The following is a 72,089-nucleotide window of genomic DNA, read 5'->3' on the forward strand; positions in this document are numbered from 1 at the left end:
ATTTAGGGCATGGATGGCATTGGATTGAGTTAGGAATTGTGTTTTTTGTGGGTGGGCTTTCTGTTGTTGGGCCTGGCCATGTGGCTGGTGGCCATTTTGAAGCATAGGCCTGCAAGCTTGTCTGGCCTTGCCTGCGAACAGGCCTGCTTTCATTCAGTAGGCTCAGAGCAGGTAGCCACAGCTTTATTAATCAAGTGTTTCTATGTGGTCTGTTGAATTTAGAGATCATTTAGGGCATGGATGGCATTGGATTGAGTTGGAAAATGTGTTTTTATGGGGTTGGGCTTTCTATTGTTGGGCCTGGCCAAGTGGCTGGTGGGAAACATTAGTGTCCTGCTTTTGCCAAATAAGCCTGCATCATCTTCTTCTTCAAGCCCCGCGTCTGATGATCGTGATGCCACTTGGCAGCCACCAGCTCAGTCTGATAGTGATGCACGCCACAAGACAATGCTTCTGAAAAGGAAGGTTCCAGAAAAACTTAGGGGCATATTATCAAGGGGGTTTATCTCCGCTTTTTTGGCTTTAAAAGCCAAGAAAGCGGAGATAAAATGATCTCCCTATTACCTAGCTGTCGCTAACTCCAGTTAGCGACAGCTAGTAGGAGATAGCGACCATCTTGGACCCCACTTTGCATGTCAGTGATATTTATCACTAATGACATGCAAAGTGGGCGTGCCAAGATGTTAGCGACTGGAAACAGTCGCTAACATCGCTATCCCCTATTTCCAACTTTTGGAGATATTCGTGCTAAGCGCGAATATCTCCAAAAGCTAACACCTGCCATGAGCAGTTCTTAGCCATGTTATCCAATATGAGGTGGATAACATGGCTAAGAGCATTAGCTCGCTAATGCATGAATATCGCTGACTTTTCAGCGATATTCATGCATTGCGGACGATTTTTATCGCATTTGCGATAAACCTTGGTAATACCAAGGTTTATCTGCAATAAAAATCGCCGCAGCTCAGCGATAATATTTTCACGCTAACCAAGCAATAGCGATAATTATCGCTATTGCTTGGTAATATGTCCCTTATAGTTATGGCGGTAGATGTAGAAGAGGGGGATGATGTTGATGAAGACGAGCCTGTCATCACGCACATCACTCCCACCCCAAAGCAGAAGGAGACTGACATTCTGACCCTATCCAGAAAGTCTGCAACTGAGCAGGATGTAGCACGGATACCACCAACACAGGTTACACCACCACGACCTCCAGCTGCCACATTTTCAAAGGCCTGGAAGGGACCTACTACATCCAGCTCAACCATCTCAGTAGGAAGTGGTAGTAAATTTACCTGCCTCCGAACCTGCACCGCACCGCCAAGCCAAGTGCCAGCAACGATCACCTCAAGTGCATCCTGATCAACACCCGCTCCATCCACTGGCATGCCGTCAAACTCTGGAACCTCCTCGACACAACATCACCAGACGTCGTCTTCCTCACAGAAACCTGGATGAACGCCTCCTCAGCCCCTGACATCGCCATGGCCATCCCGGATGGCTACAATATCACCCGGAGGGACCGCGCCAACCAAAACGGAGGAGGCATCACCATCATCCACAGAAACACCATCTGCATCACGACCAACTCCGAGGACACCCTCACAGCCGCCGAGCACCTCCACTTCCAGATACACACCGACCCCAAGACCACCCTCAGAGGCACTCTCATCTACAGACCCCCGGGACCACGCACACAATTCAGCGAAGCCATCGCAGACTTAGCAGACACCGCCAACCCGCAACAGGTTCCCCGCAGAAGCTGAAGCAAGATCACCGCCGACCAGCTCACCACCTCCCTCGGCCAGAAGCCTCCCACCAACACAAAGGACCCCAACGAAGCAGCCAGCAACCTCACACAGTGGCTCACCAACTGCGCCAATGACCTTGTACCACTGAAGAACTCTACCAGCCAACCCAGCAGCAAGAAAATCTCATGGTTCACCAACGACCTCAAAAACTCCAAGGAAACCTGCCATACCCTCGAGAAAGCCTGGCGCAGCGACTAGACAGCAGAACACATGAATGCCCTCAAGTACGCCACCCGCCAACACCACCAGCTGATCCGCACAACCTAAAGGAGAACATTAAAAGAACGACTGGACAACAACACCCACAACAGCAAGGAACTCTTCAGCATCGTTAAGAGCTCTCCAACCCCAGCGCCTGCAACAACGACATCACACCTTCACAAGACCTCTGCGACTCACTCACCTCGTTCTTTCACCGCAAGATTGCCGACATTCACAACAGCTTCGGTGAACAGACCACGCACCCCACCACCGAACCAGCACCCCCCACCACCACCCTCTGCACCTGGACCCCGGTCAGCACCGAAGACACCACCCGCATGATGAACACCATTCACTCCGGCTCCCCAACCGACCCCTGTCCACACCACATCTTCAACAAAGCCGACTCCATCATTGCACCCCAACTCCGGGACATCATCAACAGCTCCTTCGCATCCGCCACCTTCCCCGGGAGCTGGAAACATGCCGAGTTCAGCGCCCTCCTGAAGAAACCCACCTCGGACTCCACGGACCTCAAGAACTTCCGCCCCATCTCGCTCCTCTCTTTCCCTGTCAAAGTCTTTGAGACGACCATCAACAAACAACTCTCCGCCTTCCTCGAGACTAACGGATCCCTCGACCCCTCGGAGTCCGGCTTCCGAGCAAACCACGAAACCTCGAAACCGGTCCGGTCCTCAGATGCTTGATTCCGTTCTGGGAAGGACATGGCTTTTGTAGTTCGGACTGGACTGTTCCCATGGGGCACAGGGTCAGAGCTGATTTGCATATCGCCATTGTCTAACCCAGGGTGGTGTGGAGTGCAAAAAAACGATGGATTTGGGCCCAGATCTTTGGACTCGGGTGAGTGTGTGACATTGATCCACATTCGGTCCATCACCTGTTGTGTTTGCATATTCCGCCCTAAGTGCGCTGGGGATGCCCAGACGTGGGTCCCAGGCACTCCACACCACTGGAGTCAAGCTAGCCGGGCTGATGAGAGGTGTTACCTCGAAACCGGTCCGGTCCTCGGATGCTTGATTCCGTTCTGGGAAGGACATGGCTTTTGTAGTTCGGACTGGACTGTTCCCATGGGGCACAGGGTCAGAGCTGATTTGCATATCGCCATTGTCTAACCCAGGGTGGTGTGGAGTGCAAAAAAACGATGGATTTGGGCCCAGATCTTTGGACTGGGGTGAGTGTGTGACATTGATCCACATTCGGTCCATCACCTGTTGTGTTTGCATATTCCGCCCTAAGTGCGCTGGGGATGCCCAGACGTGGGTCCCAGGCACTCCACACCACTGGAGTCAAGCTAGCCGGGCTGATGAGAGGTGTTACCTCGAAACCGGTCCGGTCCTCGGATGCTTGATTCCGTTCTGGAAAGGACATGGCTTTTGTAGTTCGGACTGGACTGTTCCCATGGGGCACAGGGTCAGAGCTGATTTGCATATCGCCATTGTCTAACCCAGGGTGGTGTGGAGTGCAAAAAAACGATGGATTTGGGCCCAGATCTTTGGACTGGGGTGAGTGTGTGACATTGATCCACATTCGGTCCATCACCTGTTGTGTTTGCATATTCCGCCCTAAGTGCGCTGGGGATGCCCAGACGTGGGTCCCAGGCACTCCACACCACTGGAGTCAAGCTAGCCGGGCTGATGAGAGGTGTTACCTCGAAACCGGTCCGGTCCTCGGATGCTTGATTCCGTTCTGGGAAGGACATGGCTTTTGTAGTTCGGACTGGACTGTTCCCATGGGGCACAGGGTCAGAGCTGATTTGCATATCGCCATTGTCTAACCCAGGGTGGTGTGGAGTGCAAAAAAACGATGGATTTGGGCCTAGATCTTTAGACTGGGGTGAGTGTGTGACATTGATCCACATTCGGTCCATCACCTGTTGTGTTTGCATATTCCGCCCTAAGTGCGCTGGGGATGCCCAGACGTGGGTCCCAGGCACTCCACACCACTGGAGTCAAGCTAGCCGGGCTGATGAGAGGTGTTACCTCGAAACCGGTCCGGTCCTCGGATGCTTGATTCCGTTCTGGGAAGGACATGGCTTTTGTAGTTCGGACTGGACTGTTCCCATGGGGCACAGGGTCAGAGCTGATTTGCATATCGCCATTGTCTAACCCAGGGTGGTGTGGAGTGCAAAAAAACGATGGATTTGGGCCCAGATCTTTGGACTGGGGTGAGTGTGTGACATTGATCCACATTCGGTCCATCACCTGTTGTGTTTGCATATTCCGCCCTAAGTGCGCTGGGGATGCCCAGACGTGGGTCCCAGGCACTCCACACCACTGGAGTCAAGCTAGCCGGGCTGATGAGAGGTGTTACCTCGAAACCGGTCCGGTCCTCGGATGCTTGATTCCGTTCTGGGAAGGACATGGCTTTTGTAGTTCGGACTGGACTGTTCCCATGGGGCACAGGGTCAGAGCTGATTTGCATATCGCCATTGTCTAACCCAGGGTGGTGTGGAGTGCAAAAAAACGATGGATTTGGGCCCAGATCTTTGGACTGGGGTGAGTGTGTGACATTGATCCACATTCGGTCCATCACCTGTTGTGTTTGCATATTCCGCCCTAAGTGCGCTGGGGATGCCCAGACGTGGGTCCCAGGCACTCCACACCACTGGAGTCAAGCTAGCCGGGCTGATGAGAGGTGTTACCTCGAAACCGGTCCGGTCCTCGGATGCTTGATTCCGTTCTGGGAAGGACATGGCTTTTGTAGTTTGGACTGGACTGTTCCCATGGGGCACAGGGTCAGAGCTGATTTGCATATCGCCATTGTCTAACTCAGGGTGGTGTGGAGTGCAAAAAAACGATGGATTTGGGCCCAGATCTTTGGACTGGGGTGAGTGTGTGACATTGATCCACATTCGGTCCATCACCTGTTGTGTTTGCATATTCCGCCCTAAGTGCGCTGGGGATGCCCAGACGTGGGTCCCAGGCACTCCACACCACTGGAGTCAAGCTAGCCGGGCTGATGAGAGGTGTTACCTCGAAACCGATCCGGTCCTCGGATGCTTGATTCCGTTCTGGGAAGGACATGGCTTTTGTAGTTCGGACTGGACTGTTCCCATGGGGCACAGGGTCAGAGCTGATTTGCATATCGCCATTGTCTAACCCAGGGTGGTGTGGAGTGCAAAAAAACGATGGATTTGGGCCCAGATCTTTGGACTGGGGTGAGTGTGTGACATTGATCCACATTCGGTCCATCACTTGTTGTGTTTGCATATTCCGCCCTAAGTGCGCTGGGGATGCCCAGACGTGGGTCCCAGGCACTCCACACCACTGGAGTCAAGCTAGCCGGGCTGATGAGAGGTGTTACCTCGAAACCGGTCCGGTCCTCGGATGCTTGATTCCGTTCTGGGAAGGACATGGCTTTTGTAGTTCGGACTGGACTGTTCCCATGGGGCACAGGGTCAGAGCTGATTTGCATATCGCCATTGTCTAACCCAGGGTGGTGTGGAGTGCAAAAAAACGATGGATTTGGGCCCAGATCTTTGGACTGGGGTGAGTGTGTGACATTGATCCACATTCGGTCCATCACCTGTTGTGTTTGCATATTCCACCCTAAGTGCGCTGGGGATGCCCAGACGTGGGTCCCAGGCACTCCACACCACTGGAGTCAAGCTAGCCGGGCTGATGAGAGGTGTTACCTCGAAACCGGTCCGGTCCTCGGATGCTTGATTCCGTTCTGGAAAGGACATGGCTTTTGTAGTTCGGACTGGACTGTTCCCATGGGGCACAGGGTCAGAGCTGATTTGCATATCGCCATTGTCTAACCGAGGGTGGTGTGGAGTGCAAAAAAACGATGGATTTGGGCCCAGATCTTTGGACTGGGGTGAGTGTGTGACATTGATCCACATTCGGTCCATCACCTGTTGTGTTTGCATATTCCGCCCTAAGTGCGCTGGGGATGCCCAGACGTGGGTCCCAGGCACTCCACACCACTGGAGTCAAGCTAGCCGGGCTGATGAGAGGTGTTACCTCGAAACCGGTCCGGTCCTCGGATGCTTGATTCCGTTCTGGGAAGGACATGGCTTTTGTAGTTCGGACTGGACTGTTCCCACGGGGCACAGGGTCAGAGCTGATTTGCATATCGCCATTGTCTAACCCAGGGTGGTGTGGAGTGCAAAAAAACGATGGATTTGGGCCTAGATCTTTGGACTGGGGTGAGTGTGTGACATTGATCCACATTCGGTCCATCACCTGTTGTGTTTGCATATTCCGCCCTAAGTGCGCTGGGGATGCCCAGACGTGGGTCCCAGGCACTCCACACCACTGGAGTCAAGCTAGCCGGGCTGATGAGAGGTGTTACCTCGAAACCGGTCCGGTCCTCGGATGCTTGATTCCGTTCTGGGAAGGACATGGCTTTTGTAGTTCGGACTGGACTGTTCCCATGGGGCACAGGGTCAGAGCTGATTTGCATATCGCCATTGTCTAACCCAGGGTGGTGTGGAGTGCAAAAAAACGATGGATTTGGGCCCAGATCTTTGGACTGGGGTGAGTGTGTGACATTGATCCACATTCGGTCCATCACCTGTTGTGTTTGCATATTCCGCCCTAAGTGCGCTGGGGATGCCCAGACGTGGGTCCCAGGCACTCCACACCACTGGAGTCAAGCTAGCCGGGCTGATGAGAGGTGTTACCTCGAAACCGGTCCGGTCCTCGGATGCTTGATTCCGTTCTGGGAAGGACATGGCTTTTGTAGTTCGGACTGGACTGTTCCCATGGGGCACAGGGTCAGAGCTGATTTGCATATCGCCATTGTCTAACCCAGGGTGGTGTGGAGTGCAAAAAAACGATGGATTTGGGCCCAGATCTTTGGACTGGGGTGAGTGTGTGACATTGATCCACATTCGGTCCATCACCTGTTGTGTTTGCATATTCCGCCCTAAGTGCGCTGGGGATGCCCAGACGTGGGTCCCAGGCACTCCACACCACTGGAGTCAAGCTAGCCGGGCTGATGAGAGGTGTTACCTCGAAACCGGTCCGGTCCTCGGATGCTTGATTCCGTTCTGGGAAGGACATGGCTTTTGTAGTTTGGACTGGAATGTTCCCATGGGGCACAGGGTCAGAGCTGATTTGCATATCGCCATTGTCTAACCCAGGGTGGTGTGGAGTGCAAAAAAACGATGGATTTGGGCCCAGATCTTTGGACTGGGGTGAGTGTGTGACATTGATCCACATTCGGTCCATCACCTGTTGTGTTTGCATATTCCGCCCTAAGTGCGCTGGGGATGCCCAGACGTGGGTCCCAGGCACTCCACACCACTGGAGTCAAGCTAGCCGGGCTGATGAGAGGTGTTACCTCGAAACCGGTCCGGTCCTCGGATGCTTGATTCCGTTCTGGGAAGGACATGGCTTTTGTAGTTCGGACTGGACTGTTCCCATGGGGCACAGGGTCAGAGCTGATTTGCATATCGCCATTGTCTAACCCAGGGTGGTGTGGAGTGCAAAAAAACGATGGATTTGGGCCCAGATCTTTGGACTGGGGTGAGTGTGTGACATTGATCCACATTCGGTCCATCACTTGTTGTGTTTGCATATTCCGCCCTAAGTGCGCTGGGGATGCCCAGACGTGGGTCCCAGGCACTCCACACCACTGGAGTCAAGCTAGCCGGGCTGATGAGAGGTGTTACCTCGAAACCGGTCCGGTCCTCGGATGCTTGATTCCGTTCTGGGAAGGACATGGCTTTTGTAGTTCGGACTGGACTGTTCCCATGGGGCACAGGGTCAGAGCTGATTTGCATATCGCCATTGTCTAACCCAGGGTGGTGTGGAGTGCAAAAAAACGATGGATTTGGGCCCAGATCTTTGGACTGGGGTGAGTGTGTGACATTGATCCACATTCGGTCCATCACCTGTTGTGTTTGCATATTCCGCCCTAAGTGCGCTGGGGATGCCCAGACGTGGGTCCCAGGCACTCCACACCACTGGAGTCAAGCTAGCTGGGCTGATGAGAGGTGTTACCTCGAAACCGGTCCGGTCCTCGGATGCTTGATTCCGTTCTGGGAAGGACATGGCTTTTGTAGTTCGGACTGGACTGTTCCCATGGGGCACAGGGTCAGAGCTGATTTGCATATCGCCATTGTCTAACCCAGGGTGGTGTGGAGTGCAAAAAAACGATGGATTTGGGCCCAGATCTTTGGACTGGGGGTGTGACATTGATCCACATTCGGTCCATCACCTGTTGTGTTTGCATATTCCGCCCTAAGTGCGCTGGGGATGCCCAGACGTGGGTCCCAGGCACTCCACACCACTGGAGTCAAGCTAGCCGGGCTGATGAGAGGTGTTACCTCGAAACCGGTCCGGTCCTCGGATGCTTGATTCCGTTCTGGGAAGGACATGGCTTTTGTAGTTCGGACTGGACTGTTCCCATGGGGCACAGGGTCAGAGCTGATTTGCATATCGCCATTGTCTAACCCAGGGTGGTGTGGAGTGCAAAAAAACGATGGATTTGGGCCCAGATCTTTGGACTGGGGTGAGTGTGTGACATTGATCCACATTCGGTCCATCACCTGTTGTGTTTGCATATTCCGCCCTAAGTGCGCTGGGGATGCCCAGACGTGGGTCCTAGGCCCTCCACACCACTGGAGTCAAGCTAGCCGGGCTGATGAGAGGTGTTACCTCGAAACCGGTCCGGTCCTCGGATGCTTGATTCCGTTCTGGGAAGGACATGGCTTTTGTAGTTCGGACTGGACTGTTCCCATGGGGCACAGGGTCAGAGCTGATTTGCATATCGCCATTGTCTAACCCAGGGTGGTGTGGAGTGCAAAAAAACGATGGATTTGGGCCCAGATCTTTGGACTGGGGTGAGTGTGTGACATTGATCCACATTCGGTCCATCACCTGTTGTGTTTGCATATTCCGCCCTAAGTGCGCTGGGGATGCCCAGACGTGGGTCCCAGGCACTCCACACCACTGGAGTCAAGCTAGCCGGGCTGATGAGAGGTGTTACCTCGAAACCGGTCCGGTCCTCGGATGCTTGATTCCGTTCTGGGAAGGACATGGCTTTTGTAGTTCGGACTGGACTGTTCCCATGGGGCACAGGGTCAGAGCTGATTTGCATATCGCCATTGTCTAACCCAGGGTGGTGTGGAGTGCAAAAAAACGATGGATTTGGGCCCAGATCTTTGGACTGGGGTGAGTGTGTGACATTGATCCACATTCGGTCCATCACCTGTTGTGTTTGCATATTCCGCCCTAAGTGCGCTGGGGATGCCCAGACGTGGGTCCCAGGCACTCCACACCACTGGAGTCAAGCTAGCCGGGCTGATGAGAGGTGTTACCTCGAAACCGGTCCGGTCCTCGGATGCTTGATTCCGTTCTGGGAAGGACATGGCTTTTGTAGTTCGGACTGGACTGTTCCCATGGGGCACAGGGTCAGAGCTGATTTGTATATCGCCATTGTCTAACCCAGGGTGGTGTGGAGTGCAAAAAAAAATGGATTTGGGCCCGGATCTTTGGACTGGGGTGAGTGTGTGACATTGATCCACATTCGGTCCATCACCTGTTGTGTTTGCATATTCCGCCCTAAGTGCGCTGGGGATGCCCAGACGTGGGTCCCAGGCACCTCACGCCACTGGAGTCAAGCTAGCCGGGCTGATGAGAGGTGTTACCTCGAAACCGGTCCGGTCCTCGGATGCTTGATTCCGTTCTGGGAAGGACATGGCTTTTGTAGTTCGGGCTGGACTGTTCCCATGGGGCACAGGGTCAGAGCTGATTTGCATATCGCCATTGTCTAACCCAGGGTGGTGTGGAGTGCAAAAAAACGATGGATTTGGGCCCAGATCTTTGGACTGGGGTGAGTGTGTGACATTGATCCACATTCGGTCCATCACCTGTTGTGTTTGCATATTCCGAGCAAACCACAGCACCAAAACCACCCTCATCGCAGCTACCGACGACATCAGGTCCCTGCTCGACAATGGGGATACAGCTGCCCTTATCCTCCTGGACCTCTCAGCAGCCTTCGACACTGTGTGCCACTGCACCCTGATACGGCACCTCAGCAACACCGGAATCCAAGGAGCGGCCTTGGAATGGATCATCTTGTTCCTCGCCGGAAGAACCCAGAGAGTCCACCTCCCCCCCTTCCGATCCACGGCCACCGAAGTCATCTGCGGTGTCCCTCAAGGATCCTCGCTCAGCCCCACCCTCTTCAATGTCTAAATGAGCCCTCTTGCAGCCATCTCACGCCAACACAACCTTAACATCATCTCCTATGCTGATGACACCCAGCTGATCCTCTCCCTCACCAACGACCCCACCCCCGCCAGAGCCAGCCTCTAGGAAGAAATGGAAGACGTCACGGAATGGATGAAGCTCAGCTGTCTGAAACTGAACTTAGACAAGACGTAAGTCCTCATCCTGGGACCATCCCCCTCTGCCTGGGACGACTCCTGGTGGCCCTCTGCGCTGGGCACTGTCCCCAAGTCCACGGACCATAAACGCAACCTGGGCTTCATCTTGGACTCATCCCTCACGATGACCAAGCAAGTCAACGCCGTCTCGTCATCCTGTTTCAACACCCTGCGCATGCTACGAAAGATCTTCCGGTGGATCCCCACCGACACCAGGAAGACAGTCACCCAGGCCCTCGTCACCAGCCGACTGGACTACGGAAACACCCTCTACGCTGGAACCACAGCCAAACTCCAGAAAAACTCCAGTGCATACATAACGCCTCTGCACGACTCATCCTGGACATCCCCATTCACAGCCACATCTCTGCCCATCTGAAAGACCTGCACTGGCTCCCCGTCAGCAAGAGGATCACGTTCAGACTCCTCACCCATGCACACAAGGCTCTCCATGACATGGGCCCCAAATACCTCAACAGCCGCCTCGCATTCTACACACTCACCCGCCAGCTTCGATCCGCTAGCCTCGCTCTAGCCGCCGTACAACGAATTTGCAAAGCCACCGCCGGAGGAAGATCTTTCTCCTACCTGGCGGCCAAGACATTGGAACTCCCTCCCAACCACCCTACGGCTGACCCATGACCATCTCTCCGTCAGGAAACAACTCAAGACATGGCTGTTCGAGCAGTAGCGGCTCCCCTCCCTCCCAGTGACTTGAGACCCTAACGGGTGAGTAGCGCGCTCTACACATTTTTTTAATGATTGATTGATTGAAAGCAACAGCACTTCAATTTCAAGCAGAGCGATGATCTTCTTCTGTTTGCCGATCCATGAGCAGTATATTTTAGAGGTGATTTTTATTTAACAAAGGAACATATGCCTCTGCATTAATTGCCAACATTGATTGGATTTGTTGTCATCCTCATAAACAGCACTAACTGTTACGCTGTAAGCCTAGTCAAGTGACTCAACACAACTATAGTTTGTAACTCTGTCTAGTAGGCTATCCCCGCCATCATAATGGTTTGTTGTAAAATATTTTTGCATATTATTGTTGCTCAGTAAGTTCTGTACTGTACTTCATTCTACTACTCCACGAACAGTCTCTGAAAGGCGACTCACTGTCTCATTTTCTTTTTTTGCAAATGTTGCTGCCCTGCCAATGTCTACTACTACTACCACCACCACCCCAATCATGGCATGTTAGAAAAATGAAACCATCATCACCATGCAGCCATCGCTGTGGCTACGTTAAACATCAAGCAAAGGTAAGAGAAGTTTGGGGCAGGCATAATTAATAATAATAATGGACATGTTTTCAATAATTCACACACCCCTTTGAGTCCCGATAAAGAATGCATAGACTAGAAGAGAGAGACTGAAAGTACTAGTAGGACAACTCAATCAGTGAGGGGTGTCGCATCTATCTGTTTGTGTCTTACACAGTCAGCCAATTACTTAAATCAAACACTGGCTATGGGCGGACCTGCACCAGCAAGGAAACAGTGTGATGTAAAACAGTAACCCCACCTACAAAACATTAACAAAATTGCATGTAAAGTAGAAATATAGATTTAATATAAACCTAACAAAAATAAACTATGTAAAAAAACCACAAAAACTGACCCACCCCCCTCCCTAACCCCAACCAATGTCCGTAATGAGAAAGTCCAAATGTCCAAAACCCCAACGCCCGATTCCCACACACCAAAGAAAGAATTAGAAAAGGGGGAATAGTCAGGGACTCAAGTCTATGTGTGGCAGGATTGGAGGACGACATACATTTGCTCCTCTAGTCGGGCGACGCGGTGCTTTAGAGCGTGGCAGTTGCAACTACAGTAGGGGGGCACCAGAGATGGAAATGTGGTGGTGGGCAGCCACCAGACAGTGGCGCCGTACCGCTGGAGGGCGGTGGCTTGGGCCCAGGGCACTGGAGGAGGCTTCAAGTGCTGCAGCCTCCTCCTCCTCCTCTTCCAAGACCACCAGCCGCCGATATTCTCGCTGGATTTCCTCCAGCTTGTGGCACCGTGCCTTGGCGGCCAACTCCTTCCGATCAGGTTTGGAAGGAGTAGCTGTATATCAAAAAGAAAAAACAAGACAATTGTAAAATATACTCTTAGAAAAACAGTACGACAAGTTAATTATACACATAGTGTTATGGTAGCACTATAAAGCATAGTACGTAACATTTGTGGTATGTATCTATTCTCCCACTTGCTTGGGCTTTAACATTTGCAGGATTTTTTCCAGGCATTCAACCAACCATGTATCAGATTCTTTACTATCAGCCACCTTTGTAATTTGCATGCTTGCATCACACGTATCCTTCTCTCTGTCAGTCATAAATATTAAGTCTCACCCGTCCTTCTTCCTTCCACCCGTCTTTCACTTTTTAGTTCAACACCAGGTGATCTGATCTGACTTTTAGTCTTCTCCATAAAACGTTTACTGTTGAAATCACAGATAGATGAGGCCATTGGTTACTGAATACTCCCGACCCTAATGCCTTTACTAATGCCAATTAAAGGGTGTCTTCACTCTTCAAACGTTCACAACTCTTACTTACTAAGGGCATCATTAGGATCCTCACGCTAAAAGGGACCAACCGCCATAAGGGCGGGGGTCCTGTGGGTGCAATTAGGATTCGCCCGCCACAGTGGTGGGCGCATCCCGTAATTTTAGCATTGTGGCGGGCGGTGCTAAAAGCACCGCCCGCTGCAATGCTAAAAATACATGATGTGCTTTTACAAGCACAATGTGACAGGCCCCGTGCGGTGCCTGCCACGTTTTGCTTTGAAAGGCAGGGGGGTACCATAGGTACCCTCTATGGGGGCCCGCAATGAGCCCCCCAGGCATACTCTGCATGCCTTTCCGCAGCAGCAAAAGGGATTCCAAAATGCACATTATATGGCTGGCGGTGTGTTTCAGACACTGCCACCAGATTGAACCCTTTTCCGCCTGGTCGACATGTCGACTGTGCGGAAAATCGGCAGATGGTTTCTATCCGCCGCGGACCACCCAGCCATTGTAATATGGCGGGGGTCTTTTCTACAGGGATGGCGGGAGGTTAGGTTTGCCCCTGCTGGTCCGGCGGTGACTACCGCCGGCCCAGCGGGGGCAATCCGCCCACCATCCTAATGGGGCCATATATCTCAACAGTACAGTGAGTGTACATGCAGTACACCCTTGTAGTGAGTGTAATGTCAATAATTAAGGATTATGAATCTAACTTACCACCGCCCGCCACTTCTGCTGGCACTCCCCCTCCTCTCCATCCGCGTTGCCTTCACCGATGGCCCCAGCAATGGTGGTTGGTAGTGCGCCTAGAAAACACATTTTTTAGGCGTTATATACACCTCCCCCTATTGTTCAGTAGCAAAATTGAAAAATGAGTTAATAGTATACAACATACATCACTAGTACAAATCAGGGAGTAGTAGAGTAGGCACTAGTAGTTAATTATATATGGTCCCTAGGGTCATTCTAGCCTTTGCTTAGTTAGCCCGAGCCATGCAACTATTTTACCTTTGTGTCTTTTATTTTTGCACATGTGACGTTACCTTGCAGCTTGTTGTATAAGACACCTTTGAGCCCACATGACCTCATACTGCTACTGTCTAAGCGCTGTGTACAAGGTCAACTAAAACATTAACAAGCCACTTTTTTATGAAGTTCTGGTGTACTGTCCATATTGCTTATCCATAAATGCTACACTTTTTGGCACGGCTGAGAAATGCTTGCAATATACTAACGCGCACAGTTTCATTTTTCGCATTACAGCTAAGCATGGGCGAATTTTTCAAATCTGGCGTTCGCAAATTTGCGTATTTGCGAACTCGCAATCCGCAAAATCCGCGAATTCTCGCAAATTTGCGGATTTTTTTTGTGTGTTCGCAAGGGTTTCTGCCAGTTCGCGAGGGTTTTGTACCAGTTCGCAATTGTGAACTTACTTGTCGGCTCGCAATGGTCGCGACTATGTTGTTTTTACGTCTGGTTCATCATCACAGGTTCCCAGCACCCTCTGTTTCACCACTGCCACCCTCTGTTTCACCCATGCCACCCTCTGGTACATCAATGCCACCCTCTGGTTCATCATCACTGTAGATTATGGGGGGAAAGCAAGCACACCTGCTCTGCTTCAACTGACATGAATTAATTTGGGGTTGATTTATTAATGTGCCACTGTTTTAAAATTCCAGTCTGGCACCTGCTTCCTTATCTGTAATTTGCTTTCTGTTGCAGTGCAATTCTTTTTTCCAGGACCTTTGTGGCCTACTTGTAGCTATTCTATGAGCCTGCTGTGAGGGTCAGAGCAGGGTCATAGAATTGTTACAACTAGCAACTGAACTCTGGAGGGGCCCCAGTCAGGAAGCACTACAGGGAATGGTTACTATTACTAATGATGAGTTTGAACTTTTGCACCTGCTGAGTGCTTTCAGTTTTGCAAAACTCGTTTTTCTGCAGAACAGCAACTGTAATGCCCCAAACAAACATAGGCAACTGTACTCTGGAGGGGCCCCTCAGGAAGTACTACAGGGAATGGTTACTAATGATGAGTTAACTTTTGCACCTGCTGAGTACTTCAGTTTTGCAAAACTCGTTTTTCTGCAGAACAGCAACTGTAATGCCCCAAACAAACTTACTTGTGAAAGTTGATTTCTAATCCAAAAGTGATCCAAAGAAAGTCAAAAGGCCTCAAATCCTAAAAAGTCCAGGCAAATGTCAACCTGAAGAGTTATTCTGATAAAAATCATCATTTTCAGAAGGTCTATGCTGCTTGCTAGTGGATTTCTTGTGCAGAATTGCAAAGTTTGTAATTTCGCGAGTGCGAGATTGTTGCTGCCCGCCGCACCTACATGTTTGCAATTGCGAACTCTCGCGATGCGTCGCCAAACTCCCGTGGGATCCCTCAGCAAGATCCAAAATGGAGCAGCACTCGCAAAATATCGAGAAAAACAACTCGGCAAACGCTGAATGACGGTAAGTGAACGCCGCACGCCGCAATATTGTATCACCAAGAAAAAAAATCCGCTGCGTGTGAATTTGCGGATTTTTGGTAAATTCGCGATAGTTCGCGGATTGCGAATTTACTGAAATTCCGCAAAATCCGCGAGCGGAACGGATTTTCTGCCCATGCCTAATTACAGCCAGAAGACTCCCTTCTATGAACCAGAGCTTTGCAGAGCTTATGATGCAACAACTACCAGTACTAGGTTCTTCTAAGGAGAGGTGTCCCCAGAATTCACTCAGAGATATTCATTTATATATTGATATAAACTATATTCCTACCCAGGGGATCGTGGTGTTTCCACCACTGTTCAGTTATTATGATTTATTTCCCAACTGTAAGTAAGTGTAACAATGTTTATTGTTTTAATGTTATTGATTTTCCTGTAGGTGTTGCATTATAGAACAATGTACAGAGCTTGTCAATTCAAAATAAAAATTTTGAACTTACATCTACTTGGTGGTATGTGGTGAGGACTTACACGAGTGAGCGAGCGAAAGGAAGGGTGTGCATGTGCATTGCTTTAACGACTGAGAGGTTGGGTGTGTTATGTTCTCGGTTGTCTACTTGTTGGGTATCTTGGGGGAGGGTTCGTAGAGCAAATAGTGACAAGACACTACTATAACTAGTCGGGCAGGGGATTGTGGTGGGTTCTGAACTTCTAATTGAGGTGTGTGAGGAGGGTCCAGCCTCCCATCACCAACATTCTATTTTCTTGTGTAAAGTTCTGTATGTGCAAAATCCCTACAACAGTAGTAATATGTCCTATCATATCAAAATAGTAAGAAATCTGGTTGGGCATTTGTTGGTGTGAATTGTCAAAGCCTCAAGATTAACAAAGACTCAAGATCAATAAGACTAGAAGTAGTACAAGAGGACGACCCAAAGGACTGGACTCAATGGCTAGAGCTACTGGTGAATCTGAGTTTTATTTAAAACCTTTTAAATAAAGAGTGGGCAACTATAGCATCGACAGACTAATAGTAGTAGTAGTAGAGAGAGTCATCATAGCAGAGACAGGGATAACAAGATTTTTGAAACAGTACAGATCGAAGGATAATTGTTGATAAAAAATAGCATTAGTAAACAGAAACAATAGTTATGGAATAAGAATTATTATTAAAAACAAGAAGACTTACTATTGCCAGCAGAAGAGCCCACGTTGGTGTCCTCCTCTTGATGTTGGTATCCCGCCGACTGCGCCCCTGTCTGCCTGCCCCTGGGTGCTGAACAGGAAAGATATAAGAAAGAGACAAACATTGATGGATGGTGTCAAACAAATAAAATATTTTTAAAGAACGGTCAAAAAACACTTATGTAAACAACAATTGCAATAACTAAATTGACCGATCTCATCTGGTCAACAAGTAGTATCGCTAAACGAGCGCAATCGCAAAGTTGCATACAAGTAAGATTAGTAGTAGCGCAGAAGAGCACCTGTGTCATAACAATCACAGAAGACTTTTAAACGTAATAATTAACCTGTAATGTAAGCAGCAGCATTCTAGCTGGTTGGAAAAAAAAAGATATTCGCAATATAATTATATAACACAGAGCAGAAGAACAGACACAAAGTAGTAATAATTAAATAGTTACTCACCAAGACCCTGGACCTCCACTCCTAGCAGGTCCATCTCCCAGTTCAGGATGTCGGACCACCGGGGAGTCAGCTGGGCCTGGGCCCGCCAATTCCCAGAGCAGAGGAACACTGCCCAGCGCACCTTCCCCACCGCTGCCGACGCTCCCGGAGCCCGTACCCAGACCCAGGCCTGCCACCTGCTGCATGGGTTAAGGGGAGGTGGCACTGCACAAAGAAAATGAGTGCAGCCAGCTCCACCTCCCCAAATAAGGCCCGTGCCTGCACCCCTTGTGGGCGCAGCCTTCCGCAAGGAAGGCGGTCGCGGCTCTGGCTCCTGTGGCGAGCCCTACCTTTGGACATGATTCTGGGGTAGAGAGAGAGTAAGACGGGTGGGAAAGAAAAGGTAATAAAATTAAAAAGAAATAAAAATAGCAGGCAATGGAAAAAGAGTAAAAAAGTAGCTAAATAACACACAAAAAGTAGACAAAAACCAAAAATATAGAAGCAGAAAACTAGTCAGAGAGATAATAAATAAAAAAGATTTTAAAAAAGTGTCTTGAAACAAAGGATTGGAAAGATAGAGGAAGGATTGAAAATCAGGCCCCAGAGCCATATCAATACAGTGAAAAACAAGATGGCCGCACCCATTGCGACCACGTGTGCAAGTTTGCATGATATTTTGTCCCCGAGCACGCAAAAAGCGCTGCGAACACATAAAAGTGTTCCCGAACAGGAAATACGTACCGCGAACGGGCGCGAGCATGCATTGCGTGACCCGGAATAGGAATTAAGCATCGCAAGCTGGTGGGACAAGTGAAAACAAGATGGCTGTGCCCATGAGTAACCACATGGGTAAGTTGGCGAGACGCGATCATGCAGAAAATAGCACGAACGGGCAGGAAAAAAACTTCTGCGTCTTCGCGATATTTCCGCGTGTTCGCAGAGATTTTTAACATATTCGCAATAGTTTGTGAAAGTGAATTTGGAAAATTCCGCCCACCCCTAAATAATACCCGGCGGACAGGTGACGAGGGCATGTGAAGGCTCACGGAAAGCACGTGTGGGAGCCCACGATGGAGATGGGGGGATTTTAATGATAAAATAAAAAGTCACTTACCTGGTGCTGCCAGCCTCCTTGTGCTGCTCTGCTGCAGTTCCTGGTCAGCATCACGACTCCCATCCAATCCCCATGCTTCTCTCAAGCATGAGAGGCAAAACACACAAGATGATGGACGGAATGTTGCAAAATGGTAAAACATTCACCCCAGTCACAGATCTGGGTTTACTCTATCGTTATTTTGCTCACCAAGCCACCCCAGTTCAGACATGGCCATATGCAAATCTCTCTTGACCATGTGCTTCATGGGAACAGTCCAGCCCGAACTGCCAAGCCATGTCTTCCCTGGACCGGAATCAAGCATCCTAGGACCGGTTTCTGGCTATAAGCCGTCTTCAGGCAGGATAGCTTGACTCCATTGGCTTAGTGAGCAAGGGACCCACATCTGGGCATACCCTTTCCACATAGGGTGAACAGCAAAACACACAAGATGATGGACGGAATGTTGTACAATGGCAAAACATTCACCCCCAGTCACCCCCAGGCACAGATCTTGGTTTAATCCATCGTTCTTTTGCTCACCAAGACACCCCAGTTCAGACATGGCCATATGCAAATTAGTCTTTACTCTGTGCCTCATGGGAACTGTCTAGCCCGAACTGCAAAGCCATGTCTTCCCTGGACCGGAATCAAGCATCCTAGGACCAGTTTCTGGCTATCAGATGTCTTCAGCCAGGATAGTTTGACTCCAGTGGCTTAGTGTGCACGGGACCCACGTTTGGGCATACCCTTCCCACATAGGGTGAACAGCAAAAACACACAAGATAAGGGACGGAATGTTGCACAATGGCAAACATTCACCCCGAGTCACAAATCTGGGTTTATTCCATTGTTACTTTGCTCATAAAGCCACCCCACTTCCAAGACATGGCCATTTGCAAATCAGTCTGACCCTGTGTCTCATGGGAACAGTCCAGTCCGAACTGCTAAGCCATGTCTTCCCTGGACCCGAAACAAGCATCTTGGGACCGCTACCTGGCAAATCAGCCATCATCAGCCAGGCTAGCTTACATCCAGTGGCAAAGTGATTGGTACTGATGGGGTCTGACTCTGATTGACCCATAGCTCTGCCTAATCAGGCCCAGGGCCAGTGCTATACTGAAATATACATTTAGAAGACAGTGAAAACATCTACATACACTAGGGTATACTATGGGTTAGGGTACCTCTGTGATTAGCATGACCTCCCTCATAAGGCCCTGGTACATATTAGGGCAGGGTGATAGAAACTAACTTTTAAGTCCCTAGTATTTAATAGAGCATGGCTGTTTAGAGGACAGCAGCCCGTTTTTGCACTTGCATGTGTGCCCTGCTGAATCCTGAGGTCAGTTTGGGTTGCAGGACTGCATTTAAAATGTAAATTGTGTCCAAACTCGGCTCTGATGTTTGGGGCACTTACAAAATTGATAAACTACAATGTTTGGGCACAATAGGTATCCCCAGGGTCTCCCCTAGGTGTCCCAGGGTTGGGAGGTCAGGTATTTATTAGGAGGACTGATAAATTAAAATGAGTTTTAGAAGTCCTGGGTTAAGTTACATTGCACATTTCACTTCCTACATTGTGATGAAGTGCTTCACAAAATTGACATTTGTGGAAGGAGCATTGTGGAGTTAGAATCTGCAACATTTTTACAGATTCAGAATCCCTAATGTCTCCTCTAGTTGTTCCTAGTGTGGTGGCCTGTAGATAGAGGCAGGGTCCTTATAAAATATGTTTTTATAAGTCCTGGTGTTGGAAAAATTACACAAGTATTTTTTCCCCTTGCAAATCCCCTGTCACGTAGGTTAGAATGGCAAGAAGTTATTAACTCATAATTCCTGCTAGGAGAATCATAAAAATGCCATTCAAAGACTTCCTAGAATGGTATTGATAAATCCAACAATATGGTATTGTTGAATTTCTCCTAAAGTGTAAAGACGAGAAATTATAAGTCTTTCTTGTCTGGAAGCCAAAATTCAGCCTTCCATGGTCTGTCCTGATTGATCAGAATGTAAGTGGATTAGCCAGGTTCCTTTGATGAGGCGATACATTGCCCTTGGGGTTAGCCAGCTCTTCTGTTAGGGCAGGGCTCTGCTACATAGGAATGCCAGAGCAGGTGGAAGAGTCGTAAACAATATTCTTCAATGGAAGGAGAAGACATGAAGAAGCAACCAGTTTCAATTACACCTCTCCCCTTTTAACCCAGCCAGATGGTAGGATTAAGGAAGGAATTAGCAGATGCAAGGGGGAGAGACTATGGAGATTAGCCATCCAGGAGGTGTGTTTAGCCAGCTCTTCTCTCCCTGCTGGAAAATAAGCCTTGATGAATTTTGGAGAAATGGTGCTCTCTAGGTGGAAATAGTGTCACACTTTGGAGGATGTGGTCATACCATGGGGTTTTGCCCTGCACCTCATTGGACAGTCATGCCCTCCCGCTTAACCCAGAGATCTTGGAATAGGTATCTGAGGGCGTCAGAGCCTCTCAGATCTGCTGCTTGAAACTCAAGAAAGAGAAAGGTCCACATTGAGAAGTTTGATTTACACCAACCAAGCCCTGCACTGAAGACTGCACCTGCTACACACTTTAGAACTACAGCCCTGTGGACTACCTTGCTCCAAAAGGACTAAGATAGCGGACTCCCTGCAAGCTACAGGCTAATAGAGGTCACCTGGAACATCACCACCAAATATCCTCAGCTTTTAGTACTACCAGTGGATTTGTGAGCGTTTTGTCCTAGTGGATTGGGGGGGAACTGAAGTCTGAAACATTAAAGGACCGTCTTGGAGCTTCCAGACCCTTGGAGTAATTTTTGGACACTTTGGGACCCCTTGGGGAACTTCAGGAAGAAGTTTTGAGCAACTTTGGAAAAAAGCTCTGTAAGTGGACTGACTCGACCTGGCCACCAAGTCGGCAACCCTCAAGTGCGAGCCGGACTGCTGTCCAGGTTCGTCCCACTGAAATGCTCTGGAGGTCCAACTTTCAGACTTTGACTTGAAGTAGGCTGAAATCCAAAGTCGGTAAACCCTCACGGAATCCAGCCTGGTGATGAGCATCGAGAGACCCCACAAGAAAAAGCCCCATAGGCCCGTCTATGTCCGAACGTAAAGAAGGTGACCAGGACCAACCGCGAGAACCAAGCCACCCACCTTGAACTGCGAACAGGCCTGGTTCCCTGGTTTGTCCTGCTGGAAAGCTCAGGAGGTCAGACATACACAAGCTTGACCAGGAGCTCATTGAAAGGCAAGCCGACGAACCCTCACTGAAACCTGTATGGTTGTGAGCTTCTAGGGACCTTTTGGAAAAAAGCTTCAGAAAAGTGTCTAAATCAGAAAGGGTAGCCACACAGGGCTCTATCACGGTTGGCCTGAAACCTTGTCTTTGACCCAGAATATCACGACCAGATTGTAGTGTAGTTCCTATATTCCCAATAGGCTCTGAGCATTGGAATAACATAAACAATAGTTTAGACGTAGGACTTAGGTGGACTAGGTCTCTATTGAATATTCTCGAATACACAAGAAGGGATTAGTTTCTGACAACCATATAACACGACAACTTTGTTCCCCAAGAATAAGGAATATATCTCCAGAGTCGTGGAAACAATAGATGGCTATTTCACTCAGTCAATCGTGCATGCTTAGTTTCACCAGAAGTGCAGAGAAATAGAGAGAAGGGCGTTTTCAATAAAAAGGTTATTTATTGACAGTCTTCTTTCTCATGCAAGAGAACTGAATTGCTACAATCGCAATACTTGTCATGAAGTAAAGTGCGTACAGTAAAAAGAGTATTATAAAATAATACTGTGAAAGCATTTATATGGTTTCTAAGCCATAAGATACTTAAAATGGATAAAATACATATAATAATAAAAGATGACTAAACGTACTCAACTGGTGGTTCTAAGATACACCTACCCCGATGTACCGAACCTAAGCCTAGAACATGGGACAGAGTAAGTGAGATGTAGCTTGAGTTAAAATAGTTTCTGTAAAGAATCTATCCAAGAATTCTCTAAGGGTCTAATCAGCTCGGTACCTTGTTTATAGAATGTAGGAAGTCTTGTATCTCTCTCTCGGGACTCGATTTTCCAGTAGCCAGCAAGGGCAGCCGGGAAACACCGGAGCTGGATTTCTCGGCAAGAGAAAAGACAGCGTCTCTTTCCGTGCGTCAGGTGGAGGGTCGGCTTCCATTGGCACTCGCTTCAGCAGGGCGTCGGGCAAGTAGTTAGTCGATCTGCTCCAAACCATTGTGTGTTTTGCTAGGGCAGATGCTGGTATATTTATACCTGGAAGTTGCTGAGTTTGATGTAAGGTTGGACATAATACGTCACTTAGAACTCGCAGTTCTTTTAGGACTCCAGGAGTCCTAGGACAAATCAATACAGAAGCAGGGGAAAGTCCCGGACTGGAGGTTTGGTCTCTCCAAGAACTCGTTGTGATTTCTAGGAATCTGTGGAAGTAGCCATGCCATATTTGGACTACATTGGCTGTGTCTAAATATGGTTATGATTCTGATGCCTATATAAGGATATGATGAGTTATACCTATATAAGGGCATGAATCGGGAAAATTACACTAGAGCCCTAGATTCGTCTACAACACCCACTCCACATAGAATTTCCATCTTTACTAAGTACTAAAGCAAGTATAACATATCTAAGCATGTGTTTACAATCCCACCCAAAAATACATAAGATGCATTTGAAATGGTTTGTACGCGTAAAATGAGTATTGTACTGTACCTTTTCTAAGCGGTGATATCATTCAAACAATGCATAAAGGTTACATTTGAAATGCTGACTGAATGAATCACAAAAAGTTTACATTCATGAAATGGCTCTTAATACAGAGGAGAAGGTCAAGACCATTTCATCACATATTTATACAAGACTGCACATGTGCTAGAGGCTGAGTTTAAATATTGTCTCTAGTTTTTTCCTTAAAAATAGAAATCTTGTTCTCTAAGAATAGTTCTACTTTAAGCAGATTACTCTGTGCCAAAAAAAGTTAATATTTTGGTAATGAGAGAAAAATAATTTTGTTTCAGGAAAAAATAGTTCCAAAGTTTGATCAAAACTGAAGGCCAAATTCAAAGTTCAGGGAACACTGTGTGCTCGTGTTTTAAAAAGTTATTCTCGTTGTTAGGAGAGAACATTAACTCAGATAGGCTGGCAAAGAATTTGTCTACAACAGTAGGTGAAAGTTGGACCATGTTTGAAAAAGTAGAAATAGTGCATAAGTGAGATGCATTGCCGTCATTGTTGTCTAGATCAGCAATGATTCAGAAAAGGGGGTGGTGATGAACAGAGTGTCTGAATTAAGCAGACCACTCTTACCCAGTCCAAAGATCAGGGCTTGATCCATCACCGTTATTTATCTCACTGCCCCATCCCAGCTCAGAACCTGGCTATATGCAAATCAGTCTGTCCCTGGCCCAGTGCATCATGGGAACAGGGCAGACTAAACTACCAAGCCAATTCTTCACCAGAAAGGAGACAAGCTACCGGGGACCGGTTTCTGGCATTTCAGCCGTCTTCGGCACGGCTTGCTTGAATCCTGATGGAGCAGTGAGAAAGGGACTCATGTCTGAGTATACCCTGCCACACCTATAGTGGCCAAAAACGATTCAGAAAAGGGGGTGGTGATGAACAGAGTGTCTGAATTAAGAGACCACTCTTACCCAGTCCAAAGATCAGGGCTTGATCCATCACCGTTATTTATCTCACTGCCCCATCCCAGCTCAGAACCTGGCTATATGCAAATCAGTCTGTCCCTGGCCCTTTGTTGTAAATAGATCAGCAATGGTCACAGAATGTTGTACCAGTGTGCCGCTTTCATCTCTTACCTCACTGCCAGCATGTTGCTGTGAGGTCTCAACGAATGCCGTCATCAGAATTGGTAGCCGCTGGGGACAACATGTTGCATGAGCCATTACCGAAGCAAGCAAAGTATTGACATCCATAGGTACTGCTGATGGGAGTGTGAGACAGACGTCTAACACGCATTCTTCTCCACAGAGCAGGCATCGTAGAACAGGTAGGATGCAATCTTGCCAGATTGGTCTGAATGAAAGAAACCATGTGGTATTCAGATCTCTTAGCCGAGCCAAGCCGAGGACTTTGGTAATCCTATCTCTGGACCGCATTGCAGGATCGTTTGTTCCATCGTAGCCTGAGTATTGCTTGTGACTGGACTTGTCCTATCGGGCAGAAGGAACAAAGATAAAATTCCTGCTATGAGTCCCAATATGAGAGGCAGGCCGCCAAACACAGAGTGCACAAAATTCGGGAAGATGCTCAGGACTGCTTCAAAGGGTGATAATAGTCCCGAAAAAAATTGTCTTAAATACATGTGCGATGCCACTGGTATCAGACATGTTTAAGATTTGACTTAACATTTCTACGAAATGCACAGGGCAATTTCGTTGATAATAATGCATGTATCTCTGCTGACGTCCTTGCGACTTGCAGATCATACTTCTCTCTGGACGAGTTCAAAGGTACGTTTTTTTTAAAAGAATGGCTTTCATTCTGCTTAAAGTATTAATTCGAATAGAAGAGATATTCAATGAAGGCCATATCGTTGCCTCCTTGTCTGGTTTGCTGTTTGGATACAATACTTGCATACAGCAAGTGACCCTGGATGTAACACTAACGAGATAGGCCGTTCCTGGCAACATGCCACAACAGCTGTGGTCACTTAACATAACGTAACTGCCGTTGGAAAGTTGTCTTAAAAAAAGCTCTATTTGTGTGCCTGGGGTGCCGTGCAGGTGGCATGAAAGGTCATTTGATGAACCCTCACAGGCTCCATACAAGTTAATTCCTTGACACAGAAGTGTACCACTTAGTGAGTTTTTACAATTGTTACCACTAAGAAAAACCTATTTTCCTCCCCACTCCAACATCTATGTGTGTAAGGGAAATTCCAGGTTGACTTGATGTACCCATTACCCAACTTTTCATACAGGCCTGCTGGTATGTGCTTTAGGCAATATTGAAACTGAAATATCATTATTGGTATTGTAATAGTGCTATCTATTATCCATTCTATGACAGGCTTTTCGGAAACTGTCAATGGTAATCTTTCTAGTTTTTCAATGCTCAGCACCGTATAGTCAGCTCCTCTTTGTGCCATAGAGATTTGTTTATCTGTAAGGTTAAAGATAGAAAATAATGACGTGTTGATTAGACGCCATGGCACGTAGCCTGAACGGAGATTTTGTAACGTCCAGCCTAACTGTACAATAGAACGTACTTGGAACTGGCCATGTTGTAACAATAGCATATCCTGTTCTATTATATCAATAGCAGATGATACAATGCTGTCCAAAGAATAAATTCTGGAGGACAGAGTCGTTAACCCATTGTCCACTACAGACAGTGTTTTTTCCAAATTAATACGATCAATTTCTCGTATTTTTTCAGCAGTTTCAATTTGTGTTACTTTCCAAGCTTCGTTGTAAGCAGCATATATACCGGCGTATATGAAACGTTTTTGACGCTGTTTGTGAGGTCCCAATCAGATATCTCGCAAGTCAACGCCTTCTTTAAGTAAGGTCAAGTGTTGCTTAATTTCAGGTAGTGTGGATTTCTGTAGCCTTTCGAGGCATAGTTTCCCTACACTGCATACAGTTGTTATTATCCCTGGATGTTGTCTCTGGGAACATCTTGGGTCTGGCATGTTCTGTGTTTTGTTCAGAAATCTATCTTGACAGTTATTAGTGTCTGTGGGCCAGATCAACCATTTTCTCCATTCAGGATTAGTTCTGTTATGGTGTAAAATATGGAATACGTCTATCTCCACATCTGTAGTGCTATTACTATCTGGTATGGGGTTTGGTATAGACAGCTTGTTTAAATCCTTTATCTTGGCTAGGCCAAGACAGATTGTTTGTTGAATGGTGTCATTCAGGAACATTATTTGTTCTGGGATCATGCAGGCTCTGAATAAAGATTCTAAACCTTGTACCTGCCAGTCTTTTGTACCCCAGACCGTTTTTGTCTCAATGTTGTCTTTCCAAAATTCCAAACCAAATGTAGACAATTGTGCATAAAATTTTGCAGAATAAATTAGTTTAGTATTTGTCAACATGTTTTTCATTCCTGTCTAATTCATAATTTTGAAATAAAATGTTTCTGGATCTGTGTTATTAAACCCTGAGAAATATGTGAATTTCTCATAAAATGTTTTCGAGCTGCCTTTTGGCGGTGTCAAACAATGTTCCCATTGATTATAAGTAAAATCATTCCTAGGATTCGCAGATTTATGCAAATAGTGATGCCCATAATGATTAAAGCAATACATTTCTTCATAATCTGATGAACCTTCTAAATATTCATCTTCTGTAAATTTTGCTGACATTTCTAAATCTGACATCATGTTATTAATAGTTTCAAAGTCCCAATCATCAGAGAAAGTGCTCGGTGAGACAAAGTCATTTAAAAAAACCTTGAACTGGTGTGGATACTTCAAGAGTTCAACCGGGCCATAGATGTCGTAATCAGTAGCGTCCCATGCTACACCACCAGGTATAGGAATGGCTGTGATGTTTACTGATGACAGTTCTCTTATTTCAATGTGAGAAGATTTGTGAGGCTTTAGAACCAAGTTGAGTTTCTGACTTGCTGTGTCCATTGTACTGTATTTTCCATCAATCATTCTTCCCAAGCTTAAAACTAAAATGAGCCAGAGCAGGAGGAAAAGTACACGTAACACAATCCACAATTCAATCCATGGTGAAATCAGATATGTTTCTCCAAGTTGATGAAAGAGTTCTGTTATTTTTTCTTTGAAGGTTTTGTTTGCTTGCTTTTCTTCGTGTTCACTAGGATCTTCAGAAAAGTCATCAAAATGGATAAAATAGCCAGAGGAAGTTCTGTCAATTTTTAGATTGCATCATGATTGTTATTAATCTTTGTAGTTGCTTCTTCCGTGGTCATATTAGTATAGTCAGAGGTTACATCATTGTAGACAGGTGTTTCTTGACGAACTGTTGCAATTTGGGTTTCAAGAGGCACTGGTTCCATGGCTTTGTTGCATAGTCCTTCTTTATTCACTGCAGGTTTATCAAATGTGATTATCCTCTCAGTTTGAACCTCTTGAATTGTAGCAATGTTTGGTCTTCTGCTACATCTTGGGAGTCCACTCGGTCTACTACTTATTATTGGCCACATGGTTGTGGTTTTACCAGGTCAATTGATACAAATCTGTTCTCCTTTTTACCAGCAAGGGGCGGTAGTACTACTGATCTTGTTTCGTGGATTGCTAAGACAGGTACTGTTTTTCTGTAAGAAGGCCCAAATTCCTTCTTCACCGTGATCTTTTCTCTGACCAGATCCCCAATCTTTGGAATCCAGATAGGTCCTGCTGGAACAGGTGATTTTTCTTCAGTGGCCATTGGATTTTGCTTTGTGTTACTTAGACTTCTTCTTGTTTTTTCTTTTAAGTCCTGTAAAACAACCAAACGATCTTTGATATCAAAGGTTTTTTGTTCCACCACTGAAGTCTGATGATCGAAGTCTTCGATCAACATTCTAGTACCAAACAAAAGTTCATACGGAGTGATTCCACCTAGAGAATGTCTTGGCAGATTATTAAGACTATGTTGGACACTTATTAGATGTTTGACCCACCCATCACCCATCACCCGAACCTAATACCCTCGATGTTATAGATTGCTTTATGTCACAGTTTTTTCTCTCCACTACCACATTAACCTCAGGATGGAAGGGACTAGAGTACCGCAATGCAACGCTGAAGCTGGCCATGGCCTCCTTGTAAGCTAGTCAGAATGTAGCGTGCCAATTGCGTATGTGCCGATAAAGACTCGCAAATCTTTTATAACAGTTCTGGCGTTAGCCGAGCGCTGGGGCCACATTCAAATGCATCTCGTCCTAGTAGTTGTGGGACCGCATTTGTCTGTAGGGACTGCGGGTAGTTAGCCTAATGCTGTCTATCAGAGGTGTCTGTATTTGGCTGGCTGCTCTGTAGTCAGGTGTCTGGGGCGATTCATTACTGCGATCTCTGTTGCAGTCTGGGAAGTTACTTGCAAATTCATAGCTGTCCAAGCTCATTCCTGGTCACCAGTACACTTTGTCTAATTCCCGTATGGAATCTATGATCTTTTGATGTCTTAGACCCTCTCCCATGTGTGCTTCTTGAATCAAGAAAACTCTCCACTTCCTGTTTGGAATTACTCTTCCCCCCACTCCAGGGATTCGAGCAAAAGGAACAGAGTTTGCATCAATTATGTATTTATTCGTAAGTGGATAGTGTAAAGGTAACGCTGCAGAGTTTGTAGTACTTGATGACTTATACTAATTGTAGTACTGTTGTCTTGATTTTCTGTCTACGTTTTGTCTGTGTCCTGATGGCTTCTACATCTGGATTTCACTATCTACACAGGAAGACTGCCAGGAGTGAGCAGGTGATATTTGTATCATTTTCTGTGTTCACTATATTTAGTTTAAAGCAGTAGCAAATAATTAGTAGGTCCTGATAAAGCGGTAGATACCTGTATGGATCTGTAATACCCGCAGAAACATGTCTACCATAACACCTAGTCAGTAGCTATCTGTTTAACCTACTGACCATTTGAACTCATAATGTATTTATCCCTTTGGAAGTGGACGGCTCCAGAATAAAGTGTTATTTGCGTTCACTCTCCAATTTTAAAGAGCACTTTTCTTTTTCATTCACTATTTTTTCATGCACTGCTTACAGTTACCAACACATACCAGCCACTAACTCCCTGAGTCCTAATATCAATAGGGTTAGCCATCTCATTTTTATATCTATTAAGGTGGCCAGAACATGGACTCCCCCACTCTGTGAAGTGGTCCACATGATGTAAGGGCGGTATAGGACGAGTAACTGATGGATATTCTTTCACACCATGCAATATCCTGTTGTGTGCCTTGGTAACATATTTTGGGGGCACATAGAACCATCTAGACACTCATAGATTTTTGTAGACCCACAGTTATTATTTTCATGGTTTTCAACGCTGCATAGTTGCCATCCATTGAGGCTTTTACTGCTAGTAGCGTTTCACCATCTATTTTTTTTTAGAACGCTTGATTGTAGCTACGGAAGCCGTTTGCACAGCTGCCTTCGTGGCTTCATCAGCAATTGAATTCCCTGCAACGTGAACGCCATTACATTGATGACTTAGTATATGGATCACGTGAGACTTTTGTAGTTCTTTCTGCAAAAGAACTACTTGTTCCCATAGCATTTTATGCTTTATTGTGCCACCTTTAGCGTCTTTGAATCTGTTTTGAACCCAGTTCTGCAAGTATTCATTGTAAGACTGGACGCAGTAATACGAATTGCACACTATGAGTGTGGGGAATTCGCAATCGGTATTCTCAAGCGCCATCTTGAAAGCCTGTAGTTCCTCTCGCTGAGCTGTACAGTCTCCGAGTGATTGCATTTTAGTAACCATTGGTCTAAATTTGCCTTTGCGCCAGCGACCTTTAACAATCGCGCACGTAGCACTATAAGCTTGTTGACCCCCAACTGCGGGCTGTGCTGATCCGTCTGTGTATATTATACAGCCGTAATGTTCGAGAGGCAGAATTTCGGTCGGCAGAGGACATTCATACTCGTATTGGAGAAATTCTTGTGTTTTCAAGTTAGGATCAAATTCGTAAATTATGTTTGATGCAGCAAGAGAATTAACCCATTATATCCATCTCTGATGTAAAGCTTTAGCATTTGGAATGCTTGCTCTTGTCACCGCTTCTGGGGCAGGTACAGGTTTAACGATTATTATACGTTTACCTTGTGCGTGGGCTCTTTCTTTTGCTACAGCAGTTTGAACCGCTGTCAGAATTTTCTCAGTAGAAGTGAATTTTGTTTCAGCTTGTATGGACAAGTGTGATTTGTAAGCTATTGGTACAGCTTCCCTTTCATTATAGGTCAGGTACGTGAATCTGCATCTTCCTGGGATGACTCGGATTACAAGGTTGCGTATGTTTACGCGTGTTTGCACCTTTGTTTTAGCTAACATGTCTGTTTGTATTGAACGTAAAATTTTGGTGGGTTTCTGTGTCCAATTAGTTGGTTTGAAATCAGGTTTAATTAATTCGTAGAGAGGTTTAACCCTCTCTGCGTAATTCAGAACGTAAGTTCTTCCAAAATTTAAGAAACCTAGAATTGATTGTAAGTTTTTAGGCATTTTTGGAGCTTGGAGCAGCGCACATTTCTCTAAGAAATTGGCTGCCAGGCTTTTGCCTTCACTTGATAACTCATATCCTAGAAATAGGACAGGGAGGTGGGCAATTCGCGATTTTTTAAAGTTGAATTTGTACCCTTCTGATGCGAACCCAAGTACAATGGTGTTCACTCTTTCCAAGTGCCTGTCCCAATCATCGTCTGTTAGATAGATGTCATTAACATACGATAATGCCTCATCATCATATATTTATAGTAACTTGGTTACTCTCACTGAAAATAACCCTGGGCTATTCTTGAATCCCTGGGGAAGACAACAAAATTGCCTGTGGGCCCCCATACTGCAGAAAGCGGTCAAATACCTGCTTCCTGGTGCAATGTTTTGACAGAAGAAACCATTTGAAATATCTAATGTCGTTTTATATTTTTTGCGCATGATGGTATTCATTAGTGCTGCACTGTGTGAATTTTGTACAGCAAATGTTTTGCAACAGATGTTTAAGTGTCTGTAGTACAATACTAGACGATATGAATTGTCTGGTTTGGAGACAGGAAACAAAGGATTGTTCATTTGTGAGGTGCATGTTTTAATCACCCCCTGGTATTCAAGTTGATCTAAGATCTCCCTGACTTGTTTTTTAGCTTCTTGCTTAACAGGATACTGCCTTTGTGCAGTAGGTTGATTTATTAACTGGATTTTATGGTGAGGGGATTCCTCATCCCATCCTACATGATTTTTATATAATGCAGGGGGTTGGGCCACTGTCCATTTTCTAGCATATGTGTATTTTATATGAATTGGAATGTGATTTGAGAAGGCAGGCATAATCATTTCTTCGCCATGTGGGCACTCCGTAACAAATTCTGGTGGCCAGTGTTTCTCAGCTAGAAGGATATCATAGCCTTTAGATAGCTTTTCCCAAAAGAAACCTCTTATTTTCCTAATTTTGTCCCCTTCTATACGTAATGTTATTTCATATAATTTATGGGGTACACTAACTCTGGCGTTTCCACCTGAATGTACTCATTGGTGTCCACTGTCTCCAGAAGAATCATCAGGATCTTGCGAGCTATGGTCACTTCTGCTGCACTGTCTAGCATTGTCTGGGCCCATTCTCTGTTCTTGAGTTGTGTCCTCAGGATCCTCGGCATGTTTTATCTTTATGCTTGCTACCTTCTTTTTAGAAAATTGTGATTCTTTACTTTGATGAGCAGGTTCCTTGTCTTTCGACTTGATGCGCTCTTCTTTATGTTCTGACCGTCCTCTTTTTTCTGATTTCTGTGAGGAAGTCTGAAAAAATCGAGAGGGACGTGTATCATTATCCTGATATCTGTCAGGTTTTCTCAAATTATCCCTATTTCTGAGGTTATATCTCTTTTAAGAGGGCTCCCTTCGGGGAGACTTGTCTCTCTTTTGAGGAGATCTTCCAATGGGTTGAGAATAAATTTCTCTAGGAAGAGTTTGTTCATTACTCTCCCACTTCTTTTTTGGAGTAGTGAGATTATTCTTAATAAAAGTTTTTTCAGGATTTTCTGTTAGTTGCAGTTTTAGTGGTTTCCCACCCAAACTATCTCTACCTAATTCTTCATATCACTTTTCGATTATTCTGGCAAGTTCAAAAGGCTGGTCTGTTATTTCTGTTTCTTTTCATTGTTAGCGGATCACCACAGATGCTGCCTCTCCTTTTATGTTGGCTATTAATATAGCCGAGACTTGCATAAAGTCTTTCAGTAATTTCATACCTAGATTTAAATCAGGCTCTGGACGGTATTCATTTTTAATTTGTCTTAGTACGTCTGGTATAACCGCCATAGACGAAACACCATGTGTTTTAATGTAGATTGAAGCAAAGACTGTTCCCCAGGTGTCACAGTCTTCCACATGTGGTGCGATCCCCATTGGTAAACAGATTGTCAGAATTCTGTGTTTTTCATGAGGTGTACTATCAGGGAATACTGCCTCCATGTGAGTAATTTTTTGAGCCAACCACAACGGAATTTGTTCCCGTTTTGTGGGTAATTTACCAATGACTGATTGCATAGTCTGTGGTGTAATTTTGTTTGTATTCCCCTGGTGAGGGGTGTGCTGTGGAATTTTTATAGTAGGTTGGACTGTTAAAGTCCGCATGACATATTGGACAAATTGTCTATGTTTTTTAAATAATTGTTTTAGCTGAACTAACAGTTCTCTGTCTGACATTTCTTCAATGTCCGGATGTGGTGTATAGCTGGCTGGAACCGGCTCCCGGTCTACCTAGTGGACCGAGCCTGGTAATGTGATTTTGATGTTTTAGGGCGCCATTAAACCAGAGCTGATGCTCCTGGTACGTTAGTGGAATTTCAACATCCTGGAAAGGAACGTATTCCGTCGGAGGTTCCTCTGTTTTGCAGTAGTGGAACTCGTGTGTCACAGAATTTGCTGCTGGAAAAGATATCCATGAATAGAATACCTCTATCTGCCGATATTCATGTGCCTCTATTACAAATATAACTTTACCACCTCTCGATGATACCCAATTTTCTATAAGTTTTATAGTTATGGTTTTCCTTTTATTTACCGGGATGAATATAGCATCCGGGTCATTTTGTTGGAGAGCTGTGTCATTTAAGACTGCTTGAGCTGCTATTCTAGCTCTATCCCTTTCGTCGTCACTCTCCGGCATTTTATTGGCTGAAAGTTTGCAGAGCAAGTTTCAAGGATACAAAGATTAGGTACACAATATTTTGGAACACTGTATCCTTCAACATTAAGCAAACCAAAAAACTAATACATAGGATTCTCCTCCTACTACGTTTTGGCAGATATTAACCTTTCACCCACTCCAGATGTCTATTAGAGTTTTTACGGGAAAGGGGCCTGTGTGAAAAGCACGACTGAGTTACTCTAGTATCTAGCGTTAAACGATCGCCTTACCAAACGTTGGGCGCCATGTAGTGTAGTTCCTATGTTCCCAACAGGCTCTGCGCATTGGAATAACATAAACCATAGTTTAGACGTAGGACTGAAGTCGACTAGGTCTCTATTGAATATGTTAGACTTAATTTGTGAATGCCAGCTAGCTCAGAGGTCACTAGAAACTTTCTCGAATACACAAGAAGGAATTAGTTTCTGACAACCATATAACATGACAACTTTGTTCCCCAAGAATAAGGAATATATCTCAAGAGTCGTGGAAACAATAGATTGCTATTTCACTCAGTCAATCGTGCATGCTTAGTTTCACCAGAAGTGCAGAGAAAAAGAGAGACAGGCGTTTTCAATAAAAAGGTTATTTATTGAGCAATCTTCTTTCTTATGCAAGAGAAGTGAATTGCTACAATCACAATACTTGTCATAAAGTAAAGTGCGTACAGTAAAAAAAGTATTATGAAATAATACTGTAAAAGCATTTACATGGTTTCTAAGTCATAAGATACTTAAAATGGATAAAATACATATAATGATAAAAGATGACTAAACGTACTCAACTGGTGCTTCTAAGATACGTCTACCCCGGTGCACCTAACCTACGCCTAGTACATGGGAAGGAGTAAGTGAGATGTAGCTTGAGTTAAAATAGTTTCTGCCAAGAATCTATCCAAGAATTCTCTACAGGTCTAATCAGCTCCGTACCTTGTTTATAGAATGTAGGAGGTCTTGTATCTCTCTCTCAGGACTCGATATCCCAATAACCTGCAAGGGTAGCCGGGAAACACCGGAGCTGGAATTCTCGGCAAGAGAAAAGACAGAGTCTCTCTTAGTGCGTCAGCTGGAGGGTCGACTTCCTTCGGCACTCGCTACAGCAGGGCGTCGGGTAAGTAGTCAGTCGATCTGCTCCAAACCACTGTGGGCCTCATTTATGAAAGGCTTGCGCCACCGGTGCGTCGCTTTTTCCCATGTTAAAAGTGACGCACCGGCGGTGCAAGTCCTTCATAAATAAGGCCCTGTGTGTTTTGCTAGGGCAGATGCTGAGATATTTATGCCTGGAAGGTGCTGAGTTTGACATAATACGTCACTAAGAACTCGCAGTTCTTTTAGGATTCCAGGAGTTCTAGGACAAATCAATACAAGTCAAGTCAAGTCAAGTCAAAGAATTTATATAGCGCACTACATACCCAGAGGATCTCAAGGCGCTTAGGAAGGGGAGGGGGATTATTTGTCAAATATCCACGTTTTAAGTTGCTTTCTGAAAGCTAGGTGGTTCTGGGTAAGGCGAAGGTAGGTAGGGAGTGAGTTCCATGTTTTAGCAGCCAGGTATGAGAAGGATCTGCCTCCCATGGTGGTCTTGTTGATGCGAGGTACGGTGGCGAGGGCTTGGCTGGAAGAACGTAGTTGGCGGGAGGGGGTGTAGAAGGACAGTCGTGAGTTGAGGCATTCTGGTCCGATGTCGTAGAGTGATTTGTGTGCGTGGGTTAGCATTCGGAAAGTGATTCTCTTATTGACGGCTAGCCAGTGGAGGTCTTTCAGGTGACCAGAGATGTGTTCGTTGCGCGGGATGTCTAATATGATTCTGGCTGAGGCGTTTTGGATTCGTTGGAGTTTCTTCTGGAGTTTGGCGGTAGTACCTGCGTAGAGGGTGTTTCCGTAGTCCAGTCGGCTTGTTACCAGAGCATGGGTGACTGTTTTCCTGGTTTCGGTGGGGATCCAACGAAATGTTTTTTAGAGCATGCAAAGAATGTTGAAGCAGGATGAGGATACAGCGCTGACTTGTCTGTTCATTGAGAGTGAAGAATCCAGGATGACGCCTAGGTTCCGTGCGTGGTCTGTCGGGATGGGTGCTTTCCCAAGGGCTTCCGGCCACCAAGAGTCGTCCCATGCAGAGGGGGATGTACCTAGTATGAGGACTTCTGTTTTGTCTGAGTTCAGTTTCAGACGGCTGTGTTTCATCCATTCGGCAACTTCTTTCATTCCTTCGTGTAGGTTAGTTTTGGCGGTGCTGGGGTCATTGGTGAGAGAAAGGATTAGTTGAGTGTCATCCGCGTAAGAGATGATGTTGAGGTTGTGTTGGCGGGCGATAGTCGCGAGGGGGCTCATGTATACGTTGAAGAGGGTGGGGCTGAGTGAGGATCCTTGTGGTACGCCACAGATGACTTCAGTGGCCTCGGACTTGAATGGTGGAAGGCGGACTCTCTGGGTTCTTCCGGAGAGGAACGAGGTGATCCATTCAAGTGCTTTTCCTTGTATTCCGATGTTACTGAGGCGTTGTAGAAGGGTGCTGTGGCAGACTGTGTCGAAGGCTGCAGAGAGGTCGAGGAGGATGAGGGCGACTGTGTCTCCATTGTCCAGTAGAGTTCGAATGTCGTCTGTTGCTGCGATGAGGGCGGTCTCAGTGCTGTGTTTAGCTCGGAAGCCAGATTGTGAGGAGTCGAGGGATTTGTTGGCTTCGAGGAAGGCGGCGAGCTGGTTGTTGACAGCTTTCTTGATTACTTTTGCCGGGAATGGAAGGAGCGAGATGGGGCGGTAGTTTTTGAGTTCGGTGGGGTCCGCTGTGGGTTTTTTCAGAAGGGCGGTGAGTTCAGCGTGTTTCCAGCTCTCAGGGAAGGTTGCGGAGTTGAAGGAGCAGTTGATGACGTCTCGGAGGTGCGGTGCTATGACGGAGTCTGCTTTGTTGTAGATGTGGTGAGGACATGGGTCTGTGGGGGATCCTGAGTGGATGGAGTTCATCAGGCGGATGGTGTCCTCAGTGGAGATTGGGTTCCAGTCGTTAAGGGTGTTCACGGGGGGAGAATGTTCGGCAAATGGTTGGGTGGGTTGGTCTCCGGGTTGGTTGTCGAAGCTGTTGTGGATGTCTGCAATCTTGCTGTGGAAGAATGAGGCTAGGGAGTCGCAGAGGGCTTGAGAGGGGGTGATGTCGTTGGAGTTGGCCGAGGGATTGGAGAATTCCTTGACAATGTTGAAAAGTTCTTTGCTGTTGTGGGCGTTGTTGTCAAGTCGAGCCTTGAATGCTGTTTTCTTGGCCTTTCGGATTAGTTGGTGGTGTGTGCGGGTGGCGTTTTTGAAGGAGTTCTTGGTGCTAGTTGTTGGGTCTTTTTTCCAGGCCTTTTCAAGGGAGCGGCAGAGTTTCTTGGACTTCTTAAGATCATCGTTGAACCATGAGGCCTTCTTGTTGCCAGGTTTGTTTTGACGTTTTTTCAGTGGTGCTAAGGTGTCGGCGGTGTTGGATAACCATAGGGTGAAGTTGGCGGCGGCTTGGTCTGGGTTAGAAGAGTGGGCTGGGGTGTTTAGAAGGAGCGATGAGGAGATCTGGTCGATGGTGATTTTGTTCCAGTTTCTTTGCAGAGTTTGTTGGAGGTGGTTGATGGGTTTTGGCTTGTTGTAGGTGAAGTGAACGCAGCTGTGGTCAGTCCAGAGGAGATCCGTAGTGTGGCTGAAGGAGACATGATTGCTGGAGGTGAAGATGGGGTCGAGTGTGTGACCTGCGATGTGGGTGGGGGAAGTGACCAGTTGTTTAAGTCCGAGGTTGGCGAGGTTGTCCAAGAGGGTGGTGGTGTTGCGGTCGTTGGTCTTTTCAAGGTGAAAGTTGAGGTCTCCCAGAAGGATGTAGTCTTTGGAGGGGAGCGCATGTGGAGTGATGAAGTCAGTGATGTCTTCACAGAATTTTGCGCGGGGTCCTGGTGGTCTGTAGAGGAGGGTGCCTCTGAATGTGGTCTTGGGGTCGATGTGGATCTGGAAGTGAAGGTGTTCGGAGTTGGCGAGGTTGGCGTCAGAGCTGGTTGAGATGCGGATTGATTTCTTATGGACGATAGCGATTCCTCCTCCTGTGTGGCCGGTACGGTCCTTGCGAGTGATCTTATAGTCTTCAGGGATGGCAATGGTGATGTCAGGGGCGGAGGAGGCGTTCATCCAAGTTTCTGTTAGGAAGGCGACGTCTGGAGAGATGGTGTCTAGTAGATTCCATAGGTCAATGGCGTGTCTGTGGACCGAGCGGGTGTTGAGAAGGATGCATTGTAGGTGGTTGGGGACGGGAGTCTGTGGTGTGGTCGTAGCGGAGATGTTGTCGGTGGCGCTGAATTTGCAGGAGTAGCAGGAGAAAGGTCCATGGGTGTATCCGGGAGCGGCTTGGATGCAGTTGGGGGCGCGGCCAGGGTTAAGGGCTAGGAGCGTGGTTGCATCGTAGGTAATGCGGGCGGGGTGGGAGGGAGGGGGGCCAGGGGGTATGGCGCTCGGCGCGGTCCAGGCGCGGACGGGCGTAGACGGGCTTACCTTTGGCGCACCTTCGGCGCGAATTGGGCGCGGTCGCTGCGCGTAAACGCTGCGCGCGGGAACTACTGTCATATATGGATAGTGGAGGGGGAGGGGCGAGGGCGACTCAGCTGGGAGGCGGGGCGGGCTGACCAAGACAACAACAACCAACAAAATGGAGGAGGGGGGAGCACAACAGAGCGCTTGGGGAGGACGCGCTAACACAGCAGCAGAAAAGTACAATTATAAGCCAAAGCGCGTTATATGCAAAGCGGCAGCCAGGCAGAGCTATATGAGGCACAGAGGAGGCAAAATCCACAAAAGCGCAGCTTTAACGATACCAGTACACGCCAGGGAGCACTGGGAGCGACCACTCCGGCCAAAGCGAAGAGCGAGGGGAAGCAGGGGAATGTCCCGCACTGCTGAGGTTTGGTCTCTCCAAGAACTCGTTGTGATTTCTAGGAATCTGTGGAAATAGCCATTCCGTATTTGGACTACATTGGCTGTGTCTAAATATGGTTATGATTCTGATGCCTATATAAGGATATGATGAGTTATACCTATATAAGGGCATGAATCGGGAAAATTACACTAGAGCCCTAGATTCGTCTACAACAAGATGTCCCGATAGGCACTATAGGTTTCTATGTGCTATATAGTGCTAAATCTTTAAACAATCATATCTCTGGTTGACAACATTAGATGTCTTTCATTTTGGTGTCATTTTAAAAATACAAATATTTCCTATTTTTATAAATTGGTGTTGGATTTTTATTGGGTGTTGTGTTTCAATTATTTACTGAATTGCTGTTTTTAAATGCTTAACATACTAGTCCTTGAAGTTAAGCCTGCCCGCAGCCGAGCCACCAAGGATTAGTCATGGGAAATGTTTTCTAAGACGTGTACTGAGCCATATATCGCGATAGTGGCCTTATTGCCAGTGACAGATTCAAACTTTCCACTACTAATAACCTACTTTCCAACAGTTAGACAATTTGCAAGCATTCCTCTCACCACCCTTTGTGTGTTTGATGCAACTCTATGTTGCTAAGGGTATGCCCAGACGTGGGTCCTTTTCTCAATATATACTTGCAGCCAAGTTGCAACCGACTGAATAGCCCCAATCACGGCAAAACCATTGTTGGATTCCTTAAGCCTGGGTTTGGAGAGAACCTGGCTTAGCAGTTTGGTCTGAACTGTTCCTATAGGAGGAGGACCGAGACTGATTTGCAGATAGGAGGTAGGTCTAATCCGAGATGTCTTGGTAGGCAAAAGACATATCTTGGAATGTTACCTCCAACGATTGCCAGTGGTTAGAAAAATTGCAAGCATTCCTCCATCAAGTTTTGTGTGTTTGATGTTATATCCTAAGTGAGCAAGGGCTGGCCCAGATGTGGGTCCAATTCTCACTGTGCCACTGGAACCAAACTGCACCCAACTGAGGAAGTCTAATCAGGGTGAAACTGGACTTGGTTACTGGTGGTCTGGCTCGGCAGTTCAAGCTAGACTGTACCCAGTAGACCAGGATCAAGACTTATTTGCATATTTCTAAATGTAATCTGGGGTGGCATGGTGGGCAAAAGAATGATGAGGTGGAATGCTACCCCCGTGATTGCCAGTGAATAGACAAGTTGCAAGCATTCCTCACATCACTTTTGTGTTTAATAAATATCACTCCCTTGGTTAAACTTTGGCAGGTCAAACCTGCTAGAGTTTAACATAGGGAAAGTGCCTGTTATTTATTGGGAAATAGGGGATTTGGTGCATTAAACACCCAACATCTTCATATTATTTTCAACAAGATCGGAATATGCAATAAAGTCCCTACACCTCAGTGTCAGATTTTATCAGTTGCGATAATTATAGCAATTTGACAAGAGGCACTAATGATCAAGCCCATAGAATAGACTTCCTCTCCAAATGTATGTCATCTGCATCTTTCTGAGCTAATTAGTTGCTCTCTCCGGAACCAGCAGACAAAAAAGTCAACCATTTGCTATCTACTTTCCTCCCCGATTCTGCCACTTTCCCCCGTGCTGTTATTCCTAAGATTAAACTGCTTTGTCATGTTTTGCTATAATCACACAAAGGGTTGAGTTATATGTAAAGCACACTACACCTCACGGTCCAGGAGCGCACAAAACCCCATAAAATAAGAACCCTACTTGTCCTCTCATTGTTAAAATGAAATTTTGCTCACGAATGCTTTCACATCATTTTGTCCATTTCCCATTGCTTCACGCCCTGACTTTCACAACTCTTCAACGTAAGGTTGCGAATGCATCTACAGCCAGTTTATGCAATTTATTGGCTATAGTCTCTCCTGCGATTTACTGCTGTCTAGTATAGTTTGTCATGTGGTGCTTGCTGTTCCCAAGCATAAGAACAGTGCTGCCAACCTTATCGCACAATCTGAGATCCGTCCATAAATAAACATATTTCCTCAACTACCTGCTGCCAAGTGAGCCACCTTTCCTAGAATCGGTAATATTTTCGTAGCATTTAGCAATGACCTGTCTTATGCTTCATTGTCCTCTCCATATGATGGTAAATGGACAGCACAGCCAGTGAATAAGTGAGCATTCACTCATTTGTCACATCACTATTCATTGTTGTGAAGAACTCGCAGATATTAACAAATCCGCCCAAACCTTGAAGAACTCAATCCGTCACTTACTAACAGAACAGTGTTTCCTGCATTTTTGCTGGGGAAACCTGAAAAATTCCGTTCAGAATATTTATGAATGGTACTTTGAGATAGGATTGGCTCAGTCGCCATTATATATACTATCACTTTTATAGAACGCTTCATACTTGTTGGGCCTGTTAGTGATGCATGTGGCATCGGGAAGATGGAAGGGTGAACTGACCTTGTTGGATTCCAACTTATGACTTGCAGATAACAAGAGAAGTCATCTAGTCAGATTTTCAGACCCCAGGGGTCTCATGTTCCTGATGCAAAGCACAATTTTATAGAGGTCCGATTTAGCAACTGTAGCTCCCCAAATAAACAATGATTCATTAAGAAATTAGATATTGCCAGAGGGAACAGATCTGGCTATGTTATAACTGAAAGTGATTCTAATGTATTTAGGGGGTCTATAGCATGCAGCCCTTAATGCAAGGGTAGAGGAGCAGTTCTTCATTGGAGAGTTTTTATGGTCATTTGGATGAATGTGATAATGCGTTAGAGGTTGGATGGATGGCGAATGCATAGATAGATGAATGAGTAAGGGGGTGAGTGCACATATTAATTTTGGATTCATGGATATAAGCACTGGTGGAGGGGAGCACACTGCCTGCTTTCAATAGTCTTCTCAGGCCATTATGGTAAATGCAGTCTCCAATAGTGTTTATACTTACAGTCACTAGAGTGTTTGCCACCCAGTCTCAGCATAGACGTAAGACGTTTCTGGATATTTGTGGACATCTTTCTTGGCAAATTGTCACTCATTAGCAAGACACCATCCAGTTTGAGGGTGATTGACAGCTCACTTTCAATATTTCAGGTACTGCACAACTCCAAGCACAAGCACATCTGGAGGGTCTATCATCCTATTACATTGGGACCCTAACCCGCCCTCTTGCCCCGCCTTCCCAAGGCTTTATGGCAAATGCAGTCCTTCATATTGTTGATACTCACCATCACTCGTGTTTGCACAGCTAATTGCGAATATTCTTTGACACGTGTTTAATGCTTACTTGCCATGCATCTGCAAGAACCAATCCAGTTAAGGGGTGCTTGGCAAGCCAAATTTCATATTTCAGGTTCTGTACCACTCCCAGCACACAGTTATATGCCCATGGTTCACCAACATCAGCTTCCATAGGTACTTGACAGAAGAACTGAAAGCAGCTCGATAAGCACGACCAAAGGTAAGGACTGGTCTCTCCTGAAGAATGCTAAATAACTTGAAACACTTGTCTTGGGATTTCCAGCACTGGCTGCACCTGCATCTGATGGAAAATACTTGCAACAGTGGTTAGAAATATTGCAATGAACTACTTTTACGATAATGCAATTTGTAGAACTACTTCTCATGATTAATTGTACTCCCTCTCCTTTGAGCTCAAAGATGGTGAAATGGTTGAATAAGTAAGTTATTTAATTGATGGCTGGACACATGTTTATTTAATGAATGAGTGAATGGGTACATGCAGACCTGTTGCACTGTTCTTTTAGGACGATGCCTCAGATAGCAGTAGGCAGAGTCTCATACAAATGTAAATAATTACAAATCATAATGCTTAAACAGACGGGGGGTGGATTTTTTTTCTACCTACAAGAAATAATGTCAGGGGGCATGGAGAAAGCCCATTGTGCCACTGTGAGTTCCTTCTGAGTATGCGGAGGCAAAATGTAAACTACGCTTGAGTAAGTCTGGTCATTTTGATAATGTCGCATTATGCTTGTGATGTGAAAGTCCCTTAATAAAACCATTTTGGAACTGTTCATAATTCATTATATTCTCATTAAATATTTACTGCAAAATACACATTTGCAGTTCAAAGATTTACCTTGAATGCATGGGGACAACAGAACGTGAACGGCTCTTGTTCTCGGTTTTAGTGCAAAATGCATTCTTGTGTCAAAAAACTGACACAAGGGCACATTTCGCTCTAAACTATTGTGTGAATATATATATATATATATATATATATATATATATATATACATATATATATATATATATATATTCTCACAAGGTGCCCTGAAGCTTCGGGAGGGCACACGACGGCATTCTTTCAATTATAGCCTCGCTGCAACTCGCCTGTCATTCCCCAGCAGTGCAAAATGAAGCCGACGCGTTTCGAGGCTTTCCGCCTCTTCTTCTTGGGCTGACAAGAAATCACTGCAAGTTTCACCATTTACATTTTTTTATTTTGTAAAAAAACATTAGTGGGTGTGACCTCATAGGCCAGATGGAATGCTGGGACAAGTAGTCCTAAATGGTGAATAATAATGATTTCCTTCGTAGGTGCAGTAACAATTGTCCATATTAAAACCGAGTTTTTCCTTGGTAGGACGGGGTTTGGCAGATGAGTCTTTTTTTGCTTGAGAACGCCGTGCAAGTTGATTTGGCACAGTTCCGCATCATTTGTGCCCTCCCGAAGCTTCAGGGTGAATGTGAGACATTGATCTACATTCTGTCCATCAAATTGTTTTTTGTAATTTTCTCCCTGAGTGTACTGGGGTAGCTCAGACGTGGGTCCCAGAGCCTCCACACCACTGGAGTCAAGCTAGCCGGGCTGATGAGAGGTGTTACCTCGAAACCGGTACGGTCCTCGGATGCTTGATTCCGGTCTGGGAAAGATATGGCTGTTGTAGTTCGGACTGGACTGTTCCCATGGGGCTCAGGGTCAGAGCTGATTTGCATAAAGCCATTATCTGACCCAGGGTGGTGTGGAGTGCAAAAAGCGATGGATTTAGGCCCAGATCCTTGTACTGGGGTGAATGTAAGACATTGATCTACATTCTGTCCATCAAATTGTTTTTTGTAATTTTCTCCCGAAGCTTCAGGGCACCTTGTGAGAATATATATATATATTTTCTATTTTCCATTATTGACTTGGCGATAAGCATTGACAAAGTATCTTGTCTCTTTGTCAACATATGGTACCGTTGATAAAGTTTTCTTAAAAAAACACAACTCGAAATATGACATGTATATGTAACGCATTGAATTGTCCGTGCTTAGCAACCATTTGAGAATACACACACGCTTTTAACCAAATTTGTATAGTTTTGTTAAAGAAGAAATAAGAAGAAATACTATTTCTGCATTCAATTGGTAAATGAAGTCTGTCCTTTCTGTCAGTTGACATGTGGTCACTGACGGATGTGATTCTGAAAAAAACTTTATTTAAAATGGCCGCGCGCTTCTTTAATCACAACCAGTGATCAAGACTACTGTGTAGTCGAAACGCGTTTGGCAGCGGCAATAAAGAAACTTTGAAAATCTCACCTGGCGTGGTCGTTTATGGAACGAAGTGTGAGGGGCTCAATCCAAGGAGTCCTATCAGGACGACGCAACTCTCGATCTGGTGGAGGCAGTCAATACTTGGATATTCGTTGGATACGTTTGTACTGCCACCCCCCCCATATCGCGGGAAAAAGAAGTAACGGCTGGATCCACGGGAAAGCTCCGACATCTCGGACTTGCCTCGAGTACTGCGGGCGGCTGCCGGCAGCTCTGAGACATAACCGGGTGAACGGATAAGTCTAACCCAAAAGCGTCCTGCGGGGGAGAGAGTGAAGCCTCACGAGCTCGTGATTCAACACGGAGAACGTCTGGCGGATGAGATTACAGCGAGTGCGCTGATACCTTACAACATGGATGCCGCTGAGGTTAACGAGCGCGAACAAGCAGCGCTTCAAGTATTCACTGACGAGAAAGGTCCCGCGGGTGACAACACGGCACCAGGCCCGAGTGGGAATGTACAGAACGAGCTGATGGCAAAATTAAGAAGATTGGAAAAACTCCAGAGATCGGAGTTATCCAAGTGGTGGGAATCGAAATCACTTCAAAGATACCTGGAAGTGCAACGCATACCGCGAGGACTCCGGGTAATGGTGGCCCCGAGCTATGAAGACCCAAACCCGGAGATGCTGAAAGAGTGGGCGGCAAATAACAACGACTCTTCACGAAGAATGTTAGGCATTCTTATAAAATATGCCGATATCGATAGGAAGAAGATTTTGGAGGAGATAGAACAAATCCTCAATGACCTCAGTAAAGAGGAAGACCAGGCCACCATCTTGAAGTTCAAAACTGAGAGCAAAGAGAGATTGAAGAAATTGGAAATCTCTATAAAAGAACGCAAAACGCACAAATTTCAGCGTGACAAACAAGATTACGAGCGAGGGCAGATATACACTTTTGCCAAGAAGTTCGATGCCATTAGGCAGCAAAAACAAGCGAAAGCCAGCAACCTATCGAAAAAAGGAGCAGAAGCTGCTTCAGATCTCAGCAGCGTCACCAGCTCAGACTACGACACGGAAAGTGAAGCAAACAGACCCACACCTGAAGAAATTCCAACCGTGATCGACGAATTGGCATATTTAAACGTGGAGCGACGCTACAATCTGCGTCAAAGGCCACCAACACAGAGTGCAAGTCAAGAACCACCAGGAGGAAGAGGCAGAGGGCAAACCGGCGGAAGGGGCAGAAACGCCGGGAAAGGTTATCAAAAACAGAAGAAGAAGTAACTTTGATAACAGATGCCACTACCAATATGACAATTATTAATTTGACGAACATCCAACTAACAGAGAAAGAGCAAAAGATCTTAGAGTTGGGCCTTTCATTTTGTCCAGAAGCTGATATGGATTTTGTACAAACCCGCATTGATCTTTTTAAGTTTATAAGACTCCTTAAACTTAAAAAGCATTTCCTTATAAACCCGAGGCAAAGGACTACTGAGGCTCCCCGTGTGGGGGCTGCAATTGGGAACAACCTTAGAGTGGAAGACATGGATTTAATGATGGAACTGAGAGCAACGAACATGGAAGCACAAGATTTGGAACCTGAGGACTTTGCTGACAACATTGCCCAGGAAGAAGACATCAACATATATCAAGATGCTCCAACTCCTTTCAGGCCAAGATCGCGTTTTACACCTTCAACAACAAAGGATACTGTTGATGTTTATAACGAACTGGTCCTTAATGAACTAAAGAAGTTGGGTAAGAACATAAATCCAAACATAGCAAGTAATGAACAACAGAGAGAATATTATGCTTTAATCAAGAAACTTTTGGAGTGTAATAATTGCATAGTGCGCAATGCAGATAAGGGGGGCAATGTAGTCCTTTGGGACAGAGAGAAATATTTAATCGAGGCTTATAAACAACTAGATGACAAAGCCTGTTATGTACGTGTGGAGGAAAAAATTATGACAGATAGTCATGCATTGTTCAACATAGAGCTAAAACAATGGTACGACTCTTCCCTATTAACGCATGATGAGTTAATGTACTTGAAAATCGACATGCCCACCACACCTGTATTTTATTTGATCCCAAAGGTGCACAAAGATTTACAAACCCCCCCCGGACGCCCTATTATTTCAGCAATAGGCAGCGCACTAGAAAACACTTCCAAATTTGTTGACTCCTTCCTGAATCCACTGACAAAAACACTACCTTCTTTTTTGTTAGACACTGGGGATTTTCTGAAAAAAATATATGATACACCCTGGGAAGATGATTATCTGTTGATCACTATTGATGTGGCCAGCTTGTATACAAGCATCAGACATAAAGATGGCATTCGTGCAGTCAGACACTTCTTGGGCACGAGAGCTATTAGTCTGTGGTCACATACACAAATGCTCCTGAGGATGGTGGAAAAGTGTTTGACCAGTAATTACTTTCTATTTTATGGCCAACTATTCCACCAGACGTGTGGTACTGCCATGGGCACCTGCTTCGCCCCCAGCTATGCTAATTTGCATATGGGCTGGTGGGAGGAGCAGGTGGTCCGGACGCAGTACCAAAAGGAATGGGATGAGAATATCGTCCACTGGAGTCGTTTTATCGACGACTTATTCTTGGTGTGGAGAGGATCAGAATCAGAAGCAAAGACTTTTATATCTAAGCTTCAGAAAAATGAACTAAATCTATCCTTTACAAGCACCATTAGTAAAAATAGTGTCAACTTTTTAGATCTAACAGTGTACGTCGAACAGGGCAAAATTCAAACTAAACTATACAGAAAACCTACCAGTGGCAACACTTTGTTGCACGCCAAAAGCTTCCACCCTATGGCCCTCAAGAGCAGCATACCGTATGGAGAGAGCCTTAGAGTCATACGCAACTGTAGTACTCCTGTAGAAACAGAAAAAGAATTGACAGTTTTGAGTACTAGATTTAAAGAACGGGGTTATCCTACCACCTGGATAGCAGAAGGAATAAAGAAAGCCTCCAAGCAAAAGAGAGAACAAATCCTCTTTGGCAATACGGAGGATTCTAAAAAAGATAACCAATGCAGATTTATCACAAGTTTTAGCAAACAACACGTTGAGGTGAGAAGAATACTCAACAAGCATTGGCATATCATCAAAAATGACCCCGTGCTTGGGAGGGAAGTCCCCAAAAGACCACAAGTAACATTTAGAAAATCTAAATCTCTTAAAGATTGTTTGGTATCCAACATGCTCACAAAACCCAAGCTAAAAACAACATGGCTGGACAAAAAAGGCTTCGTAAAATGCACGAAGTGCAAGGCATGCAAGTACGGCCTTAATTGTAGTAAATACAGATTAGGTCTTTCCAACAGGACGGAAAAAATCAAAAACAAATACACATGCAAAACTGATTACGCGATCTACATCCTTGAGTGCCCTTGCGGACTCCGGTATGTAGGGAGCACAATCAATGAAGTCCACAAAAGGATTTTGCAGCATTTGCGTGCAATCAAAAATGCCGACAGGGCCTACCCTGTAGCCAGGCATTTTGAGCTGATGCACAGTGGGGATGCCAGAGGACTGACCTATTGTGTGATCGACTCTATCCCAGCTAGCCAAAGAGGGGGGAACAGACTGAGCAAGTTGAGGAAACTGGAATCCAAGTATATAATTAAGCTCAACACCAAGCAACCGAACGGTCTTAATATTGAAGAGGATTTGCATAGGCATCTTTAACATCGTCAGTGTCTCAGATGAAGTGTCTGTTCTATTCACATGAAATGAATTCATTTTGATTACTTCAATTAATGTATGGACAGGACGCTGTGTAATGTATTCATTAAGCAGGACTAATATAAACTGAGCCAATTGTAAAACAACTATGGTTTGCTTTGCATAAGGGACAACGAAAGTGCTTGCTCACTGGAGCTCCATCGATCATGTAATGTTTTGAATAATGAGTTGTGAGGAAACTCTATGTGTAATGCTTTTAGCCCAAAGGTAAATTGAAATGTTTTAACAAAGCCGAAAAATATCTGGGTATGCCCACATGGGCTAAATTTTTCTATTTTTCATTATTGACTTGGCGATAAGCGTTGACAAAGTATCTTGTCTCTTTGTCAACATATGGTACCGTTGATAAAGTTTTCTTAAAAAAACACAACTCGAAATATGACATGTATATGTAACGCATTGAATTGTCCGTGCTTAGCAACCATTTGAGAATACACACACGCTTTTAACCAAATTTGTATAGTTTTGTTAAAGAAGAAATAAGAAGAAATACTATTTCTGCATTCAATTGGTAAATGAAGTCTGTCCTTTCTGTCAGTTGACATGTGGTCACTGACGGATGTGATTCTGAAAAAAATTTTATTTAAAATGGCCGCGCGCTTCTTTAATCACAACCAGTGATCAAGACTACTGTGTAGTCGAAACGCGTTTGGCAGCGGCAATAAAGAAACTTTGAAAATCTCACCTGGCGTGGTCGTTTATGGAACGAAGTGTGAGGGGCTCAATCCAAGGAGTCCTATCAGGACGACGCAACTCTCGATCTGGTGGAGGCAGTCAATACTTGGATATTCGTTGGATATATATATATATATATATATATATATATATATATATATATATATATATATATATATATATATATATATATATATATATATATATATATATATATGTGTGTGTGTGTGTGAGTGTGTATGTATAAATATATATACATATCATATTCACCTCCAAATCCTTCGTCGCCGAAAGAGAACGGGTCGCACTCTCCCAAAGATTTTGGCATTTTTTTTTAATTATTTCTTCATTTTCTTCATTCATTGAATCAAGTTACAGGTGAGTAATCAAGTTTTGGGGTAGACAAACTATCCCAATCTACTTTAATTACGTACAGAAAAGCTCCCAGTACCAGTTACTTTTTAGTCAGCAGCAGTCCGAAAACGAAAACATACACCAGTTGGCTAACCGGTAGCAAGGGTTTTGTAAGGTGCACTGCTTGCAGGGCCTGTAAATTTGGAACCAGTAAAACGTCCTTCAGCGCTACCTTTAGAGATAGGCCTCTGACTATTGACAAACACCTAACGTGCAAAACGGAGTTTGCGGTCTATGTGCTGAGTGCTCTTGTGGGCTGCGGTACGTGGGCAGCACGAAACTGCCGGTCCACAAGTCAAGTCAAGTCAAGTCAATAAATTTATATAGCGCGCTACATACCCAGAGGGTCTCAAGGCGCTTGGAGAGGGGTGGGGACTTACTTGTCAAATATCCACGTTTTAAGTTGCTTACTGAATGCTAGGTGGTTCTGAGTAAGGCGAAGGTGAGTGGGAAGTGAGTTCCAGGTTTTAGCTGCCAGGCAGGAGAAGGATCTACCTCCCATGGTGGTTTTGTTGATGCGAGGTACAGTGGCAAGGGCCTGGTTGGAGGATCGTAGCTGGCGGGGGGGGGGGTGTAGAAGGACAGTCGTGTGTTGAGGCATTCGGGTCCAATTTCGTAGAGTGCTTTGTGTGCGTGGGTTAGGAGTCGGAAAGTAATCCTCTTATTGACCGGGAGCCAGTGGAGGCTTTTCAGGTGACCAGAGATGTGTTCTTTACGCGGGATGTCTAATATGAGCCCAGCTGAAGTGTTCTGGATGCGTTGGAGTTTTGTCTGGAGTTTTGCGGTGGTACCGGCGTAAAGGGTGTTTCCGTAGTCCAATCGGCTCGTGACCAGAGCGTGGGTGACTGTTTTTCTAGTTTCGGTGGGGATCCAGCGAAATGTTTTTTTGAGCATGCGAAGAATGTTGAAGCAAGATGAAGAAACGGCGTTGACTTGTCTGTTCATCGAGAGTGAGGAATCCAGGATGACGCCCAGGTTCCGTGCGTGGTCCGTCGGGATGGGTGCTTTTCCAAGGGCCTCTGGCCACCAAGAGTCATCCCAGGCGGAGGGGGAGGTGCCTAGGATGAGGACTTCTGTTTTGTCTGAGTTCAGTTTCAGACGGCTGTGTTTCATCCATTCGGCTACTTCTTTCATTCCTTCATGCAGGTTGGTTTTGGCGGTGTTAGGGTCTCTGGTGAGGGATAGGATCAGTTGAGTGTCGTCGGCGTAGGAGATGATGTTGAGGTTGTGTTGGCGTGCGATGACCGCGAGGGGGCTCATGTATACGTTGAAGAGGGTGGGGCTGAGTGAAGATCCTTGTGGTACGCCGCAGATGACTTCAGTGGCCTCTGACTTGAATGGTGGAAGGCGGACTCTCTGGGTTCTTCCGGTGAGGAACGAGGTGATCCATTCCAGTGCTTTTCCTTGGATTCCGACGTTTCTGAGGCGTTGTAAAAGGGTGCTATGACAGACCGTGTCGAAGGCTGCGGAGAGGTCGAGGAGGATGAGGGCGACTGTGTCTCCATTGTCCAGTAGAGTTCGAATGTCGTCTGTTGCTGCAATGAGGGCGGTTTCAGTGTTGTGCTTGGCTCGGAAGCCGGATTGTGAGGAGTCGAGGGATTTGTTGGTTTCGAGGAAGGCGGCGAGCTGGTTGTTGACAGCTTTCTCGATGACTTTGGCCGGGAATGGGAGGAGCGAGATGGGGCGGTAGTTTTTGAGTTCGGTGGGGTCAGCTGTGGGTTTCTTCAGAAGGGCGCTGAGTTCGGCATGTTTCCAGCTTTCCGGGAAGGTGCCGGATTTGAGGGAGCAGTTGATGACGTCTCGGAGGTGTGGTGCTATGATGGAGTCTACTTTGTTGAAGATGTGGTGAGGGCATGGGTCTGTGGGGGATCCTGAGTGGATAGAGTTCATCAGACGGATGGTGTCCTCAGTGGAGATTGGCTTCCAGTCATTGAGGATATTCGGGGGGGTGGGGGTCCTGCAGGGGGTTGGGTGGGTTGGTCTCTGGGTCGGTTGTCGAAGCTGTTGTGGATGTCTGCAATTTTGTTGTGGAAGAATGAGGCTAGGGAGTCGCAGAGGGCTTGAGAGGGGGTGATGTCGTTGGAGTTGGCCGAGGGGTTAGTAAATTCCTTGACGATGTTGAATAATTCCTTGCTGTTGTGGGCGTTGTTATCTAGTCGGTCCTTGAAAGCGGCTTTCTTGGCATTCCGGATCAGTTGGTGGTGTATGCGGGTGGCGTTTTTGAAGGCGTCCTTGGTGCTGGTGGTTGGGTCTTTTTTCCAGGCCTTCTCAAGGGAGCGACAGAGTTTCTTGGATTTCTGAAGATCATTGTTGAACCAGGAGGCATTCTTGCTGCCTAGTTTGATTTGTTGTTTTTTCAGTGGTGCTAGGATGTCGGCGCTGTTGGATAACCATTGGGTGAGGTTGGTGGCTGCTTGGTCTGGGTTTGAGGAGTGGGCTGGGGGGTTTTGCAGAAGCGATGAGGAGATCTGGTCGATGGTGATTTTGTTCCAGTTTCTTTGCAGAGTGGGTTGGGGGTGGATGTTGGATGTGGGCTTGTTGTAGGTAAAGTGAACGCAGCTGTGGTCAGTCCAAAGGAGAGCTGTGGTGTGGCTGAAGGAGACATGTTTGCTGGAGGTGAAGATAGGGTCGAGTGTGTGACCTGCGATGTGGGTGGGGGTAGTGACAAGTTGTTTAAGTCCGAGGTTGGCGAGGTTGTCCAAAAGGGTGGTGGTGTTGCGGTCGTTGTTCTTTTCAAGGTGAAAGTTGAGGTCTCCCAAAAGGATGTACTCCTCGGAGGGGAGCGCGTGTGGAGTGATGAAGTCCTTGATGTCTTCACTAAATTGTGCGCGGGGTCCTGGTGGTCTGTAAAGGAGGGTGCCTCTGAGCGTGGTCTTGGGGTCGGTGTGGATCTGGAAGTGAAGGTGTTCAGAGTTGGCGAGATTGACGTCTGAGCTGGTTGAGATGCGGATGGATTTCTTATGGACGATAGCGATGCCTCCTCCTGTGTGGCCGGTACGGTCCTTGCGAATGATCTTATAGCCTTCCGGGATGGCAATGGTGATGTCTGGGGCTGATGTGGCGTTCATCCATCCAGCACTTTAGAGCCATAGCGAATTCGGATATAACTTTTACGGTGGCTCGCCACTTCAGTGATGTCCATGATAAGAATCCTGACCACTTGAAGTATTTTGTAATAGATTGCATACTCCCATTAAGAAGAACTGGACAGCAAGAGTCCTCAAGAATTAAACATCACAGAGGACCTATATACTTTGCTCTGAAACAATGAGGAGTGAATAAAATGGAGAGAAAAAACGAAACCACTTATTAGCATGCTACTACACACAGTACTGTTCCCATTGAGATCAAACCATTATGGTTAAACTTATCAATTGCAATATTTGCCACTGCTCCATCCAACTGCAATATATGAAGAAAATTCTTTTCCCCCCATTTCTTTATGGATGTGAGTGGTTAAGAAACCATTTAATTCATAATACAACGTATTTTTAAATGGAAAAATCGCACTTTACCTGTATACAAACTGTATGCAGATGAGCACTTTTTGGGACACTTTAGCATATAGCGGGAATACACGGCTATAGGGGCAACATCCCACCTGCAATTTCAGCATTTGTACACAACAAGTTTGGGGATCCACAAAATTAAACAGAAAGCAATTTATAGCAATTTTCTAGACACTTTTCGCATTTAAGTATTTTAATGTATCTATTTATTGCTTGGAATTTTCATAGCAGAAATGTTAAAAGAGTTTTTAATATGTATCAATTCACATCAATAACAAAAACTCTAACAGGACAGCATACATCTTCGACTTAGGCCTACATTCAGGCTGGCCCTCAGGGGCAATATTCAATCTGTCTTTGCAGAATTTACACATAACTGGCCGTAGGATCCTCATAAAATTGATATTAAAATCAATGAACTTAAGTAATTTACAGGACAAGTTGTATATGTTGTTGGGAATACCTAGCTGAGTGATAACATTGAGGTTATAGGACTGCTATTCAAAAACCTGCATTCAGGCGTGTCAATGTGTCATCCAAATTGCTTTTAATTGCTTTTAATGGTGTATTAAATATGTAGAAGTAAAATATTATGTATTTATCCTAACAAATGGCATAATTTGCACATGGCAGTAAAACCGTGGGACCGAAGCACACAGCAACGTCTCACAAATGTACTGTATAACGTGAAGTTCGGACGAGTAGTCTGTCCTCACTTGTGATACGAGCACTTAGCACTTTAAATTCTGGGTGGAAATGACGAAAAAAACATAAGATCAAGGCCCTGCGAGGCTGAAACGCGTCATGGCAGCAAAGCTCAAGAAACAATAAAGAAACGCATGAAATAAAGTGGAGTTCGTTTCCATTTTTGTATTCAGCAAGAATCAGCAACAAAAAGGACAAACTTACAATATATACATACATATATATGTTTTCAAACGTTTTTCCTGTCTCAAAGACGCGCTCCACAACAGGTAGGTGACAACCCTTTAATGCAAATGAAAGCACAATTTCATTCAGACCTTACAGTCCTCATGCTGATGCGTTTCGAAGTTTACTATGTTCTTTCTGAAGGGCATTCGCGATGACACATTATTGCTGGCTATACACTATCCTCTGGGTATTCCTGCTTTTATTGACCTCCAGTCCGTCATGCTTTATCATTTCTTGTTTTGTAATGCATGCTGGAATTTGTAGTCAATTTTGCAAACATTTACTCGCTCAAATGGGTTCTGTGTACATTCATGATATCAAGCACACAATTAAGCCCTCCAGTGGGCCTCGGGATGAATTTACGAGTTCTTATTTATTGCCCCACTGTGCCTGCACACAAAAGAGAGCCATTTCCTCTCAAGCAGTCCCGTATTTGTTCAAAGAGTGGTGTAGCTCTCCACGGCCGAAAACACTGTGTGTATATGTTTTCAAAGGTTTCTCCTGTCTTGAAGACACACTCCACAACAGGTAGGTGACAACCCTTTAATGCAAATGAAGGCGCAATTTCATTCTGACCTAACAGTCCTCATGCCGTAACGTTTTGCAGTTTACTATCTTCTTCCTGAAGGGCATTCGCACTGGCACAGTATTGCTGGCTATACACTATCCTCTGCGTAATTCTGCTTTTATTGACCTCTGGTGTGTCATCCCTAATTGTTTCTTGTTTTATAATTCACGCTGAGATATGTAGTCAATTTTGCCAATATTTACTCCCTCAAGTGGGTTCTGTGTACATTCACGATATCCAGGACACAACTAAGGCCTCCGGTGGGCCTCGGGATGAATTTCCGACTTCTTATTTATTGCCCCATTGTGCCGTCACACGGAAGAGAGACATTTCTCAGCAAGCAGTCCCCTATTTGTTCAAAGAGTGATGCAGCCTTCCTGGGCCGAAAAAGCCGTGCGCATTTGTTTCCAAAACAACAGGTAGTTGACAACCCTTAAATGCAAATGAAGGTGCAATTTCATTCCGACTTTACAGTCCTCATGTTGATGCATTTCGAAGTTTATGCACCGGAGGTCAACAAAAGCAGGTATATGCAGAGGATATGGTGAGTGACTGGGTATGCAAGTGGCTGTATGCATGAGTGAGTGGCTGTTTGAGTGGGTGTATGGGTAAGTGAGTGTGTGTGAGTAGCTGTTGTAGAGAGTGCATGGCTGTATGGGTGGTATATGGGTAAGCGAGTGGGCTTGTGAGTTACTGTATGGGTGAGTGAATGACTCTTCAAGAGGCTTTGTAGGTGAGTGAGTGGGTGTGTGAGAGGCTGTATGGATGAATGAGTGAGTATGTGAGTAGCTATATAGGTGAATGAGAGGCAGTGTGAGTGAATGGGGGATTGGCTATATAAGTAGATGTATGCATAAGTGAATAGCTGTGTAACTGAATGGTTGAATGAGTGGGTTTATGAGTGGCTATATGAGTCAGTGGGTGGGTGTTTGAGTGGTTGTATTGGTCTGTGAGTCCGTGTGTGAGTGGTTGTATGGGTGTTTAAGTGGGTATATTAAAGGTGGTGCAGCTGAGTGAGTGGGTGTGCGAGTGGTTGCTTGGGCATGCAAGTGAGTGTGTGAGTGGTTGTATGGACCTGTGAGCATTTTTGTGGCTGTGTGAGTGGTTCTGTGGATGTCATCATAGATGTTATCAGTGATGTCATTTGAGATGTCATGAGTGATGTCACTGATTATGTCATGAGTGAGGTAATTAGTAAGGTCATAAGCAGTGCATTGCGGGGTCATAAGTTATAGTTAGCTCAGGTAACTATAACTGCTGAATTTCTATGGTTGTGAAATCGAAGCCTTACTATAAAATCCTTGTAACCTTTTATTTTTTCAGTGAACTTTTAAGGTTTTTAAACATCTATTTCTTAGCTATAATGTACCAGTAACCTTTGTTTTTTTCAGTGAAATTCAAAGGTTTTTTAATGTTATTTCGTACTTTTTACCCTTTGTTTTTTGTGAATTTTGAAGGTATCTAATTTGATATCCTAACTGTAACTTGTAACCTTTGAGAGTGGGTGTGTGAGTAGTTGTATAGGTCAGTGAGTGGATGTGTGGGTGGCTGAATGGGTCATTGAGTGGCTGTGTGAATGGGTTTGTGGGTGTGTGGGCTGTATGGGTCAGTGAGTGGGTGTGTAAGTGGCTGTATGGATCTGTAAGTGGCTGTGTGAGTGGCTGCATGATTGGGGTTGAGTAGCTTTGTGGGTGTGTGAGTGGCTATTTGGGTTTGTGAGTTGGTATGCCACTGGTTATGTGGGTGTATGAGCAGTTGTGTGAGTTCCTATATGTGTCAGTGAGTGTATGTGGGAGTAGCTGAATGGGTGTGCGAGTAGGTGATTTAGTGTTTGTGTGGGCGTGGAGGTAGCTATATGAGTGACTGGGCCAGAACAGAACTTTGCCTGCCGAACTTTGCCTGCCCCTTTATCCAAACAGACTCCACAGTTTTGCATAAAATATCTTCCCAACAAGAGTACCTTGTAATGGGTAATTAGTAAGTGCTAGCTCATTGGGTAAATTTGTAGTGCATATTCTCCACCACAGCTAGTAGTGGACCATGAGGAAAGGTCTCCAGTGACCTAGTGTGCATTTAATTTTGGAAAGGTAATTGTTCCTTGAGGTCTTGATCCACAAATCTTTGATAGCATGAATCTTTACTAGAGAAGAAGACAAGACAATAAATAGTGGAATCTCCACAAAACAAGGGGACTTCCTCTTAACTTTATGAAGTATATGCTTCTTTGTTTGGTGGAGATGTCCTTAGATTTCTCTGCATCAAGAACATGTTTCCAAATCAGCAGGAAATACACTTGGGACCGTTTGTTAAGCTGTCCATCAACATGGAAAAAGGGAAAAAGACCTTTGCATACTACTAAGTAAAATGGGGAGGGACCAAACGGGTGGAGCTTGCAAATGATTTTGGGAATTTACATACACAGGGTAACTAAGCGAGAGATCCATGGACTTTAGTCTCACCAGGAGATGACAAGAAAGAACCCAAACTTCAGTCACTAAAGATCAGATTGCGTCCAATAGATCAATGATCAATCACCTCCATTAAGGCTTTTAGCTCGTTTTTCAATGTGGAATACAGAAGGAAACACACTTGCTTTTCCTTCCCCAAGCCCAAGATGTTAGGATTGTTTGTGCTTTAAAGAAGGAGATCGGAGTCACACAGCCCCTCTCCCCAGGCAGATTTTGGCCCCGGGGACCGCATCCCCAGGGCCTACCTCATGATCCTGGGTGCCCTGTAACCCACCCACTGTACCCATTGTTCAGCGCTCAGGATCGCAGGGGGCACCTCAATACCATCACGGTCCGTGCCAGCTCCCTGACTCCAGGGTGAGTTTGCATTGCTCCCAGACACAATAGCAGCCAGAAATGCTGCTTCCTGCATGTGGGAGCAATTGTTTTTACCTGTTTTCCTGCCTGCTTGACAGTGGCCAAGAATACATTCATGTGGGGGTGTCACACGCAAGACAACTACCCTGCAGGGGCGGCTCCTCCATTTGAGCCAAAGAGCATTGCCCCACTAAACACAATAAACCTCACAGATGAAAAATAAAGTGGTGATCAAGTTAATTGATTAAAATTGTACTTTTCATTCTCCCCGGTCCAAACCGAGTGTCAGGGCGGGGTGGGCTTGTTGCTCTATAGCAGCAGGGGGAGGGTGGACTTTTTAAGACAGCTGGGTCAGAACAAGTGTAGGGCTTTAGTGTCCTCAGGAGCAGTCATAGAGTCCACTACCTCCAATCCTCGGTCTGCTCTCATGCAGCATGAGAGAATTACCAGGATTGGTTAGGGAAGTTGTTGAGGGTCCTAGGCTGGATGTGAAGATGAGAATATGAAGACCAACCAGAGCGCAGAGGATTTTCAAGCAGGTAAGGGATTTTTTCTTTTTTTCCCTTTGTTTAATGTTTCTGACAAACTCATTTTCCCACCCCATTAGTTTTGCCATCCGCGACTGCCTCCCCTGAAGCTACAACCCTCTGCACAATGGGATGCAAGAAAAGCACATTAAGGAGAGCGACAAAACAGAGTAAGATAGCACATTACAGGGGGTAAACAGTGGCAAAAGTATGAAAATAATTCCTGAAGACTGGGAGGCAGTTGGTTGATTAGGCCTCAGAGTCTTGTGGCTGGCAGCATTGAAATTACAGACACACAGGGTCTGATACGAATGTCATTACATACAACATACATTGGGCTTCAATTATGAACTATCCATGTAGATTACAGACAGGTTGGCAGCCTGCAAAAAAAGAATTCCCAGTCATTTTCCTGTGTCGATTTCAGTGCAACAGAAGATCTGTTTTTTTTATCCTCCCATAGCCTTTGTTAACTTATTCTTTGCTTGATTGTTGCTTGCTAGATTTTGCACTTAAAGCTCTGTTTTGTGAAAGGTTTTCTTTACAACTGCTGAATGGTCCAAGATGTGGTTTGCTAACTCCCTCAATTAGAGTTAAAATACCATTCTTCGGCTAATATACATGCCCGAATTCCTACTATGTTGAACTGCAAAACAGACTATATCTTTCATCAAAAGATGGCAAATGAACCTAACAGAACCTGAATTCACTATTCTGAATCTGAGCACTTAAAATTGCAGAGTCAAATGTTTACACTTGCACTTGCACTTACTTACTACTGTTTCTAGAACAAAATCTGAAATTCCAATTATATAATATATATATATATATATATAATATATATATATAGCTGCGCAAACTCCCAAGAACGCCACTACAGGTCCTAGTGCGATTCAGAACCCACGAGGCCAATAGGAGACGGACCACAATCAGGATTCACAGATGTTTAATGCACAAGGTTGGAAAATGCGAGGGCAAGACGCGTTTCGGGCTTATAAAGCCCTTGTTCACATGCACTGGTTCAATGAATTCTTTTTGTTTTTATAATGCAGTGAAGCCCGCCTCCCCCGCCACTTTACTCTCAGGTCACATGATCATAAAGGTAGAGAAAAGACTCTACGATATAAATGACCAGCTACATTGCATGTACTACATGAGTTTCATTTACATCAAAAAATAACTTTTGATATTTGATATAATAAAAAGACATTTCTTTTTAAAGAAGCATTTACATTTGTAAAATTTCTTATGCAGTTATTTTTGGGATAAATCCCTGTGCAAATGTTGTCATATGTGCAAATTAGCGACCTGTAAACAGTGGGGGAACGGGAAAAAGTGGTGAAAGTGCAAATAACAAATTTTCATTGAATCACAGTCTGCAATTCATGGAGTAATTTGTATTCTATGCAAAAATGCAGTTAGAGGGAAGAGGAAAAAGTGCTGTGAGTGCATGATGATATTGATCTGTGTATAAAATGCATAAATGCTAATTTTGACTTTAAAGGAGAATTAATATCTTCCTATCTGTCTTATTAAAAGCATGCACAAAAACATTTGATACCAGTATAAATACATCATCAAGTAAAAAGATTAGATAAAAGACACCATGTGTAAAATGTGTGTTGAAAAAATCTCACATCTAAAACTCATGAATATGTAAGTATAAAAGTGAATACTATATACAGTGAAGGAGCAGAACATGATGAAATATGCATAGAAGTGGCTGACAAGGAACTTGACCGGCCACTTACATCAGTATATATGAACATAATATTTTGTAGGTGCAATGTCTCAGAATGAGTCAACTCCCTAGATCACAGGGAACCTGACATATCTAGGAAGCCAATAGGATGCTGTTTAGGATGACAAATTTTCTTAATCCGGCATATAGATATTAGAGTGAGCATTTAAAGAAAGTGACGTAGATCCTCGGTATTATTGAGGCCATTAGGCCATTTACTGTCGTATTCAAGGATCAAGCTCGACTCTAGCCGCCTCAATTAGAGCTCCCGGTTGCCTCCTCTTCTAGGCTTGGGGACAGAAGCCACTACATAGTATGAGAGGCAATTAAGGTCTTTATTATGGGTGCTTTCAAAGTGGCGAGCCACTGGATATGCCTGGTCACTATGTAAAATAGCTCTGATATGCTGTAAAATCCTGACGTGCACTTGCTGTTTTGTACTGCCTATATAATTAAGGCCGCAAGTGCACGTCAGGACATACATGGCATATTCGGTTTTGCAGGTGTGGCTACCCTTAATTGGGATATCAACAGTAGAAAAAGGAGTTCTATAATGAGTTTTATTGACTCCAAACTTGCATGCTCTGCAAGTTGTGCATTTGTGAAAACCAGCTGATATTAACCAATTAGGTTTCTGTTGTAATTCAGGGCTGCTCTGATCTAAAATTGCGCCCATGTTTTGTGCCCGCCTGAAAGTGACCAAAGGTTTGTCAGGTAACATACATCCTAAAACAGCATCTGTCTGAACCGTACGCCAATGTTTGTTGATTATCTGCCTGATTTTGTTTTCCTGACTACTATAGTCCGTGATGAATCTAGGGCAGTCTACATCATTTATTTTGGTCACATCAGTGACCACTTTGTTCTTGTTTACAGTGTTGGAGAGTAGACTGGCTCTAGAGAAACTTTCAGCTTTGGCCAGTGCTTGGTTGAATACCTGGTCTGAGTATCCACGGGCCTTCATTCGCGTTTTTAACTCAAGGATACATATTTTGAAATCCTCAGCAGTGCTACATATTCTTTTTAGCCTTAGGATTTCTCCATAAGGTATGCTGTGGATAGTGTGCTTAGGATGAAGGCTTGCGGCATGGAGCGTAGTATTGCCCGCCGTGGCTTTTCTATGTAAGGTAGTTTGGATACGGTTATTATCATCTATGTACATTTTGACATCAAGAAATTCTGCTTGTTTAGCACTGATGTTAGAAGTAAATTTCAGATTGAGGGGGTTGTCATTGATTTCAGCAATGAATAGCTGTGCTTCGTACTCATCCCCTTGTCATACAATAAAAATGTCATCAATATACCTGAGATATTTCACAATCTTCTCCCGTACCCATGTTTGGTGTGTAACCTTGAGGACCCGCTCCTCCCACCAGCCAACGTGTGAACACGCATAGCTGGGGGAGAACCAGGCCCCCATAGCCACACCCCTTAGTTGTTTCCAGATTTCCTTACCAAATGAAAAATAATTGTTACTCAGGCACCATTCAATCAAACTTAATATCACCTTGTTATGTTCGTACAGTTCAACAGGTCGTTGGCCAAGATAATATGTTATTGCATTTAAGCCATCAAGATGAGCAAGGCTGGTGTATAATTGTTCAACGTCAAGAGTGATGAGCAACATGTCGTTCTGCCATTCCAAATCATCTATTTTAGTCAAAAAGTCAGTAGTATCCCGGACAAAGCTGGGGAGATTGCTGTCCCAACTTTGTAGAAAAAAGTCAATATATTGGCCCACATTTTCTCCACAACTATTGATGGCGGAGATAATGGGCCTGCCGGGAATCGGTGATGTCCCTTTGTGAACTTTTGGAATTAAATAGAGACATGGCAGGACTGGATGCTCATTGTACATAAATTTATATTCGTCTGCTGGGATGAGGCCTTCTCTGCGGTATTTTAGACGTCGTTTGTGCAAAACATCATTAGCTTTTAAATACTCTTTATTGGTTGACTTGATGTAACAGGCAGGGTCCTGTAGTTGCCTTTGTGCCTCTGCAGAGTAATCAGATTTGGGCCAAATGACGATGTTACCCCTTTGTCTGCAGTTTTTATTATGATATTGGGGTTGTCTTTTAATTTCTTCATGAGTTCAAAATATTTGGCCTTTTGCACATTATATTTCTTTTTCTTTTGGTTGTTAATTTATTTGTACAAGTCTTTGATGTCTGCAATTATACAGTCCTGAAAAACATCCACCGCATCTTTTGCCATGATAGGTACAAAATCTGATTTTCCTTTAAATGGCGTAATACCAGCACCTTTTTGAATCATATTAATTTTCTCTAGTCTTTTTCGTGTGCTAGTTTCGCCATCATTAGTCATTGGTTGAGAGCTGGTTGCGCCTTCTAGATCATGCATATCAAGATAAAATGGTACATCAGAGGCTGATAGTTGAGCTGTGTTTTCAATATTGCTAGTACTGGTATTAGCTTCAATGCCTGTTGCGGATTTCAATTTTTGTAACGCAAAGAATTTCTTCAATTTTAATTTTCGAATGTAGCGATACACATCCACTCTAGTGGGGGCATATCTGAAATTCTGTTCGGGGCAGAAATTAAGACCAAGCATCAGAAGTTGTTGTTCTGCTTTCGTTAAAGTTATGTCTGAGAGATTTACAATGGATCTCTCTAACTCTGTTTCTTCTTCTTCTATGATTGGTTTGTTTTTTTGTTGTTCCATCCCCCTTTGTTTGCGTTTCCTTCTCCTTTCCCGTCTATTTTTGTTTCTGCGAGTATTGTTGTGTTCTTTTGGCGTGGTCTCAAAGTGTGCAACCTTTCTTCCACTAAAAAACCAAGCTCTTCATCTATAGCAAAAATAGGCATTGGGAGACCAGTTGTGGTTAAATCATCGTTTGAGCTCACCGATTCGCTTGATGTAGAAGCGATATCGGAATTAGAACTCCCCGTGACTTGATCTTGTGCCTCCATAGATGTAGTTGTTGATGTTGATTTTGGCACTTTGGTCCCTTTTCCACTGAATTGCTGTCGTTTTGTGACATTATATTTGCGCGCGAACGTGAATATTTGACCATTAGCATAGTCTGCAGCATCACGCACAAATTTACTGACTTTCCTTGGTTTGATTTTATCTGCATGTTTTTTCAGTCTCTCATTCATGGCATCCTTTAATTTTTTGATGGTTTCAGTTTCTTCCATTGCATTTATTTGTTCTTCAAGTTTCTTAATAGTGATCAAAATGGCATCTCTGTCAATGGCAGCATATTTGATTAAAATATGAACTAAATTCATTGAGGCTGCTAAATTACTTTGGCCCCATTCCTTTAACATCAAAGGATTTGGGTTTTCGAAGCTTGGAGCCAACATAATTCTTAAGCCCCTTGGTACACGTTTAGCATCTGCATATTTAGACAAAGAATAATATTCCCACCACTTGGTGATTTCAAGCGGTCGCCAGTAGGTAGTTATAGTTAGGATTTTTTTCAATGTTAAATCTCAAAATTCTATTTGGAAAAACTTTGGCGCCGGTTGACGAATCTGCCTGAATATTTCCTCAAATGGCCTCGTCGAGCTCCGGTCCTTCCCTGAAAGTTTGGGGGGGATGCGTCAAGCGGGGGCCGAGATAAAAGGGGGGTCCCAAAACGCGTTTTCCCCATGTATATTTACATAGGGCGGTCGACCTCACTTTTAGCCCGAACGGCTGAATGGATTTACACCAAATTTGGCAAAATTGTTGGAACTGGTAGCCCAATGTGCCTTTGCTATGTCTCAAGATATGTGCTCCAGTGGATTTTGAGTAATTTAGGTTCAAAAAAATATATATATCTATGACAGCGCCCCGGTACGCGCACCGGGGAGCGCACCGGGTGCGCCACGCGACTTACGGGCAGAAAGCTGATTGGTTCTTGGTTGTCTGTAAACATTCGAAACAGTCCGGAGCGGCCGCCATCTTGTGTCTCGGTAGGATGGAGACACAAGAGGTGGCCAAAACAAAGGGGTAATTGACCATAAGGGGGCAGAGTAGACCCTCCCTGACCCCCTAGGTTTGATGTGGGGGCTTTAAAAGGGCCCCGCGGGGCAAAAAAAAAAAAAAAAAATCGATTTTTGCGTGGGGAACGCCCGGTACGCGCACCGGGGAGCGCACCGGGAAGCGCACAACAGAGAAAAAAGAATGCCAGAGTTGAAAATTTTTTGGCAATATTTTATAAATGGGAGGTAGTTCTGAAAAGAACTTTTTTTTATTCTTTTTGTTCTTTAATATTTTTTTATTATTTTTCTGAACATTGTTTTAAAATTTTTTGTGTTTTTGAACAATTTTATATTTTTTGGGGGGGGTTTTAGGGAACAAACAAAAAACAGGGAATTGGAAATGGCTCAACAGGAGCAAAAAAAAGAAAAGAATTACTGTTTTCTTTCCTTGCTGTATTTGTGGTTGTCTATAGCAGTATTTATTAAGGTGACGCTAAGTTCACCATAGCATAAAGTTTTGCCACACAAAATGCAAAGAAATTTGACCTTGCCAAATTTTGGTTGAATATTTGGCACCATTTGCCGTTCTTCTGGTACAGAATGTGAGGGTACTGAAGAGGAAGTGCTGGCCACAGGGGGTAGGTTGTGCCGAAGTTCCCGGACTTCAGCCTGGGCCAAATTATTGGGATGCCACCTCTCCATGGCGGATCATGGTATAGTTACCAAAAGAATATTACTTGGAGGGATTGCCCCTGAAGAGAACTTTGTCACAGATGAGACAGGTGACTTTAGGGGCATTCACCTTTTTTTGGTCATCTGGAAAAGAAAAAAATTGCCAAATGAAGTGCACTTTGACGTGCCTTTGTCTTGGTTCTTCTGGGAGGTAGACCCTTTGATGTTGATCCTCCTCCTCTTCTTCCTCCTCTTCTTCTTGTCCTCCAAGAAATTGTGGTGGTGGACCTTCTTTTCTGGGTGGTGGGGGTGGTGGTGGGGGTGGACCAGCTGCAGCAACAAGTGAAGCTATTGTCTCCTCCAAAATAGCTCTTGCTCTCTCAATGAAGAAAGTAAGAATGAGGAAAAAAGGAGGGGGCTTTCATTATTTGGAGAAAAGAAATGAAGAGAACCAATGAAAAGTGTTATTTTCAAATCACATGACCCGATGCGCTTTACATTTCTTTGCTGCTTGAATTATTCCTTTTCTGTCACTTCTTCTTTTCTTCTTTCTGTTTTTTCTCTCTGTCATTCCACATGTTTTAACCTTATTCATTATCATACACCTTGTTTTATTCCTATTTACTTTCGCTCACTGTTTTTTTAACACCTTCCCTCAGGGTTGTTGTTTTAGTCCGGTTCTATCCCTACCTCTCATTCCACATCCTTTACTCTCTTTCTTTTTAATTTGAACATTCACTCACATTCTCCAAGTAACTCTTGTTTATTATTCTTCTACTCTTTTTTTCTTTCACTTCCTTATCTATTTTCTTTTTCTCAGTTATACCCTCTTACATCTTTTCTTTGTATAATTATCTATTATACAGTATCTCTGTGTTACTCCCTCTAGCTGTCTTTCTTTTAACATTATTCTCTCTGTTTCCTTCCCTTATACTCACTCTTTATTTTTTTTTTTGGTTCGCTTCCGGTTCGCGCACCGGCGCGCGAACCGGGAAGCAAATAAAAAAAAAGAGAGTGTTAAACATTTTAGCAATTTTTTATAAATGGGAGGTAGTTCTGAAAAGAACTTTTTTTTTATTGTTTTTGTTATTTTATATTTTTTTTATTATTTTTCTGAACATTTTTTTATTTTTTTGTATTTTTTGAACAATTTTATATTTTTTTGTTTTTTTTGGGGGGGAACAACGAAAAACAGGCATTAGAAAGGGCTCAACAGGAGCAAAAAAAAAAAATTACTTCTTGGGGCGTTTCGAGCACTTGTGGTTTTCAAATGCTCTATTATGCTCTATTAATTAAAATGATACTCATCTCCCCATAACAAATTAGTGCACCACAATAAATGCACACTAGCTTCAGGTGCGCAAAATTGTTTTGAATACTTGGGACCGTCTCCCTCGCTTCTGGTCCCGATAGAGTTTCCTGTGATGATGTACTGGCCACAGGAGTTGGTGGGTTATCCTGGAGGTGATGTACCTCAGCAACGCTATAATTGATTGGATGCCACCTCTGCATGTGGCGGTGCATAGTATAGTTTCCCAAACTATACTTTTTGTCTGTGCCTCGGGACAGAACTGCATCGCAAATGAGGCATGTCACCAGCCAGGCATTGACCTTTTTTTGCCCTCGAGGGTAAAAAAAGAAATTGCCATATAAAATGGGCTAAGCGGTGGGATTGCCGGGGCTCTTCACGCAAGAACTGCCTCGGCTCTACCTCCTCTTCCTCTTCTTCTTCCTCTTCCTCTGGGTTTGGAAGGAACTGTGCAGGTGGTCCTTCCTTCCTAGGTGGTTGTGGTGGTGGTGGGGGTCCACCAGCTGCAGCTACCACAGATGCCATGACTGAACAAGCAGGAACAGGTCTTCCTCTCACAAAGATGAAAGTCAGAGTGTGTAAAAAAGGTGGGGGCTTTCATCATTTGGGAAAAAAAATGTTCTAAACCAATGAAAAGTGTTATTTTCAGGTCACATGACCCGATGCGCTTACGTTACGTGCTCCGGCGCGCTTACGTTACGCGCTCCGGGCCGCGCCGCGGAGCGCTTCCGGGTGCGTTTACGCAGCGCGTCATAGGACGCATCACGCAGCTACGCGATACGTCACGCTTACGCGACGCTTCACGATGTTGTTTTCGATCGCGACATTGGCGCTAACGGGACGCTTCCCGGTTCGCGCACCGGGGCGCTTCAAAATAGTAAGCTTTCTGGGGCGCTCACCGGGGCGGGCACCGGAAGCGCTCCAAGACAAATGTTTTTTTTTTTTTTAAAGGAAAAATTGTAAGGACTGATAGCTATGTCTCAAGATATATGCTCCAGTTGTTTTTAAGAAAATTAACTTTAAAAAAATATATATTGGCCTATATTTGGGCTTTATATATGTTAGAGCCCAAATGTATCCCAAATGTAGCCCAATGGAGCCCAATGTAGCCCAATGTAGCCCAAAGATGGCCACCAGAGACAAAAAATACAAATGTAGCCCAAATATCAGCCAGATGTAGCGCAACTATAGCCCAATGATAGTATGTACCAGAGTGTTCTAAAGAACAACTAGAGCGGTAACAGTCTTACTTAAAAAGTGAGACTTTTAGTTAGGATTTAGCATTAAAAAACCTTTGTAATTCATATATATATCAGGTCAAAAAAGTCTTTATTCGATATTTCATCAGAAAAGACATACTACACAAATCAACCATAAAAACAATTCAGCCCATAAAAACATCCAGTTGGAGTGGGTACAGTACCCTACAGTACAAATCGCAGATATGATTAAGATTGTGTACTATTATTAAAACAATAAATTAATATGCATTGAGAACAAACTAAAAATAGCATTAAATCTCAATATACAAGACTTCATTCACAATAAAAAAAACCTTTTAAAAAACATTTATAATACAACATATATTTCCTAGGTACATAGGGCAGACGAAGAGAAAGTGGTCAATTGTTTCTTCCGACTCTGTGCACATTAGGCAGTATCCATTACCACTGTTGGCCAAAGACTTAGTTAGACCCCTGAGCGCTAGTGTCCCTACCCTAAGCTGATGGAATAGCTTAAGATCCAGAGGCCTAGTAATGACATTCCAGTAGTCTTCAAGGTGACAGACATCCTTCACCAACACAAAGGATGCCGTCAAGGAGCCGTCTGTCAGTGAAGCAGGTCTTTTAGAAACGGCCCATCCCCAGTACAGATCTCTCAACAGCTTTTTCGGGGGAAAAGTAACTGTGTCCGGATTACACCAGAGTTCCCCCAACCCCATATCAGACAGTGTGGTTCTAAGGTTTCTAACCAGCCTATCCTGTGAGAACCCTGAAGATCCCCTACTTCTAACAGGGCTTTCGCATATAGGGATAGTTCAGGCGTAGTCCACAGGTGCCGCCAAAACGCTAGTGGTCTATATTGCGCAACATCCTCAACTGGTTGGCACTCTAAATCATATAAAAGGGGAATGCGGGGTGTAGACTGCGGAAGGCCTGTAGCTGCCCTAAGGAATTTGTTTTGGGCGACTTTAAGGGGATCCAAGTTACTATAACCCCAGAGCTCTGCGCCATACAGCACTGCTGGCAAGATTTTTGAACCGTAGATCTTCATAAGTGGGGACATGGGTTTTGTTTGGGAACATTTATGTTCTTTAAGGAGAGCTCCTCCTAATTGAGCATGCTTTCTGGGGGTCCCAGCTAAGATTATCACTAAATGTGACACCAAGGTATGTAAAGACCGAGGTTTGTTCAAGGGTAGCCCCACCCATTATTACCCTAGATGTAATTGGGCTCTTCCCCCATAGAACCATAAACCTGGTCTTGGCCACTTTAACCTCTAGCTCATGTTCGCGGCAAAACAGTTCAAACCTAGACAGGGCTAGCTGTATTCCCTGCCTTGCTTTAGATATTAAAAGCATGTCATCAGCGAACATGAGCAGAGGAATTTTCATACCGGCCAGGGATGGAGCATCTGTAGGGTGGTTAGTAAAATAGTTTAGGACCCCGCTAATGAAAATAAGGTAGGGGCCAGTACACACCCTTGTCTAACACCCTTGGCGACATCAAATCTATCAGTAACCTCGCCAGGCTTACCCCAGAGAACCTGTGCATACGTCTGGGCATGTAGATTCACCGAAAGCCTTACCAGTTCTACTGGCATGCCCAGTTTTAATAAACATTCCCATGTATATATATATATATATATATATATATATATATATATATATATATATATATATATATATATATATATATATATATATATATATATATATATATATATATATATATATATATATATATATATATATATATATATATATATATATATATTACCTACTGGCGACCGCCAGTAGGTATATATAGTTAGGATTTATTCCCTATGGGATTTCTGAAAATTCTATGTCTAATAACTTTGGCGTTTGTGGACGGAATCGGCTGAAATTTTCAGGAAAATGGCACATTTTGTTTCTGAGCAGCTCCTGGAAATTTGGGGGGGGTTCGTCAAGGGGTGGCTGCGAAAAAAGGGGGGTCCCAAAACGCGTTTTTCCCATGTTAATTTCCATAGGGCGGTTGGACTCACTTTTAGCCCGAACGGCTGAATGGATTTCCACGAAACTTGGCAAAATTGTAGGGACTGTTAGCCCGGTGTGCCTTTGCTAGGTCTCAATATATGTGCTTCAGTGGATTTTGAGAAATTAACGTTTAAATCAAGATATATATCTGTAACAGCGCTCCGGGCAGCGATCCGGTTAGCGAACTTTTCGCGTATCGGAACTTTGCGATGCGAAGCTGATTGGCCCTCCGGTGTCTGTCAACATTCTAAACAGTCCGGAGCGGCCGCCATCTTGTCTCTCGGTAGGATCGAGAGACAAGAGGAGGCCAAAACAAAGGGGGAAATGAAGGAAAGGGGGCAAGGTAGACCCCTTCTGACCCCCTAGGATTGATGAGGGGGATATTATAGAGCCACGCGGGGCCCCAAAAAAAAAAAAATCCGATTTTTTCGCCGTAGAGACGCGTCTTGGTAAGCGAACCGGGCAGCTAACCGGGCAGCTAACCGGGAAGCTAACCGGCAGTGTAACGGGAGTCTGAGGAGTAGCTGATTGGCTGTCAACATTGTAAACAGTCCGGAGCGGCCGCCATCTTGTCTCTCGGTAGGATCAAGAGACAAGAGGAGACCAAAACAAAGGGGGAAATGAAGGAAAGAGGGCAAGGTAGACCCCTTCTGACCCCATAGGATTGATGAGGGGGATATTATAAAACCACGCGAGGCCCAAAAAAAAAAAATCCTGAGGAGTAGCTGATTGGCTGTCAACATTGTAAACAGTCCAGAGCGGCCGCCATCTTGTCTCTCGGTAGGATCGTGAGACAAGAGGTGGAAAAAAAAAAGGTGTAAATGAATGAAAGGGGTAAGGCAGACCCCTCCTGAACCCCTAGGATTGATGAGGGGGCTATTAAAGTTCCCTGCAGGGCAAAAGAAAAAAAAAATTGCGATTTTGCGCGGTAAAGGTGCTTCCTGGTACGTTAACCGGGCAGCTAACCGGCAGCGTAACGGGAGTCCGACATATTGTGTTTTTTGAACGTTTGTGATATGTGCACGTGTGGATTTTGTCTAATTAAGGTTAAAAAATATATATATATCTTTAAGCGTGTTCTGGCGCGCTTACGTTTTGGGTTTGGTTTGCGCTGCAGACACGATACGTCACGGTTATGCGATGCATCGTGAGGCGTCTCACGGGCTACGTGATACGTCACTTAATAAAGAATATATTTTACAGCTATAGATATTAGCTTTTAAAAAACCAATGAAATTCACAGAAAAAACCATAGGTTATAGACCATATATAGTTAGGAATTTGCATTTACAAAACCTTGAAAATTCACTGAAAAAACCATAGGTTATAGACCATATATAGTTAGGGATTAGCATTTAAAAAACCTTATTTTATTTGCACAAAACCATTGAAATTCCATATATAGTTAGTTGCACTAACTATATATCGCGGACCCGCAATCCACTGCTAATGATGTCACATATTACATCATTCATGACATGGTCAGTGACATCACTGATGACATCACTGATGACATCTCAAATGACATCACTGATGACATCACTGATGACATCTCAAATGACATCACTGATGACATCACTGACATCTCATTTGACATTACTGATTACATCACTGATGATATCATTTATGTGATAATACATGTGATAATACATCTTCAGACTCTAATATAACCTTAGATACACTCAGTGTAAACAGGCACTCACAGACTGTCACACATCCATGGAGTTACTCACACACCTAGTCAGTCATGCAAAGAATCAATCACATCTCCATTTCCTCAACTATACAGTTATACACACCTTACTTATTCAAACATATAGTAACACATATTTACTCTCTTATACAATCCTTGATACAAGTTCACAATGATTCATACAGCCACTCACACATTCACTGGCTCTTATGTTCAGTTAGTTATATATGTCAACTCTCACATGGAGTGTGTTTTACATATGTACTTACTTTGACATGTAGCACTGAGATATCCATTCACTCACCAATATACTCATGCACACAGTCAACTGTCCATACAGCTGTTTCTACATGCACTTTTGAACCCATACACCTAGGGAATCAACTGCTCACACATCTATGCACAGAGTTATACACCTCCCAGCCACCCACACACATACTCAGTCTCCCATACAAATACTTGGGCAACCATTCAATAACCCATATAGTTACTGATATAGCTACTGATTTAAACATGCAGCAGTTTACAGAACAACATAAATAATGATTGCCAAATTAAGACACTTTAATCACTAACCCATACACTCAGTGAGACACATTTAATCATTCTCTCATACAGTCAGTCATGCACCTACTAAATCCTTCATCCAGACACTTATACATCCACTCATTCTTCAATATGTAAGACATATTTTAACTTTACAGAAACATACAGTCACTGGGTGTTGTCATCAGTGATGTCATCAGTGATGTCATCAGTGATGTCATTTGAGATGTCATCAGTGATGTCATCAGTGATGTCACTGACCATGTCATGAATAATGTAATATGTGACATCATTAGCAGTGGATTGCGGGTCCGCGATATATACTTAGTGCAACTAACTATATATGGAATTTCAATGGTTTTGTGCAAATAAAATAAGGTTTTTTAAATGCTAATCCCTAACTATATATGGTCTATAACCTATGGTTTTTTCAGTGAATTTTCAAGGTTTTGTAAATGCAAATTCCTAACTATATATGGTCTATAACCTATGGTTTTTTCTGTGAATATATATATATATATATATATATATATATATATATATATATATATATATATATATATATATATATATATATATATATATATATATATATATATATATATATATATATCCATCGTTTCCCAGGAACCCTATTAGAAAAGGCCACAAAGGAAGTTGATAATGCACCCTTTATTTGCAGCATGCTAGTGGTAAAAGAGGACCAGGAAACCACTTCGAAAGTTCAAAAGCCAGACGTGTTTCGGGAATACCAGCTCCCTTCTTCTGTGGTGTGTTCAAAGAATGGACTTGCTGCAGTGTTCATTATATGCATAACACCTGCCCCTGATGGGGCGTGGCCGCAACACGGCTTTCTGGGTGTTGTAGTGCGACAGTAATTATTCCCCAGTGGGTGCGCCATCCATCGTGAAAATTACCAAAGTTCAAAACCCATGTGGGTGAAGATAGGTTCTGGTCGTATTGCCACTCCGCTTTATTGCCGAAAACAGTGTTGGAGTGAGCGCAAACCTGGAAATGCGCTCACTCACCTTCCAATCTTGCCATCATGACACCAGTTGGTGCCGGCTGGAATCCGTACTTAAACGTGGGGCCTTTTCCGTGACCGGCCGCCTTACATCCATCGTTTCCAGGAACCCAATTGGAAAAGGCCACAAAGGAAGTTGATAATGCACTCTTTATTTGTAGCATGCTAGTGGTAAAAGAGGACCAGGAAACCACTTTGAAAGTTCAAAAGCCAGACGCGTTTCGGGAGTTACCAGCTCCCTTCTTCTGTGACGTGTTCAAAAGAATGGACTCACTGCAGTGTTCATTATATGCATAACTCCTGCCCCTGATGGGGCGTGGCCACAACACGGCTTTCTGGCTGTTTTAGTGGGTAAGTAATTGTTCCCCAGTGGGTGCGCGATACCATTGTGAAAATTACCAAAGTTCAAAACCAATGTGGGTGAAGATAGGCACTGGTCGTATTGCCACTCCGCTTTATTGCCGAAAACAGTGTTGGAGTGAGCGCAAACCTGGAAATGCGCTCACTCACCTTCCATCCTTGCCGTCATGACACCAGTTGGTGCCGGCTGGAACCCGTACTTGAACGGGAACTTTTCGACGACCGGGAACGGCCGCCTTACATCCATCGTTTCCAGGAACCCAATTGGAAAAGGACACAAAGGAAGTTGATAATGCACTATTTATTTGCAGCATGCTAGTGGTAAAAGTCGCCACTTTTCTCCATCTCCATTTTCCAAGAAGCAAGCAGACACGGACCCAAAATTTCATGCTTTAGAATGCTGGTTTATTTGCCGCCATTACGCGTTTCATTCCCCAAAGGACCTTGATCACTTGATTTAAATAACGAAGCAAATCACATTCACTGGATGATGTCATCAGTGATGTCACTGACCATGTCATGAATGATGTAATATGTGACATCATAAGCAGTGGATTGCGGGCGCTCGTGATATAGTTAGTACAACTAACTATAACAGAGAAATTTCAATGGTTTTGTACGACTGAAATGTCCATCTAACTATTACACCCCTAAAACCTACGTTTTTTTCAGTGAATTTCTAACGTTTTTAAATGCTAATTCCTAACTATATCAGTCCTAAAACCTATGTTTTTTTCAGTGAATTTCAAAGGTTTTTTAAATGCTAATTCCTAACTATATCAGGCCTGAAACCTATAATTTTTTCAGTGAATTTCAAAGGTTTTTTAAATGCTAATTCCTAACTATATCAGGCCTGAAACCTTTGGTTTTTTTTCAGTGAATTTCGAAGGTTTTGTAAATGACAATTTTTTAATGTATTAATTTTTATATATTTTTTTATACTGATTTATTACATTTTTTAAACTATTTATTTTTAGATATTTTATTTTTTAAATTTACATTTTAATTACATTAT

Source organism: Lissotriton vulgaris, chromosome 3_1 (assembly GCF_964263255.1).
Source record: "Lissotriton vulgaris chromosome 3_1, aLisVul1.2, whole genome shotgun sequence".
NCBI classification, from domain to species: Eukaryota; Metazoa; Chordata; class Amphibia; order Caudata; family Salamandridae; genus Lissotriton; species Lissotriton vulgaris.